This window comes from Copadichromis virginalis, linkage group LG4 (genome assembly GCF_057382275.1).
Source record: "Copadichromis virginalis isolate Kocher_CV1m ecotype Utaka linkage group LG4, C_Virginalis_male_GT1.1, whole genome shotgun sequence".
NCBI classification, from domain to species: Eukaryota; Metazoa; Chordata; class Actinopteri; order Cichliformes; family Cichlidae; genus Copadichromis; species Copadichromis virginalis.
The window spans coordinates 11,004,134-11,056,338 of NC_140621.1; the positions used below are offsets into that span (position 1 = coordinate 11,004,134).

At 43.8% G+C, this 52,205-nt stretch overlaps 2 protein-coding genes and 1 non-coding gene across 8 annotated transcripts; 2 read left to right on the forward strand and 1 right to left on the reverse strand.

Moving 5' to 3' along the window:
- Positions 1-9,734: 9,734 nt before the first annotated feature.
- On the reverse strand, positions 9,735-9,816 carry trnas-aga (transfer RNA serine (anticodon AGA)). The gene has a single exon. It is a non-coding gene; the product is annotated as a tRNA-Ser (tRNA).
- A 707-nt stretch (positions 9,817-10,523) lies between these two features.
- Positions 10,524-37,453, forward strand: LOC146710859 (nucleosome-remodeling factor subunit BPTF-like). Of its 6 annotated transcripts, none has more exons than XM_085453502.1 (32): positions 10,524-11,260; positions 13,114-13,936; positions 15,476-15,696; positions 18,505-18,690; positions 18,899-19,081; positions 20,976-21,188; positions 21,274-21,353; positions 21,487-21,839; positions 21,967-22,098; positions 22,299-22,428; positions 22,527-22,662; positions 22,760-23,029; positions 23,127-24,654; positions 24,931-25,055; positions 25,152-25,280; positions 25,398-25,548; positions 25,637-25,760; positions 25,868-26,111; positions 26,562-26,714; positions 27,156-27,295; positions 27,388-27,496; positions 27,580-27,815; positions 27,913-29,077; positions 29,184-30,709; positions 30,864-30,946; positions 31,031-31,256; positions 31,365-31,894; positions 31,991-32,167; positions 32,327-32,519; positions 33,957-34,041; positions 34,307-34,493; positions 35,554-37,453. In XM_085453502.1, the coding sequence occupies exons 1-32, from the start codon at positions 10,765-10,767 to the stop codon at positions 35,567-35,569; spliced, it is 10,350 nt and encodes a 3,449-aa protein (XP_085309628.1). In that variant the 5' UTR covers positions 10,524-10,764; the 3' UTR covers positions 35,570-37,453. The 6 variants fall into 6 exon arrangements, with proteins under 6 accessions (XP_085309628.1, XP_085309626.1, XP_085309627.1 ...); XM_085453500.1 differs by having other exon boundaries at positions 36,547-37,453; XM_085453501.1 differs by having other exon boundaries at positions 27,159-27,295; positions 36,547-37,453.
- Positions 37,454-39,250: 1,797 nt separating this feature from the next.
- Positions 39,251-42,704, forward strand: kpna2 (karyopherin alpha 2 (RAG cohort 1, importin alpha 1)). Its single transcript, XM_085453506.1, has 11 exons — positions 39,251-39,382; positions 39,605-39,728; positions 39,822-39,962; positions 40,387-40,475; positions 40,588-40,856; positions 40,981-41,069; positions 41,232-41,495; positions 41,603-41,836; positions 41,933-42,115; positions 42,205-42,354; positions 42,452-42,704. Exons 2-11 carry the CDS (start codon positions 39,672-39,674, stop codon positions 42,539-42,541), a joined length of 1,566 nt encoding a protein of 521 aa, XP_085309632.1. The 5' UTR covers positions 39,251-39,382; positions 39,605-39,671; the 3' UTR covers positions 42,542-42,704.
- The last annotated feature ends 9,501 nt before the right edge of the window (positions 42,705-52,205 follow it).

Consider the following 52,205-nt stretch of genomic DNA (forward strand, 5'->3'; position numbering starts at 1 on the left):
GGCCACGTAGCGTGCTGCTTTAGTAATGAATGGCGTGCCAGAAAGATCTACAGAATGCATGACTTTGGCTCGGCCTCATTTGTCTTTTTGTGGATATAAAAATAATCCTTTGGTATTATTCGTTTTTGGGTTTTTTTCATTGCAACTGTCTCTAAGATAAAAATGAAAGGGAAAACAACCTGAAACTTTACATAATGTAATGTGACCTTTTAAAAGACTTAAAAAAAATTCCAGTCGCCAAACTAAATCCTAAAACCAGACCACGTAGTGATGACCTCGGAGTTACTGGCATGGCACATGGATATGACTGGCTGACATTTTGACATGCTATTATGCAATATTGCAAGCAGAAGCGGTCGTTTTCCTTTCCTCTGTGGTTTTGTGGTGCTGTGCTGTTGTTAGCTTTTGGGCACCACTTCTGGTATTTTGGGGTGGAAATGCCTGGCAGATTTGGTGGAAAACATGCATTTTGTTTTTTGTTTCCATAATTAATAAAAAGTACAAGATTTTTCACACGAAACTGTACAGTTGTCATTTTAAGCCTGCTTCATTGTATTAGAATAGTATTTGGCCATATTATTAGGTAATTTCAATGTTGTTACACATATAAATACCTTTTATTCCATATAAAAAATCTGTAAAAGTAGAATAAAGAAAATAACTGTATTTTAAATAACTGTCCCATAAAAATAGAGATTTTTATTGCTGCAAGTTTCCATTATTTTACTGAACTTTTCTTGCTCCCCAGCTGGCAGAAAAATAAAATTTTTACAGGTGATTTTTGTTTTGTTTACTTTTTTTCCCCCAACAGTGCAGGAAGAATGAGGAAGTATGATACACGGTCTGCCCAAGGCTATGAACCAAATGGGGTTTTAGATTAATTTGTTAATTAAACTGAGTTAAAGAGCAGCTATTAATAATGTAAAACTGAGCGCCAGTCTGCTGAGCTCATCAGAGCCTTGTTTGCTCTGTGCTTACTGTTTACTGCTGTTAAGAACACCTGAGTGGGCAGCGGTCTGCCAGACAGATGAAGTTAAATCCCATGGAAATAGAATAGAATGCCTTTACTGTCACTATATGTAACGCGCGGCGGACACTAAAGCGGTCGCGCCAGAATGTCACGCTAAAAAGAACGATTCTTTAAAATACAAGGGGGAGCAAGCGAGTCAGATACCACGGGCACAGAGAGGGAGCAGGTCTGATCAGAAACAGTTTATTACTAGGCCAGGGAGCACAAATAAAACACCCTTAAAATGTACATAATAAAATGTTTGCTCTCTACTAAAAACAATTCTAAAACCCATAAAACTACCATTTTCTACATTCACTAAAACCCCCCCTGCTATAATTAGGCCACATGTTCATTATGGGTCTATCAGCAGGCCAGGAATTCCTCCTTTAGAGCAGAGTCCACGCCAGCCCCGTCTTCAGCAGACAAGAAAGAGCCACCCATCTTCTTGTCCTTCCGCTGGCCCATCACTTCCCAGCCCGGCTTGCGTTCTGCACCCGAATCCATGATGCGACCACCGCCACAGCTCCCCTTGCGTCGGTGTCCTGCAACATAACAAATAGGGGCCAGAACAATGGTCCCAGAAGCGGCCCTGGCTCATGGCCATGGTGACCCTCTCCCAATCCAGCTGCACCCAGTAAACAACAGTAGAGACCCTACTCACAAATGCAGGCAGAGGTAAACCTCTGCCCTGCTGCCAATCACACGCGTTGTCTCTTACTGTTGCCGTTCCATGAGGTCAGGACTTGGTCGCCGCATCACACTGGCCATCTCGCATTAACCTTCCAGTCTGGGGCCTCTCTCTTTCAGTGCCCAGCTAGCCTGTTTTTAAAAGGTCTTTACACAGCTGATAGGCCACCTCTGGACACACCCCTGCCTCAGCAGGTGGTCCCTATCAGCTAATTTGTCCCATGTGCAGCCAGTCCACAGTGGATAAAAACCATGTCACATAAAACACTAAAAACCATGCAATAGAAACAGAATAAAACCATGCAAATAAAACACTCATAAATAAACACTAAAAATCAGAATAAAAACAATATACAAGATAAATACAAATTTCCACTGTGTGACATATACAGTTGTACAATGAGATACAGAGCATCTCCTACTCAGTGTAAACATGCTGGGGGGGGGGGTACAGTTCTGCAGCGCTATATACATATGGACAGTATTAACAAAGGGAAAAAGTAAAATGTATATAAAATGTACAAATATACAAGCCGTTTTTAAAAAAAAGTAATATGTAATAAATAGTGTTGTGTATATACAGTTGAGTTATTGCACATAGAATTGGTATTGCACAGTGGTGGTCCATAGAGGAAGTGGGAAGAAAAATTTTTTTTGGGGGGGGGCTGTGTTATCTGTGCATGTGTGAGTTCAGGGTGGTTATGGCTTTGGGGAAGAAACTGTTTTTGAGTCTGTGGGTTTTTGTGCTGATGCACCTGTAGCGCTTCCCTGAGGGAAGCAGGCTGAACATGTTGAAGCCAGGGTGGGAGCTGTCCTTGATAATGTTTGCTGCTCTGGTGAGGCAGCGGGAGGAATAGATGTCCATCAGGGAGGGGAGAGGGCAGCCGATGATCTTCTGTGCTGTCTTGACCACACTCTGAAGCCTCACTCTATCCGCCTTGGTGCAGCTGCCGTACCATACCGTGATGCAGTAGGTTAGCAGGCTCTCAATGGACGAGCGGTAGAAGGTCAGCAGCAGGTTGGAGTTCAGCTTGTACTTCCTGAGGACTCTCAGGAAGTACAAGTTGGAGTTCAGCTTGTACTTCCTGAGGACTCTCAGGAAGTGCAGCCGCTGTTGGGCCTTCTTGACGACCGCTGAGATGTTGTCTGTCCAGGAGATGTCAGCAGAGATGAGGACACCAAGGAACCGGAAGGTGTGGACCCTCTCCACACACTCCCCGTTGATGTAAAGGGGGGCCAAGTCAGTGCTGTGTCTCTTGAAGTCAACAATGAGCTCTTTGGTTTTCTTAGTGTTCAGTGCCAGGTTGTTTTCTGAACACCATGCTGCCAGCTTCAGGACTTCCTCTCTGTAGTCTGCCTCGTCTCCCTTCGAGATGAGTCCGACTACCGTGGTTTCATCAGCAAACTTGATGATGAGAGTGTTGTTGTGGGTCGAACTGCAGTCGTGGGTGTAGAGAGAATACAGGAGGGGGCTCAGCACACAGCCCTGTGGGGAGCCGGTGCTCAGTGTGCAAGTGGAGGAGAGATGAGGGCCGAGTCTTACAGTCTGGGGCCAGTTTGTGAGAAAGTCCTTAATCCAGGCACATGTGAGAGGAGGGAGGCCAAGAGTGACCAGTTTGGTGATGAGGATGTCTGGGATGATTGTATTAAAGGCTGAGCTGTAGTCCGCAAAGAGCATTCGGACGTAGCTCTGCCGCTGCTCTAGGTGACTCAGCACAGCGTGGAGGGCTGTGGCGATGGCGTCTTCTGTGGATCTGTTTGCACGGTATCCAAACTGGTGGGGGTCGAATTCTGGGGGGAGGTAATCCTTGATGTCCTGAAGGACTAGTCTCTCAAAGCATTTCATGATTACCGGTGTGAGGGCCACAGGGCGGTAATCATTCAGGCTGGAGATGGGAGACGGCACTGGGATGATTGTGGCTGATTTTAGACAGGATGGGATGGCTGCCTTATCCAGTGAGAGGTTGATCTCTGTGTAGGCATCTGACACGAGATGAAGTTATCAGATCCCATGTTTCATTAGTGTATGTATTTATCTGGCATGCAAAGGCTGACACTTTCCACTCCACTCCCTGCTGGCATCACAGGTAAATGACATAAGCTCCCACATGTTCCTGCCCCGTGGGGACTTTTATGGCTGCGCTAAGTGGAAAACTGCAATACAAAAGTTGCATTGAAAGCCTGCACTTCCCAGCACCTCCAGAACAATATGTCATATTCTGCTGTAACGTAATGTGGCATTTTGTTTAACCACTCTTCATGCAAATATCGCCTGTGTATTGCAAACATTGGTTTCTTTGTGCCCATGCCAGCGTGTTAATGCTGCCGCAAACTATCTCACACTTCAACTTTAGATAAGTACAAGATGTGGTTTTACTTTATATCATTGTAACACAGCTCCGGATAATTATCCATACTTTTTAAATCGAAGGATTTTAAATTATTGGAGCTCCTCCATCCACAATGTATGCTGAGACCATTTTTTAGTGTGTGACTGCCACCTACTGGTTAAAAGCGGCTATTTATTCTACATGAGAAAAAACAAGGTGTAGCCTACCTTTATTTTATCAATTTCAACTCTAATGCTCACCTCCTATGTAGACCTTCTAATTTACATCCTATTAATAACCATTCTAATTCATAATTCTTATATATTGTTTATTTTATACGGTCTGAAATATATATTATTACATCTGTAAAATGCAAAATGTTAATTTTTCTACACCAAGCAGTTCCCATTTTTAGGGATTGTCACTCAATGGTTTATTGAGTCGCTCCTTGGTGCATTTTGCTAGTGTGCTTATAAATACTTATCTATTTCAAAGCTCCACGTGATGTTTGATTCGGTGACACCAAGTTGCTCGGTCCCTGTACTGTAAGTCAGCAAACAATGTTAATAATAATAATAATGGATACTTTATTGATCCCCATGGGGAAATTACTTGTTTTTCTCTGCATTTGACCCATTCACTCAGTGAAGCAGTGGGCAGCCCACTAAGCAGGCGCCCGGGGAGCAGTGTGTAGGGACGGTACCTTGCTCAGGGGTACCTCAGGGTAGCCGTTAAGTGGATTCGAACCGCCGACCTTCCGATCATGGGGCGACCACTGCAACATTTCAACTGTGGTGTCTTAAAGAAAACAGGGCTCATTGTCCTGAAGGCAGGGATTCACTGGTAATCAGACATACCGACTCACTTTTGGACCGATGGGCACCGATAGCAGCCCATTCGTTCATTTTCATTACTGACACTGGATTGCCCAATCAAATCTCTTCACGCGACCGGCCCCTCCCCTACCTTCGCTTTGCTCTGACGCACCTTGTCGAAACAATTTAGTGAGAAAGAATTGGCGAAAAGATGGAGTTGAAAAACTGAGAGAAAACAATAAGAAGAAACTAATAATTGATGTAGCAAAATGTGTCGAATTAACCGACATGTTAGCTGGACCAGCAGTAGTACCAGCAACCAGAGGTGGGAATTAACAAAGTACAAATACTTTGTTCCTGTAATGAAGTAGAATTTTCAGGTACTGTACTTTATTTGAGTATTTATTCACGGATACTCCATACATTTTAAAACAAATATAATAAAACACAACACCATCACAATAATCTAGCTAAGTGTAAATTACAGTAAATACTAAATATTGAATGTTATTGTGCAGCATGCAAGACTGACAGTGCACAATGTGCTTTGAGGTAGCAGCCAAGAAAGGTGTAGTTTGTGTCTGTGAACACCCGTGCATACACCTGTGTGCACACCTGTGTGGATGAGCGTGCTTGTATTCAAAAGGTTTCTCCATGTAACGATCTGCTCGAGCGTATGAGGAACCATAGCCCAGTCCCCCAGCAAATGAAGCAGGCATGGAGGAGATCCAGGCCCCAGACATCCAGAGGCCCTCAGAGTGCGAGAGCCCAAGGAGGACCATCAGAAGGGCAACCATGCCACCCTCCTAGGAAGAGCTGAGGAGAGCCCCAGACGAGGGGTCACCTAGCAGCCACGGTGCAGAAGCCAGAGGGGGCTGCAGTGACGTGCCCACGGGCTCTGCTGGCAGCCAAAGTGGACCCCAGAGGCCAGAGGCCCGACCTGACATATAGACACAGACGTACAGGCACACACAGACACAAATGTGCATTCCCACCCTCATGCAAACATATACAAATACTCGGCACTCACCCAACGTGGAGACAGACACAAATGGACACTGTACACACAATCACATTCCCCAAACATACTCTATGCCCCAGGTCAAGGGGGAAACCGCACCTATAGACCCAGGAGATGTTACCCTTTTCCCTGGGGTTGAGACAAGCAGACGCTGCTGGCTCCGTAGTAGCAAAGAGACCCCGCATCCCAGACCCCAATCAGACAGCCAACTGCTCCTCCCAGTCCCTCCGCCCCAATGGCTAACAGAGAATGGGGGTGTGTGAAGAGCCTCCCTCTGCCAGCTGTAGTGTTGCTGCATGCTGTTCTAAAGTGCATTTAAAACACTCGAGGGCAATGTGGTTCCTACCAGAGTGCAGCAGGTGTCAGCACGGCCCCTCCTGAAGACCTTCAATGTCTGCATGCATTTAAAATTGAGAAGTGGGCACCGGCGCCAGATGTGAGGTTGAATACACAGAGCTTTCTCTGGACGCCATATAACATGCCCACCCCCAAGGCCCTATATGTATGTGTTATGAGTGTGAGTAATGTGGATGTCAGGGTTGTGGAATAAAATTTATGTAGCATTTATGGTCAGGGGTTAAAGTGGGCGAGTGAGTGCAGGTGTCCTATGTTGTAGTCAGTATCCACTGCAGAAGAGGAGGAGCACAAGGGAAGTGAGGTTTCACTACAACATAATGTTTCAGCTGTTTTTCTATCGGCTCAAAAAACTGTGTCACAGTGTGTTGGTAGCTAAAGCTCCAGCTTTACCTTTTATCTCACAGGGGCATAAAATAAAGAAAGCTAACTTCACTATCAAAGAAAGCTAACTTATCTATCAGGCCGCAAGAAAGACAGGACCTGGGGGGAAGAAGAGAGGTTAGATTTAAAGATAATGACTGCTCAGTGATACCTGATAAACTGCTAAAACTATTTTTTATCACATATTTGATTTGTATGTGCAATACTAGCTTTGTGTTATTCAAAAGCTGCATGAAAATGCTGTGTAGGTTTGTGCAGGCTAACAGATTAGTTTGCAGTAGTGTGGTGAATTCACAGTAAAGCACTGCGATGGACTGATAGACAGTGGCTGTGGTGGTCAGTCTTTGGTTACATCATAAAGCAGATAATGATCTACATTTAGGCTGATGATGCTTAGATTCATTTACTGAATTGAATCGTTATACCAACGTATACTGTCTAGTATAAAGACACTGTACAGTATAATGTTGGTGTAGGAAATGGAACTCAGTCGAGAAAACTCTGAATCATCTGCTTACATCTTGTTGAATTCAGTTGTATAAATCCACAAAGAGCAGCAGGTTAGCTGATCACAGTATGAGTTGTTTGTATTTTCCCCACACCGAGCCACTGCAACAGATCTTTGTTCCCACGAAATGTTCAAATCTCACTGTGACCGTTCTCATTTTTCTGTTTAGATGGCAAAGTCACATTCTGCAATGTAGGCAACAGAATATATATTCTGTTAAGATGAGTATATTCATTAAAAATAGAAATTAAATTAAAGTGGTAGTGCCAGCCAGATGTTTGTAGCTGTGGGTGTCTGGACTTTTAAAGCACTTTTAAGAAAGTTAATGTTCAATTTTAGAGAACGACTGGATGGTTCGAGTAACAGTATAATTTTAGCACTTACAGATCTGACAGTGAGTGGTTCCCGTTACTCATCCAGTCTCAGAAAGCACTGGTTAAAGTGTTTGTGTATTTATTGATTTATTTTAAGTAATTGTGTTTTATGTATATTATGGTTTTATATTTTTACAAATGCTTTATATACTTATTTATATACATATACAGTTGTGGTCAAAAGTTTACATACACTTGTAAAGAATATAACATAATGGATCTACTGAGTGTCCCATTATTTCTAAAACTCTGATTTTCCTCTGATAGAGTGATTGGAACAGATACTTCTTTGTCACAAAAAACATTCATGAAGTTTGGTTCTTTAATGACTTTATTATGGGTTAACAGAAAAAAGTGATCACATCTGCTGGGTCAAAAATATACATACAGCAGTGCTAATATTTGGTTACATGTCCCTTAGCCATTTTCACTTCAATTAGGCGCTTTTGGTAGCCATCCACAAGCTTCTGGTTGAATCTTTGACCACTCCTCTTGACAGAATTGGTGCAGTTCAGTTAAATTTAATGGCTTTCTGACATGGACTTGTTTCTTCAGCATTGTCCACATGTTTTCAATGGGGTTTAAGTCAGGACTTTGAGAAGGCCATTCTAAAACCCTTATTCTAGCCTGATTTAGCCATTCCTTTACCACTTTTGATGTGTGTTTGGGGTCATTGTCCTGTTGGAACACCCAACTGCGCCCAAGACCCAACCTTCATGCTGATGATTTTAGGCTATGTTGAAGAATGTGAAGGTAATCCTCCTTCTTCATTGTCCCATTTACTCTCTGTAAAGCACCAGTTCCATTGGCAGCAAAACAGCCCCACAGCATAATACTCCCACCACCATGCTTGATTGTAGGCATGGTATTCTTGGGGTCAAAGGCCTCACCTTTTCTCCTCCAAACATATCGCTGGGCATTGTGGCCAAAAAGCTCGATTTTTGTTTAGTCTGACCACAGAACTTTCCTCCAGAAGGTCTTATCTTTGTCCATGTGATCAGCAGCAAACTTCAGTCGAGCCTTAAGGTGCCGCTTTTGGAGCAAGGGCTTCCTTCTTGCACGGCAGCCTCTCAGTCCATGGAGACGCAAAACACGTTTAACTGTGGACAATGACACCTGTGTTCCAGCAGCTTCTAATTCTTGGCAGATCTGCCTTTTGGTGATTCTTGGTTGACTCTTTACCCTCCTGACCAATTTTCTCTCAGCAGGAGGTGATAGCTTGCATTCTCTTCCTGATCTTGGCAGTGATGAAACAGTGCCATGCACTTTATACTTACAAACAATTGTTTGCACTGTTGCTCTTGGGACATGCAGCTGCTTTGAAATGCCCCCAAGTGACTTTCCTGACTTGTTCAAGTCAATAATTCGCTTTTTCAGATCCATGCTGAGCTCCTTTGACTTTCCCATTGTAGCATTTGTGGGCGTTTGTATCCAATGAGCCCTATTTAACCTGTCTAAGAGAAGACACCAGCTGTAGTCACTCATAATCACTCAGAAGAAGTTAAGAGGCCATGCTATGAAGCTCAGTTCACTGACAACTTTCTAAGTCACCAAAATTGCTAATTCATGTTACTGTATGTATAATTTTGACCCAGCAGATGTGATCACTTTTTTCTGTTAACCCATAATAAAGTCATTAAAGAACCAAACTTCATGAATGTTTTTTGTGACAAAGAAGTATCTGTTCCAATCACTCTATCAGAGGAAAATCAGAGTTTTAGAAATAATGGGACACTCAGTAGATCCATTATGTTATATTCTTTACAAGTGTATGTAAACTTTTGACCACAACTGTATATATTTAATGGTTTATACCTTGTGTCGTGGGGGGGGGGGGTAGTTGTGTGTGTGTTTCTTGTTTCTTGTCTTGTTTTTATGGACATGAAGTCTGCCAATAAAGATTGAATTGAATTGAATAACATTTACATTCTCATGTACCACTATTATTGTTGTCTCATCAGATAAAATGACAAAAAAAATCCCTCAGAATTTTAAACTACAGCATCCATCTGCGTGTCCGCATGTGCAAACGATTCAAAGTTCCGAGTTTTATATGTGATGTGCGATTTGTTAAAGTGCGGTGGTTATGAGAATCACTGTGTGGCGGGGCGCTGCATTTCATTAAGCGCGTGTTCTGAACGCGACACGTCGTATTCAAATGGCTTGATTTTCGTGAAAATTCTCCGCTTTTGTGCCACGGCATGAGGTAATACACGTCGAAGATATCTTTGTTGAAATGAAAAAGATGACGTTGTCGGCAGGATTCGAACCTGCGCGGGGAGACCCCAATGGATTTCTAGTCCATCGCCTTAACCACTCGGCCACGACAACTCGTACATCCCAATCACACAGACGTCAACTCATAACAAAATTTCCGTTATACTACTAGTTACACAAATAAAGCATGTTTTGAAGAGTATCTATAAGGCACTGGAAGCTGGAACAAGCAGGGAAACAAGAGCCAATCTTAACTCAGTTTACCGCTTTATACTCGCCTTAATATAACCTCATCGGCTTTTTAAATCTATTTAATCGTGCCAAATAAATAGATTTGCTGAATATTTTCTCTATGTAGTTATTAGAGTATCCTCTCCCCTTTTATTAATACCAAGTGTTTGTATTTGTTCAGTTCTTACGACTTAATATATTAGCACTGCACGTATATAAACTATTGCAATCTCTGAAAGTATGCATCAGCTGAAATCCTCCACACATGCATATGAGCTCATTGTCCAGTTTACAGCTCGTCGTAACGTGTAGTTTTACATTAGGTGCATTACTTTCGATTATTTTGTTGCCGTTTATCTCCCATCTTAACAAAACCTAAAGGGCGGCACTGAGCCATGGAGATGCAGAAAAACAGATGGCCTCAGTTATGTTCGGTTAAAATTAAAATGTGCGCTTATTTCTATAAACTAAACAAAAACAGAAGTGTGACTTTTAACATGAGACTAATTTGGAGTAATTGTCATTTCGGTCATTGTTGCCACTGAGCTGGAAGCAGTGACATCACGTGACTCCCGTAGCGAGGGCCTGCTGTTTGTTCAGCCAGAGAGGCAGAGGAGAAGAAAAAATGGCGGCTCTCGGCGCACCAGAACGGGACGCCGGGCTAACGTTTTGAGCTTTCACACCCGAAAAAGACACGGGGGCTTTACGGGGCCTATTGCACCGTCTGAATCCTCGCCAGTTCAGCTTTGTGGCGGTCCCGCTTTCGCTCGCGTTCGTGCAGGCTAAAGAGACGCAAACATTGGGAGCGTAAAATAATAGATTTCGCCTATCATGAGAGGGAAAAGGGGCAGGCCGCCCAAACCGCTACAAACCGAGGAGCCATCTCCAGCTGCGGCCCGGGGCTTGCGACCTAGGAGGAATTTGAAGCCCAGGCTAAGGGATAGCGGGGACGAGGACGCTGAGAGCCCCACAAGGGAGACCGTAAAGACGCCGAAAAAGAGAAGAGGGGGACCGTCGACACGGGGCAGGGGACGAGGGAGAGGTGCTGGTGCTAGAGGAGGCAGGGGTGGTCGTGGAGGAAGGCGGACGCCTGCATCCAAAGCGGTTGTGTACGATGACCACGAGAGCGAGGAGGACGACGATGCTGTCAGCCTGAGGTCGGAGGAAGATGAGTTTATTGAGGAGGAACCTCAGTCCGAGGAGGAAGAGGCCCTCAAGGAGGACTCTGACTGCCTGGAAGATGATATGCTTGAGGAGGAGGAGGATAATGCCAGCTACTGCACAGAGAGTAGTTTTCGGAGTCAGAGCACACACGCCAGCACTCCGGGTAAATAAGCACTTAAATATTGCCACGGGCACGGTGTCTGCACACACTTTGCAGGGGTTTGAAAATGCATCCCGAAATGTTGCTGATGAGTGCAGGAAGCAGTTAGGTTATTGTTCAAAATGGAGAATGCACACAGGCCGCAGTCCCCTCATTAAGGCTACTGCAGGTAGAGCGAGGCGGCAGCGGGATCACCAGCTTACCTGGTTGTCACAAACGTCTGTCACCAAATAGCTCACATATATTTCACCTGTAACACCACCGGCCTCTGGCTCCAAGTATCAAATCTGCAAATGCATTCATCTTAGCTGCTAACGTGCTAACTTTAGCAGGAAATATTAGCTTCTAGCTAATGTCTTAATAAGTCTGCGTTGGTTAAAGAACGACACCTGTATGTTTTTTAATCAGTGTTCGTAACATCCAGTGCTTTTTATGAGAGCAGTATGTTCTACTTTCTACTTTGAGTGTTTTATTAGGAGTACACAAAAGAGACTGCTAACTAACCTAGCCCACGAAGCTAGCATGCTTGTCATTTTTTTTGACAGCTTGGCTAACTGTAAATCAATCAAGTTCAAACTCATGAAAACACCGACAGCAACTGTTCTCGTGGTGCAACCGAGCCAGGAAACATTGTATTGGGATTCTTAAGTAGATGTAACAATATTAGCCAGGTGACAGTCACTGTTTTCCTCAGTGCAGGGAGGTGGAGGTTCCCTCATTTAGCTAATAATGACACTGGCCATGTGTCGACCCGGCTATGCCAAAGTATCGCTCTAAAAAGTTTCCCACCACTGCAGGATTCTCAAAAAGGTGTGCCGCTGTGTATAATGTAGATAGAAAGTAGTGAAAATAAAAAAAAAATCAACTATCTAAATTTGATTTTTAACACAAAAAAAAGGGACATTTAAAAAAACAAAAAACCAGTTGCTCGTTTTGAGTTTGAATCTGGGTTCTCAGTGTTGTGTTGAATCGCAGCTTCTTTTTAATACTCGGTAAACCTGAGGAGAGCAAATGCTGTAGTTTTGAAAGTAAAACCATTCCCCATCCCTGCTTGGCACGGGGTTTCAGGGGTAGCCCTGCACAGCTGCCCGTGTTTTCTGTTTCACAATGAACCATGGGGTTTCTAGTGGGGAGCTTTATTATAGAGCCATGCTGCTATAATAAGGCTACTTCTCGGTTTTACATTGTCTTACTAAAAATATAGACCTTCCCTTAGAAAGATAGACAGTGATTTCTTTCCTTTCTATTCTCATTGAGCACTCAAAGCACCGTGTACATGCACCATATGTTGTTCCATAATCTGCATACGTATGTATCATTCATAGTCAATGTAGCCTTTAAAGATGCGCAGGTTCACTAAATTCTCCATAGAAAAGCAGAGAACCCCTTCCCATCGTAAGCCAAAGGCTGAGGAACGGCCTAAACGGTGAGAGTCTAATTAACACGTTACAGCAGGTGTATTGCTTAGGGGTTCTCCTGACTTTTTGTTGCCAGTATCGACTAAAATGATGGATGCAAGGTTTTACTTTTTGAACCAGACTTGGAAAGTTAACTTTTTTTCACATTTAGGGTAAAATGTTCTATTTTGTCTTTTTATTTGATTTTTTTTCTGGCACATAAGTTTCACAGGCATATTTGAAAACAATAATAGTTAGAACTACCTTAAAAAATACTATAGGTGAGCATTGTAATATATTGCAAATGTATGACAATTCAAAAGCTGGTAATATCCTTAACATAGTTATTACCATGACAGCTTTAACAGTAATTGTGTTACTTTTTTCTTTTGTTACGTTGTACTTGGTACTTTGAGGTGCCGTATTTCTCGTTCACAAATCTCATCGTGTTTCCCACAGGGAGGAAAAAAGGCCGAACTCCCCGACCTCGAACTCCCATTCTTGAAGAGAAGGAGATCCCTCCTCTTGAGCTTCCCGACACCTCTGAGGACCTCCTGGTGGTTAATGAGGAGCTACTCAATGCCATCTCCATCTACGAGGTGCTACGGAACTTCAGCACGGTGCTGCGTCTCTCCCCCTTCCGCTTCGAGGACTTCTGTGCAGCACTGGTAGGCCAGGAGCAATGCACTTTAATTGCCGAGACCCATATTTCCCTGTTGAAGGCCATCCTGCATGAGGAGGACTCCTCCAACACTACCTTTGGCCCTGCTGACCTCAAGGACAGTGTCAACTCTACTCTGTACTTTATTGACGGCATGACGTGGCCCGAGGTGTTGCGGGCATACTGTGAGAGCGATGTGGAGTACCATCATGTTCTGAAATACCAGGAGGTGGATGATTACCCTTACAGTCCTCTTGGAAGTAAGATTAAGGTGCTGCAGTTTTTGGTGGACCAGTTCCTAACCACCAACATCGCCCGCGAGGAGCTCATGTCTGACGGCAGCATGCAGTACGACGACCACTGCCGCGTGTGTCACCGCCTGGGTGACCTGCTGTGCTGTGAGACCTGCTCGGCAGTCTACCACCTGGAGTGCGTGAAACCGCCACTGGAAGCAGTTCCAGAGGACGAGTGGCAGTGTGAGATTTGTGTGGCGCACAAGGTGTCCGGTGTCACAGACTGTGTGCCTGAGGCGCAGAAATGTAGGCCCTACGTCCGCCAGGAGCCCATTGGATATGACCGCCACCAAAGGAAATACTGGTTCCTCAACAGAAGGATTATTGTGTAAGTCGGAGCCCTCGTTTCCCTCAGTATTATTCTGTGCTGGTCTCTTTGGCTCCGGCAGCTTATTTCCAAGCAGCAAGCATTTGATCATTGTTATTTAAGGTGGTCAAAATCTATTCAGATTGTTATTCTCAAATCTGACTTTGCCCAATTGTAACTTGAATGATGTAACACCAGAGATATTATCAAACCAACCACTTTGCAACTTATTCAGAGAAAAGACTGAAGCACAGTTCGATGAAATGAGTGTCTGTTCGGTTATCTCAGTTGCACTGTAGATTAGATATGGCCGATTTGCAACATCTAGTTATTTTACAGTTTTAAATGTCCTAATAAGTTCAGTCATCCTTGGTTTTCTGGCTAATTTTTAGCTAAACAAATGTACTTACATCTACATGGTCTAAGTATAAATGGTACATTACAAGCTATTAATGAATGATACCATAAGCAGACAGGCCCCAGCTTTGAGCATACAATAAAAAAAGACCATGCAGACATAAATGTATAAAGTTGCATACCATTTTCTAAAAGATGATCCCTCATTAATCGCCCTTTTGTTTTCTAACCTTTAGAGTGAACAGCTGCAGAGAGAAAGTGAAAGTTGTTGGGAAATAATATAAGCTTTCATATATTCAGTCCTTTGTTTGTCAAGAAATTATAGAAGAGCCCTGCAATCCAAGCCCTTTATCTTTTAGTGCCAGTCATGCTTTTCCTGATTGCATCTCATGCCCGGAAATGATGTTGTTTGAGCATAGCCTTTACAAACAACAGGTGAAATCAATCTCAGTGCCAGGCAGTATTTGCCATAATCTTTTTAATCTCTTTGACTCAGGGGAAAGAAACTTTATACTTGAGCTGAACGCATGATAAAAGCAAAGAATCGAAACCTATTTAACACCTGGTAGTCATCATTTCTGGTGTGTGGTCTGGTGGTTAGCCCTGTTGCCTCACAGCAAGAAAGTCCTGGGTTCGAATCCACCATCTGGTCGGGGCATTTCTGTGTGGAGATTGCATATTCTGCCTAATGTCTGCGTGGGTTCTCTCCAGGTGCTCTGGCTTCCTCCAACAGTCCAAAGGTTAATGTAAACTGGCTGTAGGTGTGAATGTGAGTGCTAGCACTCTCTGTGTTACCATGGTGTGACCTGTCTTGTGTGTAACCTGCCTTTCACCCTATGGCAGCTGCTACACCTGAAGAAGATGCAGTGATGATGTTTCAGTTATTCTTTATCTTTATTCTAGCAGTCCAGAATGCCCACCCACCTGCTGTTCAAAGCTTCTGTTTACAAGAGGCAGCCAATCAGCACAAAGCTTCCTTGAAGGGGAAGGAGTTAAAACAGCTTGTTTCAGACTCTGTGTAAGACGCATAAGGATTACTGTGAACTTTGACTCATGCAAAGCTGCTCTATTGGAGCCCAAAAGAAAAATGTGCAATTGGAGTTCAGCCCCTTTAAATTATATTCTATTTAAACGTTGCACTGTCATAGCCAAGGAAATAATGTTTTTTTTTAATCTAATGGTTAGCCTTTTCTCTCTTCCTAGTGAGGAGGATGGGGAGCATGAGAAGAAAAAGATCTGGTACTACAGCACCAAGGCTCAGCTGGAGGAGCTCATGGAGTTCCTGGATAAGGAGTACTGGGAGATGGACCTGCATGCAACCCTCGAGGAGATGAAGGAGGAAGTCCAGGCTCACATGGACATCACAGAGGACCTTACCAACAAAGCCCGTGGAAACAATAAAGCCTACCTCACTGCAGCCAACGGTACACATCATGGATTTTTTACTTTTGTGCGATAGCTGCAAATGGAGGGAGCTCAGGCTCATAGTAGTGGATTTTCATGCTATAGAGATGTAGAATGTAGCGACGCTTAGCTTGAAATCATTGATTTGACAGTGATCAGAGCACGTGCGACTCGAGCTGTGATACGCTTGCATCCTTGCGCGTTTAGGTCCCGCAGGGTTGCACTCTGAAACACGTCGATGCTTCAGACGATGCTCTGCAGGCAGCAGCACTTTGCATCTCTGACAGTTGGCGCAGAAATGTTAGGTGCTGCCTTTTCTTCCTGCGTCGTGTTCTCTCAGACAGCAAGCAACTGTTTTCCCCTTCTGTTTTCCTCCAGGGAGGCAGTGGTTAGAAGACTTTTGATTACTTAGCCAGCAGTTTCCGTTTGAGTTTGACAGGCTGCCATGTCTGTCCTGTGTTTTCTAACAGTTTTCCTGTGTATGTCAGAAACTGCTAGATGCTGTGTTTTATTAAGGATCTGCCAAAAGATAGAGGTTTTTGTAGGTATTCTGAAGCCTGAAGAGGAAGAAAATGTTTTGTTTTTTTTAAGCCACTGCAGACAAAAGAGAGTTATGAGTAAAGCTGGTGTTTTTCATCAGTTAAAAGCTTTCTGCAGCTGCACGGTGAGGCCTGCACCTGGTTCGTGTCAGTGGGGACGCAGTTGTCTCTGTCCCAGTGAAAACTAGGTTTATGACACATGATGTCTTTGAGATGTTGAACATTTGATAAAGGAAATTCCACTCCATCTTAAATCTTTATTTATGGGAATAACTTAATTTTTGCTGGATTAGTGAAGTTATAGAAACATAATGCGGGTTATACTGGAACTGAAAAGTATGATATGGATGCCTTATTCTGTAGTGGACTCTGGAGGATACTATTAGGGCTGCACGATTTTGCATAAAATGAGAATCACGATTTTTTGGCTTAGAATTGAGATCACGATTCTCTCACAATTCTCTTTTCCAATATAAATATTTATTGCACTTATTAACTGCACATCAACTTCGTAACAGTTGAGACTGAACATAAAAACAATAAATAAACATAAAAACAACAAATGTCTCACATTTTGTCGTTGCCACAAAATGTTGTACTGCTTGAAATTCCGTCTCCACCGTTGCTCGACGCTGCGTGTATAGAGCAGGTAGTGCAACAATAGAAAAATAGTTGCGGGACGGCACTGTGTAGCGTTTGTCTAGGGTGTTGATCATTTTCCTAAATCCCTCGTTTGCACAGTGTTGATGGGAGCCATATCTTTGGTCAGGTGATAAGTGATAGCCTCCGTAATTTCTTTGTGCCTGCGGGAGTTCGACGTGTATAGGGAAGCGCTGTATAAGGTTCCCATTATTGATGTTTGGGTGGTTGACCGGGACGGATTTTCTCCTGTCACTTTCTCGTCATCCCTGACGTGCTCTCCGTTGTTTTTTCCCTGCTAATTTTAGCATCACACGGCACAGCTTCTGTATCACGTGGTATAAGGCTCCGCCCTTGTCATTTGTTGAGCAGGAAGAGTGAGCGCTTGTTTTCATGCGGAAGATGAAGATGTCTGTCTAATAACTCGTATATGAAATAATTAGTCAAGAAAATGATCATGAGATAACTCAATAAGGGAAATGTCAGACAGGCATGCATTGATTGTGATCTCCTGATACAGATTTTTCTTTGTGAGAACTACAACTGACTGCATGACATCTTTTCTTTAATTAACCTTATTATGTTCATAATAAAACCATTTGTTAAACTTTACCATTTCTCTCAAGCTGCAGTAAAAGTTACAGGATCTTCGTTTACTTAAACAACCCTGAAAATAAAGCGCTCACCTCCTAGAAAGTGGTACAAAGACCTGAAAATGAGTTGCTGTACGCTCACCTTTACCTGATATATTTCACCTACCACACAAAAGCAAAAGAAGGGCAAAACAAATGTCAGTGCTTGCATAATTTTCCATTGTCTTTATAACTTCACTAAATAAAAGCCTTTTCTCTTTTTCCACTCTTCGCCATAATTTTCTTTGAACCTTTGCTCATACCGAGGCTGCTGGCTTGTGGCGGGCCTTCACCTTTGGCTGGTTTTAACCACTTTTGCCTTTGTTAGCTTCTTTGAAATATTCATGTTCAGCTGGATGAAGGTGGTTTACGTGTCTGATTAGCTCTGTTGTTCCGAAACTTCGTGGTTAACCTTTTTCATTTTTGTTTTACTGTAAGTACACCACAAATGTAGTGGAGTACAGTAGGCAAAAAGAGAAGCTATTTTAATGCCATTTATACTTGCAGAATTTTTATTTCTATGCCATTCATTCATTATCCTTTTTTTTTCTTTTGTTTTGGTCTGCTGCACTATATTTGTCGGCTCGTTATATCTTCTGTCTTTTAAGAAACGATCAAGGAAATGCTAGAGCCTCTATGCATAATTTCTTTAACGCGGTTTTTAATTATTTATTATTTCAGTGATGCTGGAATGTAAGCCTCCTGTAAACAATGACTATCTGCACGTAAACATCTCACAAACATTGGTGGGGTTTGGTTAGATGCTGGTCTGCTCCTCACTGCTATTTAGTACGTCTAACAACATGTTGTCAGACTGTGACAGGCTGGCCGTAGTACATGTTTGTTTATTTATCCCTCGTGCCCCAGAGCAGCAGCTCTGAAAGACCTCTTATTTTACTTTTAATGCTTTAGATTTAAGACTTAACAGTTTTAAAGTATTACTTTTCTACGTCATTTGCACATATGTGTAATTGTTGCCTTCCATGTCGAATGAATGAATGTTTCCGTTTGTTTGTAGAAGTTGTCGTGGAGCGTTTGAAGGTCAGGCGGGAGGCACGGGAAGCAAAGACTCGAGCAGAGGAGCCAAAGCAGGATTCAGATAAAGGCTCTGTAAATGCAGCTGACGCTACTGCCGAGTCCACATCGCAGCCCGACAACGCAGAGAGCAAAGCGGTTAAACCGATGGGAGAAGCTGGTTCACAAGGTAAAAAGTTTCTCCGATGTATTTTTATTTTTTTTATTTTTTTGTTCAACTGCCCACTGGAACTTTCTCCAATTCCTCAAAGTAAAGAGCTAGCCTCCTACACGCAGAAGCTGAAATTCTGTCTGCAGCATTATCAAAGCAAATTCATTTTTACCTCTACTTGACCCATTTTGACTCTTCCGGTGCTGTTCGTCTTGTCGCACCACAGCGGCTAGCGCTCCGCCTGCTGCAGAAGAGAGCCGCGCGTCAGATCCTGACCCGGGCTCTGCCGCGCTGGACACAGCCCTGCCTAAAACAGAATCCATTGAATCAAACAAGGAAGCGCAAGTTTCCCATTCTGGGAGCCAGGAGAGCAGCGAGTCAGCTCCAGATGCGAAGCGGGAAAGGACAGGTACTCAGACTCATGTTTGGTCTGCAGTCCAGCTGTCGTCCTGCACTTCACGCCTTGCTGCTGGGCTGTGCATCCATTATCATCTGTCGCTTTGTTTCCGCTGTTTCTTGCTCACCCTGCCTTCATTTTACCCCGCTCATCTGTTTTGTTGGATTTAAGGGTTCGTCTCAAACCTCGTCGATCACGCGTAAGAACTTTTTTTTTTTTTAAGGAGCAGAACTGGTCTGATTTCGTCTGAGCAGGCATTTAAACCAGAGAAAGAGTTTTAGTATCATTATATTTTACAGGCTACACCAGTTACCATCTACATGTGTCTGACCTGATTTATATCAGCAGATATGAGAAGGACCCTGCCCTAACATCAGCCATCATACTGGGCTCCAGTGTCACCATACCTGTGCACAGTAAAATCTTTTCATATATTGCACACATTTGGTTACGTTTATCAAACACTTGCAAATGTAGGAATAGAACTGTGGTTTTGTTATACTATAATATAAAAACTAATTCCTTCCTTAATATACTTAAGTTTTTTAACCATGCAGCTCAGCTGCAACACTTTTTCTGGTCTCCATTTATTTTTTTTCCACTTATAGCTTATTTGTAGTGTTGGCTGTCCGCTCTGTTACGGTTTGCCCTGACTTTAACGGGCTAGTGTGAAACGCTGTGATGCATATTTCCTAGCGGAGGCCGCTCGGGTGCATTCCATGCGTCTCGGTGGGTGTGAAAGAAAACGCTGAAGATCTGGACACAGGGAAACATTTCAAACAAAAAAAAGCCTCAGTGGCAGTTTTTACACATCCATCTGTCTCTGAACATTCAAGACCTGACGACACTGGAGTGGCCATAACTGTGAGAAGATGATTTCTCCTTTCACGTCACTGCACAGAAACCCTTCCGTGTGTTTTGCTCCTACGCTTAGCTTTAAAAGAAGGCAGGTGCATTAAGCGCTGCTAGCAAGCTCTCCCAGTTATTCCTGGTGCATTTAATTACTTATCCTGTGCTTTGTGTTGTCTGCTGCACGCTTGGTCTTGAAAAGCAAGTCGGTTTTTTCCTCTCTCTCTCTTTTTTTTTGTTTTTGGCACTGTGATAAACGGCGTCCCTGGCAGCAGCTACCACGCCATGTCTGTCACAAGCAGCTCCTTATTCTCTTTCCAATTTATGGCCATTTGGTCGGGTTCTTGTCGCTCAAGACAAAAGGCTCTTTCCGCCGTTTCCCCACCTGCTACCTCGTCAACAAAGAGCTCCATGTGTGTGCGCAACGCTCTCCCGTCACGACTCTGAGGCAGAGCCGACGTTTTAGGTTGCCGCAGGTGTTCGCCTCATTTTGGAAGTGTCATAGATTTCAGTTATTTTAGGTCTGAGGAAGCTTTGAATTGTCGACTAAGCATTCTTCTTTTATAACAGTTTGTTGGGTATATGCTAATTCACATATACATTTCTTTTTTTTCACCTTTTTTTGAGGATTTAATAATTGTTATTTTTGGTTTGTTCTTTTTGTTCACCAATGTTGTGTACATTTTTCTTTTTTTGATCAATTATTTACACACAGTTACCACTTACAGCTCACCGTCACTACCTGAGCTGCACCATGGGCTCTTTCTGAGGCTACCCTTCACAATAAAAGCTTTAGGCAGATGCTAAGATGAAAAAGACGTCTTTGTAGAAGCAAGCATAAATATGTGGCTTACATTTCTGATGGCGATGTGAATATAATAAGCACATTTCATAAATTTCCACATGCATACACGGTATTTTAATACTTTAGTAGTGATGGGAGCAGGCACATTTTCCCACATGCATAGAGGAACTTTTACTTCCTAACACCTCGCACTGCTGATGCTGTTATTGTTATTGTTAACTGCACTCAGTCTTTTTTGGCATATTTCTGTAGACGAGGACTCGAAAGAGTCTAGCAGCGAAGTCAGGCGAGCTGGTGATCTGCAGGCACCAACTAAAAATCAACCACAACAGCCGCAGTCGTCTCAAGCGGAGGCAAATGGTGGCAGCAGCCAGGTTCCTGGATCGGCGAGTTCCAAGAAACCCGAGCCACCTGACCTGGCCGATAGGTCCTCTCAGTCCTCTTTTACCAGCCAGGATGGGACAGGTGATAATTAAATGGGCTTTTTCATTTGTGGTGAATTGCCTTTGCCTTGGTGATACTGATAGTGAGTGTGTGTTCTGAATAACAGAGGAGTATAACGAAAGGGTCAAGAATGAGCGAGGAGCGGCGCAGGAGTCTAATAACCATACGCCCAGAGGGAGCAAGGAGGTGAGGAAGAGGTTTGGTCCAGCTTCACTGCTGAAAAGTGAAATGTGCCGCTTTAGTCTGTTGCAACTGTCATCCTGTTTTTTAAATATAAAAACGGGTTTTTATGTGCCTTTGTCCTCTGCTCGTGTTTCAGTCATCGCCCGTTCGCTCAGACGTCGAGTCCTTGCGTCTCAGCTTCTTGAAACGGGACCTGACGGTGAATTTGAACAACTTGTTCAAACTTGGCCAAGAGGGTAAATACAGGGTCTACCAAAACCAGTACAGCACCAATGTCCTGGCCCTCAACAAACATCAGCACCGGGAGGACCACGACAAGAAGCGTCACCTCTCCCACAAGTTTAGCTTGACCACCGCGTCGGAGTTCAAATGGAACGGCTCCATCTACGGCTCGAGAAGCCTGACAATCTCCACCCTGCGTCTTACCATCATCCAGCTGGAGACGAACATCCCTGGACCGTTTATGCATCCCAACTGGGCATCACACAGGTACACCTGGGACCAGTGGAAACGCCCCCCGTGTAGTTCTTAGACGTGCTACGTTTGGGCAGAGTCGCATTTCAGATATGAACATCACTATCAGTAGTTTTATGCTGCTTGTGTTTGGTGTTTCTAGGACCAACTGGAACAAAGCAGTGCAGATGTGCAGCAAGGCCAGAGAATTTGCTTTGGCCTTGGCTATACTGGAGTGTGCCATCAAACCAGTGGTCATGCTGTCTGTATGGAAGGAATCCCTTGGACACACAAGGTAAACAAAACTAACGTGGCGCTGTGAAAATGTCTGTACAAACAGTAAAACACAACTAAAGGGTTATTTGTGAGTCACTGCACCTGGGATTTCTTCATTTTTCCTTTTTGGAGTGCACGGCTGACAAACTCGGTAATGACTTTCCTGTTTCCAATACGGTCCTTGTGCTTTATGTCTTTGCTCATGTTTTTTTAATACAGGCTACATCGTATGACCTCCATGGAGCGGGAAGAGAAGGAGAAGGTGAAAAAACGAGAGAAAAAACTGGAAGATGAGGAAACACTGCAGCAGGCCACATGGGTGAAATACACCATCCCCATCAAACACCAGGTACAAACAGCAGCATCTTAACTCTTCTCTGTGTTAATGTGTAAACTACCTCGTCTGAAAACTACTTTTTAACCTCCTCGTAATTTTTTCCAAACAAGGTGTGGAAGCAGAAGGGGGAGGAGTACAGAGTGACGGGGTATGGCGGGTGGTGCTGGGTCAGTAGGACGCACGTGGCCCATTTTGTTCCGAGGCTCCCGGGAAACACAAACGTAAACTACCGCAAAGAACTGGAAGGTAAGAGATGAAGTAGCTTAATTTCTTAATGGTACTTGATATGTTCTCCTGCGGCTGACGCTTTGGGTGCATAAACTATTTTTGCTGTCTTCATTAGCGGCTAAAATGAGGAAGGAAAATGCAGCAGACTGTACAAATAAGCAGAAAATGCCAACAGAAATGGAGACTCAGGCAATTCAAAAGACAGCCGACAAGGCCAAAGAACAAGCATCCGTCACAGAGTCATCTCAGAGGGCCTCGTGCGAGGAGGACCGTAAATCTGAGAACTCCACAGAGGAGGAGAAGCCTGCAGAAGAGGCGCAGGGAAAAAATTCTGAAGCAAAAAGAGAAGATGAGAAAACAGAGGTTTCTTCAAACAACAAGCAGGGTAAGTTTAATTTAAGGTTTTGTTTTTTTTTTGCCTCTATGCTGTCCATGAATGTGCATCTCCATCATCCACTAACCCCTGCTCTTCTTTGTCATAGATAATCCTGATGGCAAAGGCCCTTCCTCACCTGCTGCACATCCTGAGAGGGATGAACCAACCCAGAAACTCGAGCAACCCAAGGAGGAGCCTGCAACATCGAAACTCTTCGCTGACGTCGTGAACGTCAGTGAGGGCTTCCAGCTGCGCACAGTTTATAAGAAGAAAGTAAAGCCTTCCAAGCTGGACGGGCTCCTGGAGCGCCGGGTGAAGCAGTTCACCTTGGAGGAGAAGCAGAGACTTGAGAAGTTAAGACAGGCAGCCGCAAAACCTGCTCCTGTTATTAAGACTGAAGGATCAACCAGACAGCAGACAGCTACGACTCCGTGCGTTAAAGTAGAAGAGAAGGACGAAAGCCTACAAGTGAAAGATGGCATGGTTAAAAAGCTTGACTTCGATCAAGAGGACATAAAAGCAAAGACGGACGGCCTGGAGGTCAAATCAGAGGAGTTAGGACCCGACAGAGGTCAACAGGGGGAATTAAATTCTGTGCACGGAAACAGCGGGGAGGTTTGTGCCCATAAAGAGGTGAATGGAGGACCCTTAACTAACCCTGGCCTTAACAATAAAAACAACTGTATAACAGAGACATTAGAAAACAGTGAAAAAACACAGAAGTCTGAGAATTCAAAGAAACGTGCCTATGAGGAAGTTGAGAAAGACTCTGAACAGAGTGACACAGAGAGCATGGAGGTAACCCAAAGCAAGACCAGTCCAGTACAGGTGAATGGGAAAACTATGGTCACAGAACCCGTGCACTCAAACCCAGAAACCCGAGATCAAGGTGACGTCAAAGAGCCCGTCAAGTCCCTGATGAATGGAAACCTCTCGCAAAACGATGTATCCGATATATGTCACCCCCCTCCTATGAAAGTCCCAAAATTAGAGAACCATGTTGGAGAGAAAGGAGACTCTGTTAGTAAGAGTGAGGATGTGGCCATGGATACCAAGGAGGCAGTGTCTGTTACGCTTCAGTCTTCAAGCCCTTCTTGCCAGAATAATAAAACTACAGATAATTGCTCTAGTGGTGAAGGTTTGAAGTCCTCTGCCACCAATGACGTTGTCACGAAAGTATCTCAGAACTCCCTGATACCAGACACGCCCAGCAGCACCAGCAAGCTCGATGTGCCCGCAGGAAGTAGCGCCGTTTCCAGCTCCGCCACCCAGCCCAGCTCCGGAACGCCCGTTTCCCAGAAGACTAAACTTCCAGCTGCTGACACCAAAACGGGCGCCTCTGGTTCAGCCAGCTCCATGACAATAAGTAAAGAGTACTCCACCAAAAATAGAGTCAGCCTTCTAAGGTTCTCCAAAACTAAGAAGGCCCGCTCGGGCACAGCCCTGCCGTCTTACCGCAAATTTGTCACCAAGAGCAGCAAGAAGAGCATCTTTGTCCTCCCGAACGATGACCTTAAGAGACTGGCGAGGAAGGCAGGCTTCAGAGAAGTTCCCATCTTCAACTACAATGCCAAGCCTGCTCCAGATATATGGCCGTACCCTTCACCTCGGCCCACCTTTGGAATCACGTGGAGGTCCGTAACACATTTAACCTTTTCTTGAAATTACCTTTAGATCTGCTGCTACAGTATGATGTCATTGCAATAGCCAGGTTGCCATAGACTCAATCCCTCAAATAATTTAGCTGCTTCTTTAATGAAAGGCTCTCGTCTCACAGTTGGCTGTAGTAGTAGTGGCCTCTCAGCCACTGTGATGAACCCCAGTGAATAAGAGAGCAGCTGAAAAAAGTTTAATATAAACTGAATTACTGTTGGAAGATTTACTAACTAACAGCTTTGGTGACTGTTCAGGTACCGTCTTCAGACTGTGAGGTCGCTGGCAGGGGTCAGTCTAATGCTGAGGCTGCTGTGGGCCTGCCTGAGGTGGGACGACATGGCTGTGAAGCCCTCTGCTGCTGTAGGGACAACGCGAAAAGGTTAGAAAATTCTGAGCACATGTTATGTACAGTTTTCTGCTGTTTTTTTTATTTAAAATATGAAAATGTGGCAATGTGTTTTATCTTCCACCAAAGAAACAACGGAGACAGACATCACCACAACTGAGATTATAAAACGAAGAGACGTGGGGCCCTACGGCATCCGCTCTGAATACTGCATCAGGAAGATCATCTGCCCCCTCGGAAACAGAGACACTCCCAAAGGTAGAAAACGAAAGTCTGTTTGGGCATGATGTAGGATCTTTGACAAGCTGTTAATGGTCCACTTGAAGAAGATTTCTAAACATAATTAATTGTTGCTTTCTGACTTTTTGTGAGCAGAAACCCCCACTCCACAGAGGAAAGGCCTGCGCTCAAGTGCTCTGAGGCCTAAGAAGCAGGAGCCCACTAAACCGACTGGTCCTGTTGCTGTGGAAACGTGGGTGCCCGAGGAGGAGCTGGAGCTGTGGGAGATCAGAGCCTTTGCAGAGAGGTGAGGAACTCCCTCAGCGTCGCCTCTGTATGTTTCTTCATAGCGTCACTGTGTTAGTGAACACTTTACCTTCTTTTTGGTGCCACAGGTTGGAGAGGGAGAAGTCACAGGGCGGAGATCCCTCCAAGACCGGCAGTAGTCTGAAGACAGCGGAGGAGGTCAAGGCCCATTTAGAGAACCAGCTGAAGCAGGCCAGACTGGCAGCCCAGCAGGTAGAAACTCGGCGCAATGCAGTTACACGGGTGTAATCAGAGATTCTGGCTCTGGGTAAAGCGCCGCACCAGCAGCACATTTAAATGGTTGGACACATTTCTTTCAGAAACGTCTCGAGCAGCAGAGACCGACCACAACTGCCACAACAACCACGACAATGTGCACCACCACCTCAGCCGGCACTCCTGGCACCCCAGTATCGGTGGGCCAGAAGACAAGTCAAATAACTTCAGGAACCAAGATGGTGTTGGCCTCCAAACTGAGCTCTCCAGTCCCGTTCCAGCAAGACAAGAACTTCCATCAGTCTTTTGCTTCCTGGGTCAAGCAGGGTCAGGCTAACAACAGCTCAGGTGAGCAGCTGGAAGATGAGGAGAGGTTTAGTCATCTTCCTTTTTACTCATCATCCTCATCATCATCTGTAAGATGGAGGAACCGAGGAGGGTGCCATAAGATTTCTTCTGTTTTTTCTATTTAAGTAATATTGGCATCCATAAAAAATACATCATCTGCACGACTTCAGCGTTTTCATTATGAGTACGATTCGCATGCCAAAAGAATTTTGTGGTTCGTGGTGTCCACTTTGAATCCTGCAAAAATTCTCAATTCTGTATATCCTTTGAGGCATTCATGCAATACCGTGTGTCATTAGACTCTAAACCAATATACCCGATACCAAAATATTCAAAACATCAGCCTCCTTATATTGACTCCCAACAGTGGACACCACAGCCGTAGACTGGCTGTTGTGGTGGTCCTTCTTGGGTTACCCATGACCACAGGTGGCGTGGTGTGTCTTGCAGCCTCCACTGTGGCTGGTAGCATCACCACCTCAGAGCAAGCCTTCCAGATCGCTGGTAGCCCAGTGACTGTGGCTGGCCAGGTCCTCGCCGCCAAACTGCCACTGCCCGCTAACAGCAAGATTGTCACCTTGAACATGCCCACTACTCAAGGAGGTAGGGAGCACGAGAATGACATCCATTCCTGCCGTTTTTGGCGTATGTGTACCCAAAAATGGATGGTGAAGTATTATGTGAAAATGTCAGACTTGCGTTGAAGTATTGATGCTGAGCTTAGATAATGCCACATTTTCTCTCTGTGTGTGTGTGTGTGTGTGTGTGTGTGTGTGTGTGTGTGTGTGTGTGTGTGTGTGTGTGTGTGTGTGTTTGTATTCTCAAAAGGTTCTCTGGCTAAAAGCTGATCGCTGTTTTGTAAAATCGTTTTTTTCTGGTCTTTGGCTTGTGTGTATAAACTACTTTAATCTAGTTAACTGAGTGAGGAAGACTTTCAGACACGCATACTCAGTGCATGCTTTTCCCTTCTGTTCTTGTTTACCTGTATCTATGTTCCTAGCACATTTCTGCTTTTTCTCCTTTTAACATAAATGTTCCTGTCAGCAGGTGTAGTGCAGCAAAAAGTCCTGGGTATATTCCCCTCTGGGCCTCCTGCGAACCTTAGGACATACAGCACACTACATCCTACAACTGGCAACATCAACCTCAGAGCCACAACCTCCACCTCAACCACCCAGCAACAGGTCTTTTGTCCTTCACCCTGCATTTTTCACTTATTAACTAAAGACACTAAGCATGATTACTGATGTTTTCACCCTTGGGTTTGTTTTTCTAGGTCACCACAGCAGGAGGCCAAACACAGCCCAGTACCGCAGTGAATCAGCCACTCACTCAGTCTACCTCTGTAGGCACAGCAGGGGTCAGAAGTTCAGCAGCTCAGCCAGGTTTGTGTCTGAATGCTACTTTTTATTCTCAGGTTAACATCCCCAACATTTCAATACAAATAATAAATCTTGATCCCTTCCAGGTCAGGTTCATCAGGCTGTGGCTCCGATGGGCCGTGGCCAGCCTGCAGCTGTGCCTGGTTCTACACCTGTGCAGGCAGCTTTGGGTCAGAGGGCTGCAGGTCCTGCACCATCACCGTGTGCTGCCTCCACAGCTCCTGGACAGTCTCCCGGAGCTCCTCCCCAGACACAAAGACCGCAGCAGGGTCAAGTTAAACTCACTATGGCACAGCTCATGCAGCTTACACAGAGTGCACAGGTTTCCCTTACTCTTTCTCTCTAAAAGTAATTTATAATATCTTAATCTTACAAATATTAAAAAAAAAAAAAAAATCCTTTTGTGTGCAACTCCACAGGGAGGAAACCCAGGTCTGACAGTGGTGATCCAGGGTCAAGGCCAGACCCAGGGACAGCTGCAGATCATCCCGCAGGGTGTAACAGTCATCCCCGGCCCCGGTCAACAACTAATGCAGGCAGCTATGCCCAATGGCCAGGTCCAGCGCTTCCTCTTCACTCCGATTCCACCATCATCTTCAGCTCCAACTTCAGCACCTGCTCCTGCTACCCCTGCCAAACCCACTGCAGTCCAGACCCCCCAAACCCAAATGTCAACTCCTCTTCAACCCAGAGCTTCTGCACAAGTCCAGACGACTCCCTCATCTGTAGCCCAAACCCAAATGACGGCCCCTTTGCCTGCCCCAACGCATGTTGCAGGCCCGACACAGATGCCAAGTTTAGCCCCCACTCCAGCTCCAGTCCCCATGCAAACCCAAGTCGCAGCCCCCGTGCCCACTTCCCCACAGGCTGTCGTCCAGGCTGCATCTCAAATGCACCTTTCAGCCGCTACCCCGTCACCTGTCCCTGCACTCTCGCAAATATCCACTCCCATGACTTCTTTGCCACAAGTTGCAACCCACTCCTCCACACAGATGTTGCCCTCCACACCAGCCTCAGCTGTTGCACAGCCCCAGCTGGCATCATCGGTTCTAGCCCTCCCAGCACCAAATGCAGGCCCGTCTATAACTCAGAAACAGGTTTTGACCTCAGCATCATCACAAGCTGACCTCCAACCTGTGGTCCAAACCCTCGTCTCCAGCCTCGCACCCAGTTCTCTACCTACACAAACCCAAACTGCAGGCTCACCACCAGGACAAGCTGTCCCCAGATCCCAAGTCCAGGCACACGCCTTCAGTTCTGCTCCAGGGTTATCCTCCACCCCAGTTCAGGTGCATGCTGCTGATCCCCTGCTCCCCCAGGTTGCTGGTGTAGCAGCAGCTGGTCCTAACTCTGTTCCAGTGCCCATTTCTGCCTCTCTTCCTTCACCTGTCCAAGCTCCCACCCCGGCCCTTGCACCCGTCTCTGCTCCCGTCATAGCCGTCATGTCCACGCAGATCGCTGTCCCGTCCCCAGCCAAAGCTCTTACTCAAATCCAAGCCACAGGTCCTGTCCCCCTCCATGCTGCTGTGGCAAACGCTGTTGTCACACCAGTTACTGCCACCTCAACAACACCTTCAGTGCCAGGTAAAGTGCCCACCATCATCAGCACTGTCCTGTTGTAGTGGACCTTAGAATGGTTTTGCTTTAGTTGACTTTAAAATTTTCTGTTTACTTCTCTGTCTCGTTGTAGCTTTGACAGAGCAGAGGGCAGCTCAGCCTTCAGGATGGACTCCCACCTCGCCTCAAGCGCAGACTCCAGTTCAGCCAGCTCTACAGGCAGCAGATGCTGTTCAGCCACCCGCTCTGGCTGCTGTACCCGCCTCCGCCCCTGCTCCAATCGCCACTCACTCCCCCCCTGCTCCAATCGCCACTCACTCCCCCGTTACTCCGCTGCCTCAGGCATCTCTGACTCCTCAGTCTCAAGCACAAGTCCAGCACCCGGTCGTCGTGTCCGTGCAGCAGGTGGCACAAATACCGGTCTCAGCAGTGCAGGTTCATATGACGGGATTGCCGGTTTCCTCTGTCGTGACCACCATGAGACCCGCTCAGTCTCAGCTTCAGCCCCAAACCCGCACTCAGCTTCAGCCCCAGTTTCAAGGCCAAATCCGTGCACAGGTTCAGGTTCAGCCTCGCGGCCAAGTCCAACAGTTGCCACACATTCAGGCTCAAGCGCATCTGCAAGCACAACCTCAAAGTCACCCCCAGGTCAGAGTTCAGTTTCAGCCACGAGCACAGATCCAACCACAAACTCAGCAGCCACCCCAAGGGCAAGTACCCCCTCATGCTCAGATTCAACCTCAGGTGCAGTTTCAATCCCAAACAAAAACCTTGCCTCATGTTCAGGCTTCAACCCAGGCCCAGATCCAACCGAGGGTCCAACCTCAGTACCACCACCAGGTACAAGCTTCATTCCAAACGCAGCCGCAAACCCAACCTCAGGCTCAGCAACAGCCTCAGGTCCAACCGCAACCCCAGGTTCAGCCCCAGCCTCAGGTTCAGTCTCAGGCCCAAAGTCAGCTTCAACAGCAGCCTCAGATCCAAACCCAACTCCACCCGCAGGTTCAGGTTCAGTTCCAGCAACAAAGCCAGATTCAAACTCAGGCCTCTCAGCCGCCCCAGGTCCATATTCAGTCACAAGTTCAAACTCAAGTCCAAACCCAACCCCAGTTTCAAGTCCAGTCATCGCAACCAACTCAAGTCCCACAACAGCTTCAGGTCCAAGCCCAACCTCAAGTCCAAGCAAAGCTCCAAGTCCAGTTCCAACCTCAGAACCAAACTCAAGTTCAAACACAGCCTCAGATTCAGGTCCAGTCTCCAATCAGGCATCAGCTCATCACAGTTCCAGGTCTCCAGCAGCCCGTGCAGCTGCTGTCAGCTCTGCCGCCCCACGTTGCAGCCCAGATCCAAGCCCAGATCCAGGCGCAAGCGCAGCAGCAGGGTGGCACGGTTCCTCAGCAGATCAAACTGCAGCTTCCGATCCAGATCCAGCAAACCGGGGGACAGATTCAAGCCCACCAGATCCAGAATATGGTAACCATACAGGCACCGGCAAGTGTTCAGGAGCAGCTTCAAAGGATGCAACAACAACAGCAGCAGCAAGTTCAACAACAGCAGCTACAGCAAACACCAAAGAAGAAGAAACACCAGGAGGCTAAAAGGGAACAGAAGGAGCAGAACGCACAGGCGATCAGCCCTGGAGACGGCATCCAGAAGCAGGTATGAGTCAAAAGAAGAACAAAAATTAGGGATTTCTCACAAAATTTATGTCTGTGTGCAAATGTTAGTTATATAAAGACCTGTTTTAGACCTGACACTGTATTACAATCGAACATATATTAAAATAACTTCTTTGGGTTTTTTTTAATGTCAGGCGGTAGTGAAGCAGAATGCTACAGCAGAACAGCTGAAACAGAGGAAGACCCTGGCTGCAGCTGAGCGAGAGGAGAACCAAAGGTTCAGGAGCTCGAGTCGGTTAAAACTGTTTAAAACCGATGACGCGGATGAACCAGCGACTAACGCGCTCTTTTCTCTCTTCAGGATGATCGTCTGCAACCAGGTGATGAAATTCCTCCTCGACAAGATTGAGAAGGACGAGAAGCAGGCAGCTAAGAAAAGAAAGAAGGAAGAGGTGGTGGAGCAGAAACGCTCCAAGCAGAATGCCACCAAGCTCACCGCGCTCCTGTACAAGCACAAAGAACATCTCAAGGCTGAAATCCTCAAAAAGAGGGCCCTGTTGGACAAAGAGCTGCAGCTGCAAGTGCAGGTGAGCACATCTCCAGCCTTCTCAAACATATTTTTTTTGTCTATAGACAGAGAGAGTGGGAATATTCTTGTTTACTTTTATTCCTTACATGTGCTGTCTCCCTCTCAGGAGGAGCTGAGGCGGGACATAGCCAGGCTGCAGAGAGAGAAAGAGAAAGCTCGAGCTGCTATTGCCCAGGCTGCTGCAGCAACAGTCAAGGCTGCCTCTTCCCAGTCTTCCCACTCCTCCCAACTCTCTCACTCCACACATTCCTCTCACAGCACGCGCACAGTGACCTCACCTTCATCGTCCCACAAGCGGAAGAGAGAAGATGAGAGAGACAAAGACAGAAACAGGGAAAGGGAGAGGCATCACGACAAGAGTAAGAAACGGGACAGGGACAAGGACAAAGACAAGGAGAGAGAGCGACACAAAGACAGAGATAAAGAAAGAGATCGGGAGAAGGAGAGAGACCGAGAACGGGACAGACATCGGGATAGGGACCGGGACAAGGAGAGAGATGGGGACAAAGACAAGGACAGAGATTCCAACTCTTCAAAACACAAGAAGAAGAAGAAGAAGCTGTCTTCTACCTCAAAGGATCACAAGAAGGACACCAAATTGTACTGTATCTGTAAAACGCCCTATGACGAGTCAAAGTAAGCTGTCTTGAGGGGAGGGGGGGACTTGTAATAAGTCATTGTAATTTGACTGTGAGGCACTCTGCTGTCATTAAATCACCTGATTTCTCTCAGGTTTTATATCGGGTGTGACCTGTGCTCCAACTGGTTTCACGGCGCCTGCGTTGGCATCACGGAGAAGGAGGCTAAGAAGTTGGAGGACTTTGTGTGTAACGACTGTAAACGCGGGCAGGAGGGAGGAAGTAATGAGGAGCTGTACTGCATTTGCCGGACACCATACGATGAATCGCAGTAAGTCACCATATGGATGGCTTTACGTTAGCATTGTCTGCTCTAATTATAGCACCGCTTTTGTTTTTCAGTCTGTGTCAGACGTTTCCTTTGTTTGCATATTTGTGTGGAGTCTTCCTTCAGTGTGCTAACCGGGATGTGTGCGTCGCTCACCCACAGGTTTTACATAGGCTGTGATCGCTGCCAGAACTGGTACCACGGCCGCTGTGTGGGGATCCTGCAGAGCGAAGCCAATCACATCGACGTGTACGTGTGCCCGCAGTGCCAGTCGACAGAAGACGCCATGACGGTCCTCACGCCGCTTACTGACAAAGACTACGAGGGGTTGAAAAGAATATTACGCTCGTTACAGGTATGAAAGTTTTGGAATTCAAGACTGTGTCATTTTTTTTATATTAACAGTAACAAGGTGGTTTCCAATGTGTGGGCTGAGGTCAGTGAGAGGTACTTTCAGCGACTTCCTTATTTCCCACACAAGGTTTTTATTTACGGGGTCAGCACTAGGAATACACAGTGTTGGGCAAGTTACTTTGAAAAAGTAATTAATAGTTTATAGTTACTAGTTACTTCTTCAAAAAAGTAACTGAGTTACAGTATTCTAAAAGTAATTAATTATTTGAAAAGTAACTATTGCGTTACTTTTAAAAAAAAAACCTCTGGGGTCCAGGGTATAATTGGCCATTTTTAACTACTTTTGATTTTCCCTCCACATTTCACCTTTAAAAACTATTTACTTTGTCTTGTTTGGTATCATTCTTTTCAGCACAACCTCACGTGTCTGAATTTACAGTTATGTTTTCATTTTGACATACTGTATTAACACAATTGATCTAAAATCAGACAAAAAACATAAAATCAGAGAAGAAAATATTTTTTTACTGTAACAACCACAAACATGTTTAATGAATCATTTTTCACAACTTTAAATGCAAATATAAATTGTCAATTTTAAAATCATATGCACAAGTTTTGCAAACAACAAAGTTATTTGCATCCATTTACCTTTTACCTTGATTTTTTAAATAACCATTTTAAACTATTTACAGAACAATCAGCTGTTCTGCATTAAATAAGATGCCACACAAATTATTTGTGCCACTCCAAAACAATAATTTCTGTCCACTATAAACATCACAGCCTGATACCTGACAGCAGGTGTATCACTCCTGTTTCTACCTGGAGACAGCAGTCGCCTCATTGTTCTGACACACAACACAAAACTATCCACAACACTACACACTAACTACACAAGACAACACATTAACTACACACCCCAAACACGCTAAACGTCACAAATCTCTCAACATCTCAAAACTCGCTCTCCCTCTTTTTCTGCTCTCTCTCTCTCTCTCTCTCTAAAACTTCCCCTGTTTTTTTTTTTTGCTCATAAGCAGCATATATTGTTTATCATGACTCTGGTTTTACGTGGCCTATCAACACAATTTATAAACTGGTAACGCGGGGATGGGGATGTTTTGAGTCAATCTCTATTTAGGTCTTTTATATTTCAGAAAATGCAGGTGGCTCCAAAACTGGGTGAAACTGTAAAATCTATAAACTGTAGAAAAAGTGAGTGAAAACTATGGATTTTTTGAGATTAAAACATGGCAACAAGACACAATAAAATACTTGCTTTGTCTTTACATTTAAGTGCTTTGATGCTATTTATGTGTGTGTTTGTTTGTGTAGTCAAGGGATGTTGACAGTGAAGTTTTATTTTATGCCTAAAGTAGTTGCAGTAACAAAACCGGCATCATTTCCTGAATTATTATTTTTTTCTCTTCCCCAGTCTCATAAAATGGCATGGCCTTTCCTGGAGCCGGTGGATCCACATGACGCGCCTGATTATTATCGTGTGATCAAGGAGCCAATGGGTAAGACTGTGTGACAAAAGGTCATTTTAAAAAAAAAAAAAAAAGACAATGCTTTTTAAAGTATTTACTCACGTGTGAATTCACCACGTACGGGAGAATTTTGTTTTAACTTATTATAATTATTTAGTTTCTCCTCCAGTTACAGCATTTATTTGCTGTTTTTGCCTCTCTTTGTTTGCATAGACTAATTATGTGATAAAAAATTGTGTAAATATATGTATTTTTTGTGATGTGAGCAATTTGTCGTGCTTTTCCTTCCTCGCAGACTTTTCCACAATGGAAACCCGTTTGCAAAAGCGACATTATCACAAGCTCACGGAGTTTGTGGCAGACGTGACCAAAATCTTCGACAACTGCCGCTACTACAACCCCAACGACACGCCCTTCTATCAGTGCGCCGAGACGCTCGAAGCCTTCTTTGTACAGAAGCTAAAAGGTTTCAAAGCGAGCAGGTGAGTTTAAGCGCTGCTGGTGCCGCAGACTCGGCCTACAAGTTTCTCTCCTCCGTGCTCGTCTGTTTGCTGTAAACACTCGACTGGCCTGACTGGCTTTTTCAGTAATTCTGCCATTTCATTTGTTTCTTCCTTAAAGGGGACCTATGATGGTTTTCCATATTTTCGATACTGTTATGTAATGGTTTATGCTTAGAGCCTATATAGGATTGTTAAGACTGGTACCGATATTTAGTGATTTTAAAGAAATCTGATATTCTGGCCAATATTTAGCATGAAACAAACAGATTTCCTGACATTCGTTCTTGCTAAGGTTGGATCAGCTGGTTGTTTGTCATGTTTCTAATCTGTATTGCCAACAGGGCAGTGCCCTCTGGTGGACAAACCACGCAACATTAACACTCATAACATGGTTGCCAGGTTTTTAGGGATTTTTTTCTCCCTCAGCTTTTTTATTTTACTATTTTTATGTTTTGTTTTTTGCCATTTCTCAGCTGTTATAAATGCCAATACCAGTATATCAGCTGTGGTGTATTTATGCTCATATTAAACACGGGTAAGGTTTCAAATAATGAGCAGGTATTCATCTGCCTGATGTCAGTGAGAGTCCTCTTTACAGGCATATAAGTCCCACCCACTGCTGTTACAAGGGGCAGCCAATCAGCAGAGTTTTGGCTTAAAGGGACAGAGCAGGGCTGAAATAAGAATTAAGGATTACTTTGAAGTTTCAAAGCTACTATAGTGGACTTTTAATAGGTCCCCTTTAATGTGTGCATTTATGGCTTTCCATTCACGGTTTCTTTTCTTCTTCTTTTGTTTTATAGCACTAGCATGTGTGTAGTGATGATGTTTTACTTGTGCTTTACTTGTACGTTGTAGTTGCTTGGCAGTACTAAAAACCCAAGAGAGCTGACAGACTTTAGGCCATTACATCCAGTGTCTTGGCAAACCCGAGTGCCATGTTTACATCTTGTATTGTGTATCATCTTGCATTTGTGTCTGTTCACTTTTGCTGCATGCCTTTTTGATTTATGCCATCCCATTTTCTTCTTTCTTACAGATTGTCAGATTCTTAAGTGGGCCAGTCTAGCTGGAGTCTGGACTGGATGCTGGGGTCTCTAGTAATATTGATATGAAAGCAAAACAAAAAGAATAAAAAGGCACAAGAACACAAACAAAACACCAGAGGTTTTCAGGAACCCGTTGTGTAATTGAGGGGCATGCTGTCTTCACATCGTAAACATAGACTGTATAGAAAAAATGAAAGTAGCCCCAACTTCAACTTTTTATCTGCTTTCTTTCTTATAGCTACAGAAAACAAGCCACTGACTTTCACTCTCAGTCAACAGTCTCAGGTTTTATTGAATGCAACATTGTTGCTGTCAAAACTGATAATGGTGAGCCACGGTGGCTACTTCCATCTTTTATATACAGTCTGTGATCCCGAATCAGGAGTCGTGGCCTTTTTGAACAATCAGTCACACTAACGAGGGTTGTGTTCAGTAGAAAATGCGTTTTAGTTTCTCATTCTTGTATTTATTTCAGTTCTACACCCGAGTTAATTTGGGAATTTTGACTCAACGATATAAAGCTGCATATTTTAATATAGAGAGATATTTATAAGACGTTTTGTATACTGCCTCCCTCCTTGAGTTTGATTTTTTTTTGTTGTTGTTGTTGTCCTGGCTGTTAAGGTGGTTGTCTTGAATGTATATACCCTTCTTTTATTTTTTTCTCTAAATCATGTACAGCGTTTGTAAGATATGCCTGTATTTGACTGTTTTAAATAACAATGAAATAATTTTTAGATAGTATTATTTTATGAGACTAAAATGTACTAGACGGAGTAAGGAGTTAGAGCAAAGTAACCTCAGTTTGTAGTTGTGGAAGATTTCTTCACTAATAAAAAGCATTCCCAGTTAATTACACCAACATGGCTGTAGGATCCCATGCAGACCCCTTTGCATCCTCTTGTCTCTTGTCTGATCACTGTTATAGCAATAAACAACCTTGCGAAGGGCTCTCAACTTTCCCCTCTCTTCACGTTCTGTAGGTCTCATAACAACAAGCTTCAGTCTTCTGCAGCCTCTTAGGATACATCGCACATTGCGCGAAACAAAAATGCACTTGCCAAGAATATGGCTTTCCTGAACTGTAACTCTGTGATGGACTCTGCCTCACCCTGTGTTTGGGGTTTGCTCCTCTTCGCCGCTGCAGCGGGAGGTGGTGGTAGTGGTGGTGGGGGGAAGCTGGACAACCAGCTTGCTGCTTTCACGGGATCTCTTTTCCAGGCAGAGCCGCCCTCTGCTCATTTCAGCTGTAAGGGACCTGTTTTTATGGACCTGCTTTCATCAGAGGAGCGAGAACAACTGAGGCATTTCAGAAGAAAGTTTACCTCGGAGAAAAGACTCTTACGAGCTCTCATATTTCCATGTACTTTTTTTTTTTTTTTTGATCTGAGTCTTTTTATCTTTTTTTTTTCTTACTTGGTTTAAAAAGAAGAAGAAAAAATCCCTCAGACCATTCCTGTGGTCATCATGTCCAATGTAATAGAAACGGAATACTGTCAAACAATGGCTAGGTTCTACTCAGCATAATGAGTAGAGTTTTGTGTCTAAATTCATATATCACAGTGGAGCAATGTTTTTTCTCCCATTTCCACTCATTGTTTAGTCTGATGTGGCATGAAAGATCGTTTAAGTACTAATTATCTGGACATCGATAGTCTGCTTGGTTAAACTTCTATAACCTACTGAAAGTAATAAGCTATTGTAAATGAGTTGCTTTGCAGTAGTGACTGAGAAGGATGATGTATTTGAAGGTTCCTGCCCTGTTTGTTTAACAAAACAAAAAAACAAAAAAAATCATCAGATTTTGACTTGATTTTCTTTTCCTTTTTTTTGTATTACAACTGAAGAAATATTGATGTATATGGAACTTAATAAAATGGAAAACACAGATTTCCTTCCTCTGATTTTGACACAAAAGAGATTTTTTTTTTTAGTGTCTCTTAACTTGCAGACATAAATCATAATGTAAAAACTGACAGAAACTCAGGTTATGCTGTACATAACCTGAGTTTCTATATCAACTGAGTGATCAGCTGACAGAAAATTGGTTAATCTTTTTATAATTGTTTCCTTTTTATTTTATATGAAAATCCCAATAAATATAACCTCATGCTCGCTGATCCTGTACAGAAAAGTAACCGTTACAGTTCAAAACAATATCCAGTTGTGGTCAGGAATATATATTCACTTATCGGCACGGATCTCATGGGCTTGTAATGATGTCCTCGAACTTTTCTTTATCAAGGGTGGAGTGATTGTACAGCGTCTCTTTAATGACTTTAAAAATTGATTTTGGATTTTACTAATCCATACAAGGTCAAAAGTAAACACACATTCCCGCTATTATTTGGTTAGCAAGTTCCACTCCAGCCTGACCCTTTTGTTATCCATAAAGAAGTCCTTGGCATAGTTTTGGATATTTGACCACTCTTCTTGGCAGATGTTTATTTAAATTGGCTGATTTCCTGACTCCAGCTTTAAAGTGTATTCCACAAATTTTCAGTAGAGTTGAGGTCGGGGTTTTGAGGAGGCCGTTCCATAAGCTTAACATTGGCCTGTTCTATCTATTACAAAACCAACTGTGATGTGTGTCTGGGATCATTGTCCTGCTGGAACGCCCAGGTGTGTTTGAATTTAAGCCGGTTATTTATTTGAGCCGAAGTTGAAGAATCTGAAGGTCGTCCCCCAGAGCACGATGCTACCACCACCGTGCCTGGCAGCTGGTACAGTGTTCTTGGGTTTGAAAGCCTCACCTTTACCCCTCCAAACATCTCTTGTCACTGTGATCAAAAACCTTAATCGCAAACAAGCAATTTTTAGCTGCGTTTGAATGTTTCCGTTTCGGAGCAGGGGCTTCTCTCTTGGTCGGCAGCCTCTCAGTCCACGGCGATATAAAACCTGTACTTATGTGCAACTGTTTAAACCCATGATCATGGATCCTGCAGTTGTTAAAGAATGCAACAAATTTGTTTAAATGTAAAATTATTCAGAGTTCTTCTGACTTTGATGAATCCAGTGTATATATCCTGTCAAATTATTCCTTTTCATGCTCGCAAAGAGAAACTACCGGTTCTAGTCGATCGTGATCACTAATGAAGCAGGCCAAATTAAAGGACGCTGTCGAACATTCAGCGCTACTTTTTAAAAGGTTTAAGAGAGTGCATGTATTCTTTTGAGCCTGTATTGATTACATATCCAACATAAATCCAAAACTTGTTCACCCAGTTCTTCTTTTTTAAAGTCATTAAAGATGTATGCTATACAATCATTGCATCCTGGAAAAAGAACATTTCAAAGAAACTATTAAAAGCCCAAATTTACCATGACATTCACGGCCATGATGTGTACATCCTCAGACCACACCTGTATTGTTAAACAATGGTTCATAATGTAACTTCCAGATTTATTGTTAATATATTTTATTACACGTACTTTTTAAATGTATTCTATTAAAGGTTAGTTAAGACATGGGAAGGTAGTTATTTTGTGGGGGTTGTTTCCCTGCAAGAGCAGCGTGATACTTGAACAAATATGCACAGATCTGGGAGCAGTGCTACCGTTCCAATATTCAACTCGAAATGTACAAAGTTGGCACAAAACCGACCCGCAGTCAGATCTGACGTGGTAGCGCCCAATACAGAGTTCTCGCGATATTTAAGTGACGACATTTCCTGTGTTCACCGTGATTTTTTTAAACGGCCCAATAAGAAGAGGCGGCAGGATGCTTCAGCTTGAACAGCCCAATCAGAAGGCTCCAAAGCAGGAATTTAAAGGTCTGTGCGGCGTTTTCGGTATGCCATAACTTCTGCTCGAGCACAGGTAAGCATGTGTTAACTCCTTAATGAGACTTTTAAAAGTGTTTTACGATTAAGTTTTGAAAAAGAAGTTGTCTTTCTGCGTGTAGTTATTGCATCAACTGTATTTTCTACGTAAAACGCTTGCCCGATAGCTTAAGTCAAACAAGCAGTACCGCCATATGTCTTAATGCGCGATCACGAGGCGCTTCCGTGTGCTTAAGGACTTCTTCTAAATGTCTTTCAGGAATAAACACGACTAGAGGCTATTTTTATTTTTGCCCACCGCTGTTGACATTTCCTGTTACTTAAAAATGGCTGAGAACTCCCCCCGTCTGAACCAGTTCAAGAACAAAGGCAAAGATGTCAATGTGAGTTTTATCTGCACTATTCACAACTGCTCGCTGAACGGCAAGCTTGTGAGAATTGATTATTTTATTTATTGGTATGTGACATAAATGCAGGAGCTTCGACGCAGGAGGGTGGAGGTGAACGTGGAGCTGCGCAAGGCCAAGAAAGATGACCAGATATTCAAGAGGAGAAATGTGTCTGCGATGCCTGAGGATGCCACTTCTCCTTTACAAGAAAGAAGCCAGAACTGTCAGGTGAGCACTTGAAAGCATCATTTGCTGTTTTGCTTAAATCTGGCATTGAGTAAACAGAAAAAACGGATCTAGTCCCAACAGCTTGGTGCTAGTGCTGTGCAGTACTGCCAATTTTGATCTGATACTAGGGGCCTCTATTGCCAATATCAATAATCATTTTGTTTCAATGTCCACAAAACTAGAAATTGAGTGGGTTACATACTATCCTTTAAACTCGGTATCAATCTTATCGTGCTAGTCAATCAGTCAATACCAATACTGCTGTTGGGATCAGTACCATTGGGATTGATCTGCCCATCTGTTAGGTTTTTGTATGGGTTGGAGTTCGTTCAGTGTTAACCCACTGACATGTCAAAATATAGCAACACAAAATCCAGTTTTAAATTTGCATGTCCAATAAACTGCTTTCTGTTGTCCTGTGCAGGGGCTCAGGCAGTGGACGGTCGAGGAGATTGTCGCAGGAGTGAACAGTGGGAATTCTGAGTCCCAGCTCCAGGCTACACAGGCTGCACGGTAATGACTGTGCATTAAAGAAATCATCCTTTTTCTTTTTTTCTTCTTTTTCCATAAATAAAGGCTACATAACTACTGGCACAGTAACTCTTATGTACCGTTTTGAATACAGGAAGTTGCTGTCTCGTGACAAACATCCTCCCATTGACCAGCTGATCAGCGCTGGTCTCATCCCCAAGTTTGTCTCCTTCCTGGGATATGTGGACTGTCCTCCGATCCAGTTCGAAGCATCCTGGGCTCTGACTAACATCGCCTCCGGGACGTCCGAGCAGACGGCCGCTGTCGTGTCAGGCGGGGCCATTCCTGCCTTTATTAGCCTGGTCACATCCCCCCACCAGCACATCAGCGAGCAGGCGATCTGGGCCCTTGGAAATATTGCTGGTAATTAATATGAAAATATTCATATTTGGTTTTTTGTTTGTTTGTTTTTTTTATTTTAGTGGTGATAAAGTGAGGTTTGTTCATTTTTTATTTTTTTTTAAATATATTTTCCCCTCCTTTTTAGGTGATGGATCAGCTCTTAGAGACAAGGTCATCAAGCATGGCGCTGTGGCCCCTCTGCTCGGTCTGCTGGCTGACCTCAGTGCATTTAGTGTGAGTGTGGATTCTGTTTCTCTCCCTGTTTATATCTGGAGAAAGTTTCAAAAGTTTGACATGATCAGACTCAATCGTTTATTCTCCTCCTTGGCCAGTAGGTGGTTTCCCAACTCAAATATAACTGACCTTGTGCTCTTCTCATATTTGAAATCTTTGCAGGCTGGCTACCTGAGAAATGTGACGTGGACACTGTCAAACCTGTGCCGCAATAAGAACCCCTCCCCTCCTATGACAGCCATCCAGCAGATTTTACCCGCTCTCGTCCGTCTGCTACACCACGATGACCCGGAGGTGCTGGCTGACGCGTGTTGGGCTGTTTCATACCTGACAGATGGCCCCAACGACCGCATTGAGGTGGTCATCCAAACCGGTTTGATCCCTCGTCTGGTGAAGCTGCTTGGCTTTGAAGTCTTGCCTGTGGTTGTACGTATAAAGTCTTGCTTGAGTTTCTTTTATGTCGTAACTTCTCACCCAGTCCCCCTGATGTGCAGCGACTTGTTCTCACTGCATTTCCTCTCGCCTTTCCTCAGACTCCTGCACTCCGCACCATTGGCAACATTGTGACTGGGACAGATGAGCAGACACAGGCGGTGCTGGATGCTGGAGCCTTGGCCATGTTCCCCCCACTGCTTCGCCACAAAAAGGCCAACGTTCAGAAGGAAGCTGCCTGGACTCTGTCTAACATCACAGCAGGAAAGGACTCACAAATCCAAGAGGTCATCAACGCAGGCCTCGTTCCATACATGGTTGAGCTGCTCGCACGGGTATGCTTTTTGTGTGTGTATGTAAAGGTACATATTTTATACCCTTTATTTATTTTAAATTAAATGATCTATGTTCCTTATGAACTTTGTCTGCAGGGAGACTACAAAACTCAGAAAGAGGCTGTATGGGCAGTTACAAACTTCACCAGTGGGGGCACTGTTCAGCAGGTGGTCTACCTGGTTCAAGCCAATGTGATTGAGCCACTTCTGAATCTCCTCTCCTCCAAGGACAGCAAAACTATTCTTGTCATCTTGGATGCCATTACCAACATTTTCATGGTGAGTTGATATTTATATTTTTGCAAGATTCGATGATGGGGTTTTTTGTTCTGATGATAAATGACATCACTGGTGTGTTTTGATCTTAGGCTGGGGATAAAATCGGTGAGTCCGACAAGCTGAGTCTAATGATCGAGGAATGCGGTGGACTGGACAAGATTGAGGCGCTGCAGTCACATGAGAATGAGATGGTCTACAAAGCCTCCCTGAACTTGATTGAGAAATACTTCTCTGAGGAGGTGGGTTATAGTCCTGGAGAGTGGTTTGCAAAATGAGCATTTCTGTGCCTTTTTTAACTTTAATAAGAATAATTATTTTATTTTTATTTTTTTAAAGGAGGAAGTCGTGCAGAGTGTCATCCCAGAAGCAACCAATGACGGCTATGCGTTCCAGATCAGCGAAAGCCAGAGCACTTTCAATTTCTAGATTGACTTCTAATACCTCTCCTCTCCCTACTGTACCATCATTTCTATTGTGCGTCCTTTGTTCATGTCTGTGTGATGTTTTACTATTTTTGTTTGTATGTGTTGTACATACTTTTTTAACATGGCTGATGAAACAAGTCTGTAAATAAAGTTGTCAGATCGTGTGTGTGTGTGTGTGTGGTTTTAGTTTATTGTATCTAAACGGAGTGCTGTAAAATGGTAAATGGCCTGTATTTGTATAGGGCTTTACTAGTCCCTAGGGACCCCAAAGCGCTTTACACATCCAGTCATCCACCCATTCACACACTGCTGTAGTCTGAATGACTACAGGGAGTGCAGAATTATTAGGCAAGTTGTATTTTTGAGGAATAATTTTATTATTGAACAACAACCATGTTCTCAATGAACCCAAAAAACTCATTAATATCAAAGCTGAATGTTTTTGGAAGTAGTTTTTAGTTTGTTTTTAGTTTTAGCTATTTTAGGGGGATATCTGTGTGTGCAGGTGACTATTACTGTGCATAATTATTAGGCAACTTAACAAAAAACAAATATATACCCATTTCAATTATTTAATTTTTACCAGTGAAACCAATATAACATCTCCACATTCACAAATATACATTTCTGACATTCAAAAACAAATCGGCGACCAATATAGCCACCTTTCTTTGCAAGGACACTCAAAAGCCTGCCATCCATGGATTCTGTCAGTGTTTTGATCTGTTCACCATCAACATTGCGTGCAGCAGCAACCACAGCCTCCCAGACACTGTTCAGAGAGGTGTACTGTTTTCCCTCCTTGTAAATCTCACATTTGATGATGGACCACAGGTTCTCAATGGGGTTCAGATCAGGTGAACAAGGTGGCCATGTCATTAGTTTTTCTTCTTTTATACCCTTTCTTGCCAGCCACGCTGTGGAGTACTTGGACGCGTGTGATGGAGCATTGTCCTGCATGAAAATCATGTTTTTCTTGAAGGATGCAGACTTCTTCCTGTACCACTGCTTGAAGAAGGTGTCTTCCAGAAACTGGCAGTAGGACTGGGAGTTGAGCTTGACTCCATCCTCAACCCACAAGGCCCCACAAGCTCATCTTTGATGATACCAGCCCAAACCAGTACTCCACCTCCACCTTGCTGGCGTCTGAGTCAGACTGGAGCTCTCTGCCCTTTACCAATCCAGCCACGGGCCCATCCATCTGGCCCATCAAGACTCACTCTCATTTCATCAGTCCATAAAACCTTAGAAAAACCAGTCTTGAGATATTTCTTGGCCCAGTCTTGACGTTTCAGCTTGTGTGTCTTGTTCAGTGGTGGTCGTCTTTCAGCCTTTCTTACCTTGGCCATGTCTCTGAGTATTGCACACCTTGTGCTTTTGGGCACTCCAGTGATGTTGCAGCTCTGAAATATGGCCAAACTGGTGGCAAGTGGCATCTTGGCAGCTGCACGCTTGACTTTTCTCAGTTCATGGGCAGTTATTTTGCGCCTTGGTTTTTCCACACGCTTCTTGCGACCCTGTTGACTATTTTGAATAAAACGCTTGATTGTTCGATGATCACGCTTCAGAAGCTTTGCAATTTTGAGACTGCTGCATCCCTCTGCAAGATATCTCACTATTTTTGACTTTTCTGAGCCTGTCACGTCCTTCTTTTGACCCATTTTGCCAAAGGAAAGGACGTTGCCTAATAATTATGCACACCTGATATAGGGTGTTGATGTCATTGGACCACACCCCTTCTCATTACAGAGGTGCACATCACCTAATATGCTTAATTGGTAGTAGGCTTTCGAGCCTATACAGCTTGGAGTAAGACAACATGCATGAAGAGGATGATGTGGACAAAATACTCATTTGCCTAATAATTCTGCACTCCCTGTATAGTGTATTCAAAGTAATGGCTGTTAGTGAGTTTAAATGCTTTTTAAGAGTTTGTGTTAATAAACTTCCAAAGTCACAATGCATTAGTTATAAACAGGAGCCCTGGAAAAGCTATGTAGAGCTTACATAATACATATAGTATAATTTCCTAAAACAGATTCTTTTAAAAAAAAGTTCATTCCAAATTTCTGGACCTCTGCAGGTCATAGATTTCACAAAAAAAGCTTAGTGGATTTGATCTTTAAGTAGAAGCATGATGTGCTGACAGTATAACTTAACTGGTGGTTATTTGAATTGGCTTTGTATGGCGCACTAGAAGTGGGACACGCATTAGAATAAAGAATTTGGTGCTCCAATTGTGCAACAAAATATGCAGTAAAATGCCTAAAATTTTATTTAGTAAGACATTACTAAATTTATCATTTAAGTAAAGTAACACTAAATATTTCAAAATTAATCCAATAATTCTTTAAATCTGATGGATTTTGCAAAGAACCACTAACTCAAACACTGAAAACATTTTAAAACCCATCCGTTCTTTTATTTCTGACCTTTAAAATGGTGAATGCAGTCCTCATTTTCAAATCCATTTCCCCACTGTTTCCTTTTCCTGTTAGCTCATGGATCATATTAGAGGCAAACTTGTGGTGTAACGGGCCCATCTATTAAATCTGCTATGCCCTGCAAGGCCAGCTGATGTGTGTCCATAGTGGGAGGTGGTCTATTAATCAACAGATACCTTTTGGTTTTCCACAGTCAGAGTTTAAAGATGGTTGGTTGCATCTCACCTAGTCTGTGAATTTTGGTGGTTAGTTGATTTTCTGGGTCCACCTCGGAAGTTGGATTGACGGGAAAATGTCATCAACCGTCAGTGATGCAGGTGGTCGCCAGTCTTCCCCATCCATCTGAAACGTGGCTTCTCTTTTAGACTGGTTTCCACTCCATAGTTGAAATATGTCAGACATATTATCTGGGACTGGTAGACCAGGCAATGGTGGCTGTTTGGTGAAACTGTGGAGAAGGACTACTGGCTTCTATGTGATATTTCATCTCCAGCACGGCTGTCTGTAGTCGCCAATTTTTTTCCTGCCTAATAGGTTTTAAAACCTCTACTGAAGCAGATGTAACAGGGTGGTGGATATTATTGTTTTTAAGACAGATAAGGGTTAATGTTTAAAACTGCCTGCGCCCACCTCAATGCACATCCCCGCAGTAACTCAACCAGTAATTTTTGTGCCGTCTGACGAATAGGTTCAGCTCTGTTGTCTAAACACCAAGAAAAATTGCCTTAAGAAATCTGAAAAAATACCTCAGGGGTTGGAACAGGTCTCTCCAGAGGTTTGGGAGGTGACAGTGGCGAAGGAGCGAGCAAAGGCTGTGCCTGGGTAGTGACAAGTGGAGGATTAATAGTGTGAGATGGGTGAGACGCAGAAGAAACAAACACATCCTAGAGTTCAGCAATCTTTTGCACAATGGCATTTGACAGAGCATGTTTTGATGTGTGCTCAGCTTCTCTTTCTGTAGATCCAGAGAGCGACTCAGCACCTGAGTCCGCTGAGTCCATGTGAGCCTGGAGAAACCCACTCTCAGAGACCCACTCAGGATTCCCGCGGAGAGAAACGGAAGAGGTGAGGAGATGACACAAGCCAATGCATACAATACCTCAGATTATGAGCCAGTAACACTAACTAGTTCCAGTTCAACAACCATCTTAAACAGCAGGCAGCTGAGATGATTACCAACAGGTGAGTTTGTTATCTGCATCTTCAATGTGCACTTTATTTACATATACTGATAGCAGGATCGCTTAAGTACCAAGACAAGCACCAATCCATGTAGTACAATAAATAACAGCATTCTTTCAGTGCAAAACTACACAACCACAGATATCACTGCAAACCTTGAGTGGTCAGTAACTGTGCTATTAACCAGCTCATTAACGTGACAGGTAAAAAAACAGTTTTTTTCAAACCACTTCAAACGTCTCCTGGAGCTCAGTAGCAGGATATCTAAACATGCATCTGAACTACAGTTACCATTCTGTACACACCGCATTTCCACAGCATCCAGCGATACAAACCTCATTAGGGAAGTAAGATTTAACAAGTTATGTGAGAGTACGGAGGCACAATGAGACAGCAACAGCCAGAGATGCTCACATTAGCCACAACATTAAAACTGCCTGCATAATGCTGTGTACAAGCCCCACTGGGGTGTGGACACAGGCACCTTGGGATGTGAAGTCTAGCACTAGGATGTTGGCAGTGGATCCTTTGGGAGCTGATGGTTGGGGAGTGGGTCCTCAGTGGATCTGGCTCCAATGTGTTCCTTGGATTCTTAATTGTATTTTGATCTTGGAAGTCTGGCAACACCTTGGCTTGTTTGTTATGTTTCTCTGGCTGCTCATGTAGTCGGGGGCTGTCACTGTGAGGGAGTGTGCTCAGTCTGTAACAGTGTTTGGGCAGGTGGTCCACGTCAGGATTACTTCCACATAAAACCCAGACCCGTTAAATCCTAAATAAGTAAGTATAAAGGGCCACCTGGGAGGAAGTAAGTCAGGCATTCTGCAGGTTGATGCTTGGACTGCACAGCAGTGATTACACCTCTTTTCTTACATGTCTTACATCTCTCAGCTTGATGAATGTTACAAGTTCAGACTTTCTAAGGACATATGTGATATTTGAATCTTGCAAAGTACCTGGCTAATGTTTTTGTTAGCAGTCTCCAACAGTGCTGACATGGAAAAAAAAACTTTGTTTGCATTACATTCAGTTTTTACAAATATATGAAAAATAGCTTTTAGTTAAAATCGCTGCAAAGGATTTATGTGGGGCTTAGCTATGCCTAACAGTTCTCTGATTGCCGACACAGTTTACTCAACTAAAATTTTGGGGGGTTTTTGGGTAACCTTTAAGTGCTGCAATTCAACTGCCTGAAACCAGCATGTGATCAGTCGCTATACTGCATTTAAAACATCAGCCGTGCACCTGTTGAAAATACAGAACAGCTCATTTGTGATCTCTATGAGTAAACCCAATGAGCATGTGTCCCCACAGACCCCACAGTGTTTTTATCTTGCTTTTCCCTGACACCTAGTGGACACTGATGGGCATGTGGTGTGTGATGTATATGATTGAATAGAAAAGCCAAAATTTGTGTGGGGTGTTATAAGACATTTCACAGTGTAAAACCACTCTGACCTATGGCACACTGCATACTGTGAAAAGTGTTAATGCTGTTTATTTACTTTATATACTGAACAGTATAACTACTGTATATTTTATCATCATTAGTTGATTAGTGTGTTTATTGGACTACAATTAGGCCTCATTTATACCAAGGTAAGCATTGGAAGTATCCAACTCATTATAAATTCATAATAAATGCTAATAAAAACTGGAAAATTGCAAAAAGATTTCTTTTAGTTTCCATTTAATGGCTGATCTGTTAGAAAGTAATGTATTTATCTCACAGCTTACAGAATGAGAGTTCATAGGTTAGGAGCTTTAGTGGCCCACATGTTGTGCTCAAGCATTTGCACTAAAAAGGCGATCAGTGTGTTTGTGTGCATTACGCTTGGACACTACACTATGTGTAATCTGTCCAACAAAACCGCTGCTGAGCTCTTCACCTCCTTTTAGAGTCACAGTCGCAGGAGCAGGGAGGAAATCAAACTCCAGCATGAAAGATGTGCCGGCTTTGCAAAACTCCTTTTTTCCCTAAGAAAGACCTGCAAGAGATTTGGAGGTGAGACACTGTAGTAGAGAGGCATCCCTCCTTGTTTACAGTGACAGGACTTAGGAGACAGAGGCATTAGCTACTCTGCTTATTCACATTTCTTAAATCTGTTAGTGTGATAAAACAAAGAGTACCTTGACCATTGCTTACGCCAACCATATTTTTTCTAGCCTGCTCCTAATATGTATTAAAGTCTGGTTACCATGTAGTTAGATGGATGCTAGGAGCTATTTTCTTACTGTAGTACCAGGCAGACTGCACATTTATATTTTATTATGATTGCCTTTCGTGCTATTGCAGCTATATGATGACCCAGAGGTGTTCAGGCTCAAAGCTCATTTAAATTATCTTCAATACTGTCAGTTTCAGCCACATCACTCAGGCTGCTAGTTAGAGACAAAATCCTCTGACTTGTATACAGTGAGTTTGTTTCTACCTCATTGTTCATTTCTGGCAGCTTATGTAAGAGTTTGCTGGCCATAAGCTGAGTGATCACAACTGTCCCCAGTTACATATAACATTTGATTTAAAAGCTCCAATTGTAGTTACTAGTTAATATAAAGGGACTTAATATTAAAATCCCAAAAATCAAATGACCCCCTATGGGCAAACACTTGGCAACACTGATAAGGAAAAATTCCCTTTTAACAGGAAGAAACCGCCGGCAGAACCAGCCTCAAGGACGGGCAGCAATCTGCTGTGACCAGTTGGGAGTGAGGGGAAGGAGACAGGACAAAAGACACACTGTGGAGCCAGAGTTTCATAATAACAAGTATAAACATAAAGACATGAGTGAAGAAAAAACTCAGTGCATCATGGGAACCCCCAAAAAGCCTAGGCCCAATTGCAGGCTGACTAAGGGAGAATCCAGGGTCACCTGATTTAGACCTAATTATATGCTGGTGTGGCACTATGTTAAAGACAGAGACATGAAAATAGTAGCCCCCCATTTTATTTTATACTCAAGGACATTTTCTTTTAGTAAGGCCACTGCAATGTAAGTTTTACTGTTGTATAAGTTCCGCCAGCAGAGGGCGCTCGGTCCTGTACGGGCGCTCGGTCCTCGGTAGCTGACGCTACACTAGAAGAAGTAGTGCCAGTGGTGAAGAGGCAGCGTACGGCCTGCGCGCCAAAGAGAACTGATGGTCTTATTTTTCTGTTTTTACAGTTTTCTGTAAAAATAAATATGTTGCACGGGAGATGAGTTGGCCCATCATTTCAACAGTGTAACATATTTTGGCGAGCCAGCCAGGAGGTGGCGCTAGTGAGTCAACACCATCACCAACCACCTTCTTTCCCAAAAGACGAACCTTCAACCAAAAGAAATGGAATCTCTGCAACCTCTGCGTGACGAAGTGAGTGCAGCCTTGTGGCAGTTGGAGAGAGAGCATCTTGTGGATGTCTGCAGGCGACTGAAATGTTCCGGCCTGGACAGCGCAGAGTCTCACAGCAAGACCAAGAGGACACTCATCAGCAGTGTTGGTCAAGTTACTTGAAAAAAGTAATCAGTAACTAATTACTGATTACTCCCCCAAAAAAGTAATCCCGTTACTTTACTGATTACTTATTTTCAAAAGTAATTAATTACTTAGTTACTTAGTTACTTTTTAAAAACACGATTTACAACCTGAAGAGGTGATAAAGTGATAGATCTTTCAGCCCAATTCTACTTTTTCTACATAATCCATCATACAAAATGTAATCAAATGGAAAAGTCTCTTTTTTTAACTTGTTTTATCAGTTTTAATCTTTTAACTTTATGCATCAAGCAAAACATTTTATTATATGCAACATTCTCTGACTTGAATAAATTAGTTTAACATTTAAACCTATTTTCTACACATTCCAGCACATAAAATAAAATATTTTTTGTGTTTTCACTCACTCTTTCAAACAGATGCAAGTAAAACACAGCAGAAAATAAATAAAGTCAAAGACTCAGCGGTCCTTTTGCTCTATTTTCACCTGTAAAGCAGGAGCAGGGTAGGCGGAGGGTTACCCTGGTGCAGGTGTGCTGCGGTCAGTTGAAGAATCCGCGCGAGTGTCTCTGTGAGTTTCCCATCACGTCGTAGCTACTCGGTGCTTGCTCGGAAGTTTAGGGGTTTTTTTCGCTGTAAAAAGAAGTTTTCTTCCCACGCACGATGGACGCTAATGTTTTTGTCACTTTTTATGGAATCAAACTCAAAGTAAGGTCAGTACTTCCACACTTTAAACGCTGCACGCTCATACTCTCTCCCGCACTCGATATATTATCCATTGTTGATCTGCACACAGCTGCTGTCACCAACGTCGCACTTGCTTACGTCACTGTCATGAGACATTCTCTCAAAAAAAAATCACGGTTTTAGTAACGCAGTAACGCAGCGTTCCTACGGGAAAGTAACGGTAATCTAATTACTGATTTTGCAATAGTAATCCCTTACTTTACTCGTTACTTGAAAAAAGTAATCAGATTACAGTAACGCGTTACAAGTAACGCGTTACTGCCCATCTCTGCTCATCAGGTTGGCAGAGGGCATGTTTGATGATGTGGAGAAAAGTGAGGAAGAGGATCAAGTGAAACAGTTTTATAAAGACATTGCTGTATACATCCAGAGACTAAGCAAAGGGGAGAGTCAGTCAGAAAGGGAACCCCAAGGCATAGAGTCTATGCAAAAGAAAGATCTTGAGAACACCGCATGTGCTACTCCAGTACATATTGCAGATTACTCACCCAGAGCCCGACCAGAGGCAACGCGAACTCTTCAAGAGGTAACACTGAAGAAGGAGTTTAAAATCTGTGGGCAGATTGGAGAGCATGGGCAGAAGGACAAGCTATCCTATCTCAGCTTGATTCGCCAGATTGAGAATGGGAGTGAAAAAGGGCACTCGGAGACTGAAATTGTGGAAGCGGTAATTAGGGCCATTAGTCCAGGAACACCCCTAAGAGACATGTTGGAGATTAAACGTGGGTTAACACTTAGCAAACTGCTCACCATATTAAAGGGACACTATAGGGTAGACAGCCCCACTGAGCTTTACCATCAGCTCCTCAATATCTCCCAAGAGCCCAAAGAACCTGCTTTAAACTTTGTATTTCGTGCCATTGAACTTAAAGAGAAGTTGTTATGGAAAGCGGCAAATGAGGAGACAGATGAACTGTATAGCAGAGCCACCATCCAGCGCAAATTCCTCCGCTCCATTGAAACTGGGCTGCTCAGTGACTCTTATCAAGTATCAGCTACTGCCCCCCCTAAATGACATAACCATAACAGATGAAGAACTGATTGAGAAAGTCAATGAAGCTTCAAAGCTAGAAAATGAAAGATTTGAGAAACGGAAAAGGTCCACTGCAGCCAAGATTCCCAGGGTCCAAGAGCTCCAAACAGAATGCCAAACAGCCCTGACATCTGCTCAGAGCCCCTCCAAACCCAGAGAATCCCCCGCTACAGTGGCCATGACAACAGTGAAAAATAAAGAGACTAAGTCAGACACGCAGCAGATTATAGAAGAACTACGTAAAGAGATGAAACAAATGTTTATGGCTGTTATGGAAACCAGTCCCCGCCCCATGGCACCAAAGCAACGAGAAAAAGGCTGTAAAAAGTGCAAAGAAGAGGGGAAAGGAGAGAGCTGCCTGCACTGTTTCAAATGTGGGCGAGAGGGCCACTACTCCCGTGGATGCCGAGCACCGAGACTGCCATCGGGAAACGGGGAGGGACTACTGAGACGGGACCAACAGTAGTCCAAAGCCCACGGTCCCATAATGAACAGTCAAGCCCACCAACATCCTCCAAAGAAACTGCAACTGGTGTCCCGTCAGCGATAACTGAGGTTCACTATCTACCCCCTCAACGGAAGTCACGGTTAGTAAGCCTGGTGGGAAACAGATGTACTGTGAACTGTTTTATGGACAATCACCCAGCTAAGGTGTTGTGGGATTCAGGGGCACAGTCCAGCATAGTAAATGAAAACTGGCGGCAAAACCACCTCCCTCACACAGTCGTCAGACCTGTTTCAGAACTGTTAGACAATGAGACGCTCACAGTGTTTGCTGCAAATGACAC

What these genes read in the sequence shown, in the direction of transcription:
- kpna2 (XM_085453506.1), top strand. Translation starts at nt 39,672, where the DNA reads ATGGCTGAGAACTCCCCCCGTCTGAACCAGTTCAAGAACAAAGGCAAA. An exon ending in AAAGAAGCCAGAACTGTCAG is followed by an intron (nt 39,963 to 40,386) that starts GTGAGCACTTGA and finishes TGTCCTGTGCAG; the next exon opens with GGGCTCAGGCAGTGGACGGT. An exon ending in CCATTACCAACATTTTCATG is followed by an intron (nt 42,116 to 42,204) that starts GTGAGTTGATAT and finishes TTTTGATCTTAG; the next exon opens with GCTGGGGATAAAATCGGTGA.
- LOC146710859 (XM_085453500.1), top strand. Translation starts at nt 10,765, where the DNA reads ATGAGAGGGAAAAGGGGCAGGCCGCCCAAACCGCTACAAACCGAGGAG. An exon ending in CCATCCCCATCAAACACCAG is followed by an intron (nt 22,429 to 22,526) that starts GTACAAACAGCA and finishes TTTCCAAACAAG; the next exon opens with GTGTGGAAGCAGAAGGGGGA. An exon ending in AGCTGCAGCTGCAAGTGCAG is followed by an intron (nt 31,257 to 31,364) that starts GTGAGCACATCT and finishes TCTCCCTCTCAG; the next exon opens with GAGGAGCTGAGGCGGGACAT.